At 31.2% G+C, this 70,966-nt stretch overlaps 8 protein-coding genes across 11 annotated transcripts; 3 read left to right on the forward strand and 5 right to left on the reverse strand.

The window, feature by feature from the left end:
• Positions 1–587: 587 nt before the first annotated feature.
• LOC121215614 (probable aspartyl protease At4g16563) lies at positions 588–2,578 on the reverse strand. The gene has a single exon (XM_041090556.1). The coding sequence runs from the start codon at positions 2,233–2,235 to the stop codon at positions 772–774; it is 1,464 nt and encodes a 487-aa protein (XP_040946490.1). The 5' UTR covers positions 2,236–2,578; the 3' UTR covers positions 588–771.
• Positions 2,579–11,996: 9,418 nt separating this feature from the next.
• LOC121215615 (protein arginine N-methyltransferase 1.6) lies at positions 11,997–16,409 on the forward strand. Of its 3 annotated transcripts, none has more exons than XM_041090557.1 (14): positions 11,997–12,399; positions 12,740–12,947; positions 13,028–13,153; positions 13,244–13,408; positions 13,495–13,613; positions 13,697–13,776; positions 13,847–14,118; positions 14,185–14,421; positions 14,576–14,685; positions 14,889–14,982; positions 15,095–15,244; positions 15,318–15,392; positions 15,946–16,042; positions 16,155–16,409. In XM_041090557.1, the coding sequence occupies exons 1-14, from the start codon at positions 12,056–12,058 to the stop codon at positions 16,310–16,312; spliced, it is 2,235 nt and encodes a 744-aa protein (XP_040946491.1). In that variant the 5' UTR covers positions 11,997–12,055; the 3' UTR covers positions 16,313–16,409. The 3 variants fall into 3 exon arrangements, with proteins under 3 accessions (XP_040946491.1, XP_040946492.1, XP_040946493.1); XM_041090558.1 differs by having other exon boundaries at positions 14,612–14,685; XM_041090559.1 differs by having other exon boundaries at positions 12,256–12,399; positions 12,729–12,947.
• Positions 16,410–17,232: 823 nt separating this feature from the next.
• LOC107942537 (chaperone protein dnaJ 13) lies at positions 17,233–22,381 on the reverse strand. The gene is made up of 13 exons (XM_016876230.2): positions 22,155–22,381; positions 21,761–22,047; positions 21,460–21,657; positions 21,263–21,377; positions 21,055–21,141; positions 20,810–20,898; positions 20,062–20,146; positions 19,684–19,737; positions 18,974–19,054; positions 18,782–18,859; positions 18,067–18,306; positions 17,590–17,697; positions 17,233–17,484 (listed from the first exon to the last, which is right to left on the reverse strand). The coding sequence occupies exons 1-13, from the start codon at positions 22,299–22,301 to the stop codon at positions 17,428–17,430; spliced, it is 1,626 nt and encodes a 541-aa protein (XP_016731719.2). The 5' UTR covers positions 22,302–22,381; the 3' UTR covers positions 17,233–17,427.
• A 9,588-nt stretch (positions 22,382–31,969) lies between these two features.
• Positions 31,970–35,409, forward strand: LOC121215616 (probable pectinesterase 68). The gene is made up of 5 exons (XM_041090560.1): positions 31,970–32,346; positions 32,439–32,628; positions 33,438–33,644; positions 34,698–34,936; positions 35,103–35,409. Exons 1-5 carry the CDS (start codon positions 32,054–32,056, stop codon positions 35,257–35,259), a joined length of 1,086 nt encoding a protein of 361 aa, XP_040946494.1. The 5' UTR covers positions 31,970–32,053; the 3' UTR covers positions 35,260–35,409.
• Positions 35,410–36,244: 835 nt separating this feature from the next.
• LOC121203343 (putative pentatricopeptide repeat-containing protein At1g12700, mitochondrial) lies at positions 36,245–41,314 on the reverse strand. The gene is made up of 6 exons (XM_041090561.1): positions 39,403–41,314; positions 38,574–39,236; positions 38,446–38,494; positions 37,960–38,234; positions 37,177–37,493; positions 36,245–36,534 (listed from the first exon to the last, which is right to left on the reverse strand). The coding sequence occupies exon 1, from the start codon at positions 41,256–41,258 to the stop codon at positions 39,456–39,458; it is 1,803 nt and encodes a 600-aa protein (XP_040946495.1). The 5' UTR covers positions 41,259–41,314; the 3' UTR covers positions 36,245–36,534; positions 37,177–37,493; positions 37,960–38,234; positions 38,446–38,494; positions 38,574–39,236; positions 39,403–39,455.
• Positions 37,179–38,761, reverse strand: LOC107942532 (peroxisome biogenesis protein 19-2). Its single transcript, XM_041089913.1, has 4 exons — positions 38,647–38,761; positions 38,446–38,494; positions 37,960–38,152; positions 37,179–37,493 (listed from the first exon to the last, which is right to left on the reverse strand). Exons 1-4 carry the CDS (start codon positions 38,759–38,761, stop codon positions 37,179–37,181), a joined length of 672 nt encoding a protein of 223 aa, XP_040945847.1.
• A 1,072-nt stretch (positions 41,315–42,386) lies between the features above and the next one.
• LOC107942534 (protein transport protein SEC16B homolog) lies at positions 42,387–49,725 on the reverse strand. 2 transcript variants are annotated; one of them, XM_041090562.1, is made up of 14 exons: positions 49,566–49,725; positions 47,469–49,409; positions 46,912–47,232; positions 46,528–46,647; positions 46,320–46,442; positions 46,038–46,193; positions 45,454–45,579; positions 45,208–45,342; positions 44,695–44,822; positions 44,506–44,614; positions 44,107–44,430; positions 43,881–44,030; positions 43,490–43,788; positions 42,387–43,291 (listed from the first exon to the last, which is right to left on the reverse strand). In XM_041090562.1, exons 2-14 carry the CDS (start codon positions 49,131–49,133, stop codon positions 42,772–42,774), a joined length of 4,176 nt encoding a protein of 1,391 aa, XP_040946496.1. In that variant the 5' UTR covers positions 49,134–49,409; positions 49,566–49,725; the 3' UTR covers positions 42,387–42,771. The 2 variants fall into 2 exon arrangements, with proteins under 2 accessions (XP_040946496.1, XP_040946497.1); XM_041090563.1 differs by having other exon boundaries at positions 47,469–49,401; positions 49,566–49,703.
• An 11,965-nt stretch (positions 49,726–61,690) lies between these two features.
• On the forward strand, positions 61,691–63,873 carry LOC107932296 (probable aquaporin TIP-type). Its single transcript, XM_016864263.2, has 3 exons — positions 61,691–61,931; positions 62,439–62,689; positions 63,316–63,873. The coding sequence occupies exons 1-3, from the start codon at positions 61,805–61,807 to the stop codon at positions 63,688–63,690; spliced, it is 753 nt and encodes a 250-aa protein (XP_016719752.1). The 5' UTR covers positions 61,691–61,804; the 3' UTR covers positions 63,691–63,873.
• Positions 63,874–70,966: the final 7,093 nt, after the last annotated feature.

Below are 70,966 nucleotides of genomic sequence, written 5' to 3' on the forward strand. Positions count from 1 at the left end.
TAATACACTCACAAAAGGGGTATAAAATACTCTCCATAATCACCACGAAACTCTCACCAAAACTCATATACAACATCTTGTCGCCCATAGAAAAAGCCATTGCCAATTGGCATATCAAAAACAGGGATGCAGTGACCCCTTTAAATAGACTTAAATTAGAGTTTTAATTGTACTAAAATATTCCTAACATAGTCAAAGCACAATTGGGAAAAGAAAGTAGAATTTAACTAAGAGAAAAATACGAGACACATCCCATGCTGGTTTTGGGTTTGAGGTATTCAAAATTTGAATCATTTAGAATTTTGAGTTTAAACTATTTTGGGTTTAGATTATTCCAAGTTCCGAGTTATTTGAAAGTAAAAGTAAGTGTTTTTTCTATGAATTTGAATATAAAGTTTAAATTTGGACATATTTGAATAGTTAACTTTTTGGATAATATAAAATTTCATTTTGATCCATTCTTCAATGTGGAGATAAATTTTGAAAGTATAGAGAGTGCTATTATTCTTTAACCTTTTAAAATCGAATTAAATCATATCAAGTAATAACTAAAATTAGGGTTTTTAAAAAAAATTCAAATAGGGATATACACAAACTTTTGCAATTTATTTATTTACTCTACACTTCAATTATTGGTTCATATATTCAAACACAAACTTTGACATCAAAGTAGTAACAATGCACTGAATTGAAGTGCAGATACTAAAAAACGAAATTTACGATATGAACCGCAAACCCCAAAAAGTTTCACTTTTTACCCAAAATCAAAACTTAATTTTTCAAACTATCCCACAAAGAAGAACATTTTCTTCTTGCAAATCCAACCTTCCTTTTCTCCAAATCATAAACCACTTCAAAACCTTGCTGTTGGTAATTCCCAAGTGTAGCCCCTGGCCCACCACTCAACTCCTCTTCATCACCACCGTTCATCAACATCAAACACCCTACATTCCTCTTTTCCCTTACTCCATCACCTCCGTCGATGAACTCGTAAAAGTAATTCTTCCTAGGCAGTACCACACTGGAACCGTTCCCCGCGAAATGCAACGTAATCGCGGGTACTTTGGCGGCATCTACCTTGTTATAAAAATAACACGGACTCAATCCGGTTGATTCTTCGACCGTGTTTGCTCGCTTGTAAAACCGGCCAACTCGGTGATCGAACTCAGTCGCCACCGAGTCGTATAAACTCGCTGGTAACATAGTGAAAGTTGTACCTGAATCCACAACCATTCCTCCACTTCCTCTTCTATCAACCCTTTTTAAATTCTCCGGTGCCGGAATATTCCTATTTCCGACGGAGATTCCTTCTAACCCAACAGAATAAAAGTAAGGATGTTTAGGATTAGAAAGCATACCGGTATAAACGAATTCAACGAGTTCGTTACCGAACTGACTTTCTTTATCCTCGTACCGACCGAGAATGAGTGGACTCGGTCGCCTGACTCTGTTAGAATCAAACGAGTGAGAAACTAAACAGTATGAGAATCTATTACCGAGTTGCGGCGACACGGAGGAAAGCTGAGCCGGTAAAGACAACCGGCCGAACCCGAACCCGGCTACACCGACCGGTTCACCCAACGTGGTGTGAGAACAGCCGAAAGTGAAATTTTGAACCGAAAGTGAGTTCGGGAGAGTTAACGAGTCTTTATAAAGCCGGCCGATTAAACTGCCGTCGCCGTACGCATAGTAAAACGGCGGACAAGGAAAAGAGTTACATTCCGACATTTCGATAGAATCAAGTGGACACCGTGCGATGGCACAAAGGTCAGAAGAATGAAGAGAAGAATGAGCGGCGGAGCAAGCGGAGGATTTGCATGGTACAGCAGTAGCAGATGAAGAAAGATTAAGTGGAGGAGAAAGCGGTGGCGTTTTCGATTCACATAAAATACATTCAAATGGTGAACAAGGAAGCCAAACGAGATCACTACCAGTATCAAGATAAAGTGAAATAGTTGAAGAAGAAGGTGAACCAAGAGTAAACGAAAGTGTATAATCACTACCAGGTGAAAGAGGGACTGACACTTGTTTGTGACGGTGGTGAAGATGGTGGCGGAACCGAGTTGCTGAACGAGTTGAGGTGGTTTTAAGCAAGTGGTGTGGAGTGGTGAATTGGGTTTTTGATAATGAATGAGTTAATGGAATCAACACCATTCCTGACGTTGAAACCATAAGCCACCATGTTGAAATTAACAGCCAATATAGCAAGCAAAGTGGAATTACCTTTACCACCATGACTTAAAAACAGAGCAAAAACAGAGTACTTTTATGCTTTGGATTTTGAATTTTAAGTCATAAGTAAAAGGTGGTGCTTATAAAAGATGGTGAGTGGGGGAAGATAAGAGAAGGAAGGTTCTTGTTTGTTGGTGGGTATGGTGGGGGATTATGTGGGAAAGGTATTATTTTTTTCTTCATTTCAATGCAGCTTTTAAGCCCCCAGGTCTAAACGAAAGCTGGCCATTGTTAAGTAATAATGATACCTTGGGCTGCACATTAGAATTGAACTCAACTTTCAAGTATATTTTGATTCCCTATATTTTTTTTATCATAATTAGGATATTCACTGCCTACAGCATTAACTAAGCCCCTTGAGTCCTTATATTTTTATTTGTTATAATTTCCTTCTCTTGATTTAATAGCCTCACATTAGTTTTTTTTTTTTTGGTATTTTTCATATCTGTTTTATTGTCCATATTAAAGGTTCGTGATTGTCCCTCCCAATAATGTTATCTCCAAGTTTCAAACATACGTCTTTTCTTTGGAAGTGCAATGTACCTTACAGCTACACTTAACACTTGTTGGTTTATGTCACACTAGTTAGTGTTAACTATTAGTGGAAAAAATGCAAAGAGTAAATTACACCTAAAGTCACTAAAGCTATTCGTAAGTTTATGTTTTAATCACTAAACTTTGAAAAGATATAAAATGACCATTGAATTATTTAAAAGTTCTTAATTAAGTCATTGGATTATTACAATCGTCATTGTATGACATTCTCCGTTTGCACTACCTGCACCAATCGAAAGCTTTTTTTTCCCTCCTCTTTTAAAGTTTAGTTTTGTTCATGAAACAACTTTGAATGTCATGAATTTACAAATTAAAATTTGAACAGTTTTTTTTCTAATCTCCAGCACTAACTATTAGATTGACTTGAAGCTCGCTGACAGGACTTTAAAAAGAAAAATTAGAGTTAATAATCTAGTGACTTAAATAAAAATTTTCAAATAATTTAGTGACTATTTTGTAATTTTTTAAAGTTTAGTGACTTTGGGTAAATTTATCTAAATACAAAATAGTACATTTGAGTATAATAAAAGGACCACAATCAGCATTTGACCAAAAGTTTTCTATTAAAATTCTTTGGCTGTTATTGAAATTTTTACTTTGAGCTGTTACGTCTGAGTTGATTGATGGTCTATTAAAGTTTCTAATACATGGGAACTTTAAATTTCAAAATTCTATAAAATAGAAAAATATTTAAATTTTGAATACTTGCATCATTTTGATTATATATATATTAGATTATACAACACTTATATAAAAATTTAAATAAAATAAATAAATATTGATTAAAATAGTAGAATTGAAATTATACTAATAAGTATTAGGGGTAATAGTAAGTTACATTATATTTTTAACGGAAAACATAAGTTTGAATATTCAAGATGCATTATTTGGAGAAGCAATCATAATTACTCGAAAGAATTAACCTTCATAAATTGTAAAACGGACATGAAAGGAACCTCAATTATGTTAAAGAAAAATACTATATGTCAAAAATAAAGCTGATGGTGCAGGGTCTACTAAGTTGAGTCGTTTGCAGGAGGGGGAGTGTTGCGGAATATAGAGGGAGCTATGCTAGGAATTGAGGGGTTATGCTCGATGTTTCAGGCGGAGGCCTGGGCGGTGACCTTATTTCTATCCTTTGCCAATGAATGGATGAACAAATGATGAAGCTGTTGTACAACATATCAGGTCATTGTTAGACTCAATTGGAAAGTCTGTTTCAAGCATATCAACCGGGAAGCTAACAAAGTGACTGATGCAATAGCAAAGATGGGGCTAGGACTTGCATTTGAGACAACTTTCTTTGAACAACCCTTTTTCGATGTGATTAGTCTTCTTAAGGAAAGGATTGTATCAAAAAATGATGCCACATCATTAGTATCCATTTTCTAATAGTTGTCACATTAGCATTTTTATTTGGAAAAAAATCAAATCTCAATAAAAATCCTGAAATTCAGGATGAAATTGCTGATGTGGCATTAAACTATTGGAAATAAATAATCTCTATTTTATACAATATTTTCTCAGTCTCCCTTATGGCTAATTTTGGAACTGTCTAGAGATTTTTGTTTTTAAGGTTGTTTAAAGCCTTCATTTTTTACCAAAAAAAAATATTTTTATAGATTTTATATAAACATATAAAAAGATAGAAATACCCTACATTAACAATTATTACATTGTAAAAAGAACAAATTTTTAATCATTTCTCAATTAAGTAAGTGTTCGATTGACTTGTGGCAATAACTAAATCAAATATTTAAAGGTAAGATACGTCAAAGGTCACTAAACTATTTGTATGTTTACGTTTTGATCACTCAACTTCAAAAGGTTACGAAATGATCGTTGAACTATTCAAAAAAATTTATCTAAGTTACTAAACCGTTAAGTTTTTTCTAAAAAAAGAAGGTTCAGCTAACAAGTTCCAAGCAACAATTCGATGATTGGTACGGTGAATCAATACCCATCAGCGAGTTAAAGAACATACCTTAAAATCCAAATCAATTTAACGGTCAGTGCTGGAGATCAAATAAGAAAGTTTTTTGGATTCTAATTCATATATTTGTGACATTCAAAGTTGTTTTATGAAAAAAAAAACTGAATTGTATAAAGGGGAATGAGAGCTTTCGATTGGTGCAGGTGATGCGAACAAAGAAGCTGATACAACACCGCTTTTAACAATCCAGTGACTTAAATGAAAACTTTTGAATAGTTCAATGGTTATTTTGTAACTTTTTGAAACTGAATGACTAAAACGTAAACTTACTAATAATTTTGTAACACTGAGAGTAATTTATCCAATATTTAAATATAGTATAGGTAGATGGAAATATGTCAGACGTATCATTTTCCTATAACTTAATATATGTTAAGTGTACGTGTAGTGTTGGGCTTAATTTGGTGTATCATAAAAGATTAGATGAAAGGTTTGAATGCATTTGACACCTTTGAGTAAAAGGCAAAATTGTAGTCTTATTTTTAACTCATATTCTAAATTTAACATTGTCATGTCTCCAAATAATGCAAGATAATGATGTAATTTTAATGACTGAAAAAGGGGTTTTTCAATTTGGTCCCAATCACTTCATTATTGTAACTTCTTATATGATAAAATGTTATGCATTTATTTTTGGTCAATTCTTTTGAAGAGGGTCGTGTTAATGAATAATGGGGGAGGTTGAATTCCATATCAAAAATGAAATAATGCATTGAACTTCTTAATACCCTACCTATATCTAATTTATAAAAAAAATTAAATTAAAACATTAATTGATAATAGTGTTAATAAATTCATGGAAATCTACATGATCACTTTAGTGTTGGTAGTTAATAATTTATCAATTTGGACCTATTAATAAAATCATAAAATTGGAGTGATTAAATCTTAAAATTTGAAATTGTAAAAAGGACTAAAACCATAATTAGACATTTTCTTATTTATCTTGCTAACACTGGCATGTCTTTTATTTTTGCGACTCACTTGTACTAAAATCATTGGTAAACTTTCAAAATAATTATCATTTACTTCATCCATAAAATGTGTCGTAAATTATTGAGTTTGAAAAAAAAATGAAGAAAAGTATAGAAGGTATGATGATATTGATAAGTAAAATTCGAAACTGAATTTAATTATCATTTTGATATTCAACTATTACATCGGGTCTCGATTAAATTTAGAAAGGTAGGTTGGAAATCTGAAGAAAAGTAAAGCTCTCTCACTAATGGTGACACCAGGAGATTGACAAGCTCTCTTTAAAATGGAAAATTTTATTTTTAACCCTTTAAAATTTATAAAATTTTATATTAGTAAATGGTATAATTACACTTTGGTCTCTAAAAATAAAAATTTTGATTTAGTCTTTAAAAAATTAAAAAGATATAAGCTATTACAAAATATATAACTTAATTTCGCCCACCAAAAAAATTCAGACTTTGCCCCTTTCTTCAACCATTGTCTTCTTCATCTAATGAAACTCGAATCTAAAACTTTACTTAAAAAGCATCAAATTCTTTACCATTCGATAAATCTAACATCGATAACCTGAAGCGTCAAAACCTTAGCATGTCAATAGGACCTAGCTGGGACAATAATTTTATTTTGGTGGACAAAAACAAAAGAAAGGAAGGGTTTCTTTTAGAAGCTATTGTGTTAAAAGGAAACCAAATGAATGATTTGTTGTGATGGACTTTCTACTATTGAAATAAGACAAGTAATCCATTATGTGGACATGAGAAAACATGGAAGGCTTTGATTTGTCCTCTATGTAGCTTTAGTTTGTGAAATTTGGGCAAGGTGGGAGGGACCCTTTCGACCAACCATCTCTTTTATTTTCTTATGGCTAACTTTTATAATGAAGTTTGGGACTATATTTAGTCATATACTTTATGACTTCGAAACATAGTTCATGTATTTGTTCCACAACCATTGAATCCATCCATCTATATGTGTCCCCCCAATTAATGATAGAATTGGATTTCGAAAGATTTAAGCTTTGAAAATCTTAAAATTAAATTTTTACAACAATCATTTTTAAAATAAAAAATCATTTTAAATCATGCCACACAAGATTTTACATCTTATAGGTTGATAACATGTTAATTTGCAAGACTTTTTGTGTTTAATTCGGTTAATTTTTGAATTGACCCCTACTGAATTAATGTTTTTATATAATAATCTTGTCAGGGATGTAATTGGGGCGTTGAGTAAAAAACGAGCAGAAAAAGGACCAAATTGAAACACAATCAATAAAATGAGGCCGAATCAAAAATAGGGAAAAAGCCAAAGACTTGTCAAATTCTTTTGACTTTGTAAAAGCCAAAAATAAAAAAAAATCTTATTTTTTTATTTTAATTATATGTTGAAGTAGTTAAAGCCAAAATTAATAAATACCATGTATATAAATAGGGCTTTAATGTATTTACGAAAGACACATTCAATTTCACATTTTGATTCAAATTGGAATTGAATAGAATTGTTTTCTTTTTCTTCCAATTTGGGCATGAGCATTCTGTTGCTGCCACTTGAAATTATTCATGCTTTGTAGATTTTGAAAGGTGATTTGATGATGATGTTGAAGAATGGGAAAGATAGGTACTTAGAAAGCAATTAGACCGATTTTGAAAGAACAAAGAAGTGTAAATGGAAGCAACAGAATGCTCACGCCCAAATTGGAAGAAAAAGAAAATAATTCTATTCAATTCCAAATTGAAATCAAAATGTGAAATTGAATGTGTGTTTACTAAGTACATTAAAGCCCTATTTATATACATGATATTTACTAATTTTGGCTTTAATCACTTCAACATATAATTAAAATAAAATAAAAAATAAATAATTTTTTTTCTTTTTTTTTGGCTTTTACAAAGTCAAAAGAATTTGATGAGTCATTGGCTTTTTCCCCATTTGGTCCATTTCTGCTATTAATTTGTTTCAATTTGGTCCTTTTCTGCTCGTTTTTTACTCTTAGCGTCCTAATTGCATCATTGACAAGATTAAAACATAAAAACACTAATTCAGCAGGGATCAATTAAAAAATTAACCAAATTCAACACAAAAAGTCATGCAAATTAACATGTTATAATAGGTTATTAAAAGCACCTCACTGAATGTAATTAGAATGTTTTAAAGTTCAGGGATCAATTTAAAATAAAGGTTATAGGTTGGGGATGTCTGACAAAATTAACTAATAATAATGAATGAAAATTCTAATTCAAAGCAAAAGGTTAAATGACTTTAAAAACATGTTGACCATAAATTCATCATTTTTAGGATCTATTGGTCTAAGATAATCAACCAAATGGGAGCCATCATATAATATAAAAATACAAGGAAGAAAAAATTGACCTGTCACCGGTCCATCATCATCACCTATAGTCTTTTGGCTAAAGACACGTAACTGGTGTGAGCTGGCATTTTTTAGCCGGTTCTGCATGCCGACGTGGCAGTCTGGGTCCAAAAGGATCCGGTTCCTTTTAATGGCAGACACAAACTTTGTTGCTTAGTTTAATCATTTTTTTTTTGTTTTCACTTTCTTTGGCTTGCGACAAACCCGGAATGCCCGAGCCGACCGGGTTTTTTAAACTAAATGAAAACTATGAACATATTTGAGAGGTCCTCTAGTTTTATTACGTTTTTCGTCTTGTTTTTGCCATTTTGCAGAAAAGTGTTGGGTGGTGAAAGAGATGATGCAGTTGTTGGAAGTACAGAGCAAAGGAAGAAGAAAAAATGGTGGAAGCAAGGGGTGGCTTAGAGGGAAAAAATGAATTGAGGAAGAAGATGATGAACAGTAACAGGGGTAAAAAAAAAGTCAAAATTGATGACATGAGCAGCTAACCGTGGTGGTTAGGGATTTAATAGTTGGGTGGTCAGAATGATAAATTATTATAACAATAGTGATCAAATTGTAATTTTTTTTTATTTGGGTAATCAAAATGAAAGCGTAATATTTACTATTTAACATTTGCTATTTAAAAAAAATATAATGTAATATTTTTAATGTTTTTATAGTTTTGTAAACAAAGCCTTTTGTTTGGAATTCATTTTCAATTGAAAAATAATTTTCAAGACAATTTTTATACAATAAATAATAACTATGTTACAATTTGGACTTATTTGATTCCTTTTAATAGTATAGAGACTAAATTAATTCATTTAATAATAGAGAGACTAATTTGATTTGGTCCCTATAATTCAGGGACATCCCAGTTATTTTAACCAAATCAAAGCCTATTCAAACTTAAACCGGAAGTATTAATGCTTTTCTTCAAATCGGTACCTTAATTTACTTAATGACAAAAAAGATTTTTGACAATTTTGAAACTTAATTAAAGATATATATGAATGTGATGATTGATGAAACTTAATCATGTTTACTTGTAATTTCAACATTAAAAAAAAAGCTTGAAAATGATATGTTAATTCTCAGCCATGCCTTTTTCAAAACCATGGGTGCCATACTTTGAGGAAGAACTACTAGTTGGTGCCTTTAACATCATATTCACCTAAGTCCCTTTCGAGATGTATTGCAAAAGCCAGTTGCTTTGGGTCACCAAACATCACAAAAAAGGATTTGTTTGATTCTATTTTTCTCTATATATTAGGTAGTTTTGTCCATAGCTTTTGCCAAATATCAATCTATATCTAAACTAACTTATAGACTGAATTTGTTATCATAAGTAAACCAGACGCATAAAAAAAAAACATTTTCTTCCTATCAAGGAAAGTGATTTTAAAATATATAAGCCCGAAAAATATAAGTCCGAAAATTGAAAATGTTTAGATAAAAATATAAGCCCGATAAAATAAGCTTGGACAAATAAATTTTATTATTTGACTGAATTAAAATTATTTTAAAATTATAAATTAATAAAAAAATGACTACTTTAATAAGCATAATTAAGCTTTTAAAAGGCATGAAAAGGTTTAGGTTTTAAGTTTGGAATTTTTAAAGAAATATTTCACTTCAACCAACTAACATAATTTTTAACTGTATTAATAATTTAGACTAATTAAGACAGAAAATTAATTATAGTAAGAGGATGAAATTATAGGAAATTAACCAAATTAAGTAAGTACAAGTAGTATAACCGCAAATTGACCAATCCAAAATGTACCATTTGATGCAAATGGTTGCCGGTCGCCAACCCATGCATGCATGCATGCAAACAAAGCAGTCTATTATATATGTGTGTATAATTGCTTAATCCACAACCTCATAAATCAAAAGAACCTGAAAATGATTTATTGTTTGTCAGCCATGCCTTTTATAAAATCATGGGTGCCACGAGGAAGAAATAGTCGGTGCCATTAACGTCATTCTCAAGTCTCAACCAAGTCTTTTTCGACTGCGCACCAGATTAGACCTAATTTATATGGTAGAATATATATGTGAAATAATTTTATATAAAAATTTTAGTATGTGGTATAATTATATTTTATTGTCTTCAAATAATAAAATTTTGATTTTATTTTTTAAAATATAATATATATTGAATGGAATATTGACCCATTGATAATAAAGGTTTCAGAATTGTCGGAGTTTGTTGAAGACGAAGATGAAAATTTTCTTATAAGTTTAATTTAATATTTAAAGTTATTTTTTTGGATAATATAATTTTTAACCCTGAACTTAGAAATTCAGTTTACTTTGGTATTTATGTTTTTTTTTGCCCATTTTGGCATTTGAATTTGATAAATAGGTCCATTTTGGTACTTAAATTGAAAAATATAAATGTTTGGTGATGTGCTACAATTAAAATTAAAAAAAAATTATATAAATTTCTAGGTGATGATGGTGTGGTTGAGCATGTTAGGTAACCGGTTCCCATTTCAATTGGTACAACCGCTAGATCAACAATAATTAAATAAATAATTAAAAATTCAACCTGTTTAACTGTCGCTTTTTATCCTGATTTTCAATTTTTACCTATTTTAAGTAATTTTCAAGTCAATCAGTTCAACATATTTGTTCGGACCATTATATCGATATTCTCAACCCATTTTGATTCTTTTATTAAAATTCTTCTTGTCCCACATTTGAAATAATAATTATATAACAAAAATAAATGATGTTATAATGAATTTAAATTTAATAACAAAATTTTAATAGTACTAACAACTGAAACTAAGTTACATTTTTAAATCTGAAAAAGTAAAGTGCCTAAATTCTTGAAAATAAAAATAGAGAGACTAAATTTGAAATATATGATAAATATAAAGACTTGAAACATATTTTAACTTTGTTATTTTACTTCTTTTTATAAGAATTATAATTTTTTAGGAATTGAACTCGAACGTAAATGGAAGACATAGCTGCTATATATAGGCATGATATGGCTAAAGAGTTATGAGCTATTTTGGTTTCGATTTCTTTTAAATTTGGGTTTTAATTTTAATGTAATACTTAGTGCAATACCTTAATTTCGATTTTTATTAATAGTATAGATGATATTTTAATTTTGATTTAATTCTAAAAAAGAACTAATGTCACACTATTTTATGTTTACTGAACAATTATATTTATTAAACGTGAAAAACAACTTAATTTATTTCTTTTTAAAAATACATACCATTGGATTAGAATCAAAATTTTATACAAATTAACGGCACAAAATCAAAATTTATTTATTATATTGCATAAAAAATCAGAATTCATAAATAATTTCAAGATTTATCCTTCCATATATATTTTTTAGACTTGAAATTCTTTTGGGTTTGAAATTTCTTGAGTTGGGATATTTGGCCCAATTATTTTAGATTAATTTAGCATTGGCTTAAGTATAGTAATAACGTTATTAGGTCGAATATCTATAAATTTAGTAATATCTCAATTTAAATATATAAATTTATTTATTATAGGATGATGCGTTGCTGATTGGATCTCTTTTGGTTGGTAATGCTGTTAGTAGTAAAACGGTGGAATTACATTTGATTCATGAAATGTTACGCCAAGAATGAAAAGTTCGAGTACATCATGTACCGAGATCTTAGAATGAAGCTGCGAATTGCATGACCAAAATTGCACCGACTTGCTACTTTACAATTGTTTGTTGCTCCTCCAATGATAGTGAAGGACATTTTGTTAAAAAGATTAAAAAACCAAATGAGAGGACCCATTTATGATTTTTTAAAATTTGTAAAGTTGTAATTAATTAATTATTAAATTAATAATTAAACCAAATAAAAACGAAAATTGATAATTTGATGGATTGGAGTAGGGTGATAATTAAGAGCAAAGCACCTTGCGGTCTGAAGTAAAATCAATTTCAGCTCATGAACTCACTTATCTCCAAAACCCTAATTCCCCCCATTTCCCTTAGCTCCTCAACTCGTTTGACTTTGACCCCCAACTCACTGCGTCACTTCAAACTACACTTACCTCGACTCATGAGTTCCGACTCTTCCCATCGACTCTTCCAACTCAAACTCGACCCACTCACCGGAAACTCGGAATGGGTCGTCATCGAAGACAATGACGATCTCCCTGATTGTCCCAAGGAACCACTTTTAGCTACGACGTCGTATCTCGACATGCTCAACGACTCTTGCCGGAACAAAGCCTTCCGTTCAGCCATTGAAAGAACTGTAACCAAACCTTGCCACGTGCTCGACATCGGGTAATAATTCCTCAATTTTTTTGAAATTTATTTGATCTTTAATAAAATGATTATTAATAGGGTAATATTACTTCATATTTCCATAAAGTTTAATTTTTTAAGTTCAGGTGAACTTTAATATGCACATAGAACTTTGATTTGATGTAATTATGTTTTGATTCAATTGTATACATAAAGTTTTGATTTTGATTCAATTGTATGCAAAACTGCAAAAATTCAATAAATGTAGTATACAATTGCAAAAAATTAAAGTTCATTGAATTCGAGTTTATGTGTAGTTTTGACATTAATGAAGTTGGAATGATTATATATTGAATTGGCCATTGAAGATATTTTGCAGTGCTGGAACTGGGTTGTTGTCGATGATGGCTGCGCGAGCAATGGGATTAAATGGGACTGTAACAGCATGCGAATCTTATCTTCCAATGGCGAAGCTGATGAGGAAAGTTTTACATCGAAACAGAATGGGGAAAGCCATCAGTGTTTTTAATAAACGTTCCGATGAACTCGAAGTCGGTGTTGATATTCCTTCTCGTGCCGATGTCCTCGTGAGTATATCATTTGGTTTTGTTTTAATCGATTGTTTGCTAATGTTATTAGTGATTGTTATCCGAAAATGTTAGTGCAGGTTAGTGAGATTTTGGACTCGGAGTTATTGGGGGAAGGGCTAATTCCGACTCTACAACATGCATACGATAAGCTCTTGGTGGAAAACCCGCTAACGGTGCCGTTCCGAGCTGTTACTTATGGCCAGGTCTTCATCTAAAGGACTTGAATTTTTAATCTATTACATGGTTTGGAGGGTCTTAGAATCTTAATTCTTTTAATTTTGTATTGTTTCCAGCTGGTTGAAAGTACATACTTGTGGAAGTTACACGATTTATCCGGTATTGAAGCAAAAGTATCGGATGGTATTCATCTTGTTCCTACAGGCTCAGATAGTATTATACAAGTCAAATCACGACAGTATCCGATGCATTGTGATGCTATCAGGGAAGAAATAAAACTGGTAATCTCATTAATTCGTCTACCGTTTTATATACTTTCAAGAAAGTCCTTGCAATTTAATTCCTACTTAATTCAGAACTATTCCAGCTCTCAGAACCCTTCGAAATATTTGAATTTGACTTCTGGAAACGACCAGAAAGCAATGGAGAAACCAAGGTGCAGGTCAAGGTGATTGATGACGGTAACATTCATGCCATAGTTTCATGGTAACTATATTCATGGCTGCACTTTTGTGTCAGAAATTTTTGCTTTAAGGAACTTCGATAAATTGTGTGTGTTCGTTTTGCAGGTGGGTTCTTCAACTTGATCGTGAAGGAACAGTCTTTTATTCTACTGCCCCTAGATGGATAAATTCACCGGCTAGTATAGGTTAGTCAGGTCTATAATAGAAACTATTCTATGAGTTTATGGCCTCAATTGCTTTCTGATGCTTCATTAGGATATTGGGATTGGTGTGACCATTGGAAGCAGTGTGTTTGGTTCTTTCGAGGGAAAGGTATGTCTGTGTCCCGGGGAGAAGAAGTTCTTTTGGAAGCTAGTCATACAGAGACTAGTGTTTCATATAATCTCAATGTCCAAGTCCCTAAAAATGATACAAGGCAGCATGATCACAACATTCGGGATTTTCAGCTGTTATTGTCTCCGGAAAGAATTGCAATCTACGGAGACAGTAAATGGCGATCATCTGTGTTGGCAGCAGTGAGAAATGCCGTAAGCTCTCCTCACACTCGCTGTTTTTGAGCGAGTGTTTACATCACCTGACTCTATTATTTGCAGTTGCAGGGAAGAGTTAACCCGTTATGTGTTGTTGTTGATGATAGCATTTTCTTAACACTTCTCGCTGCAAATCTTTCAAAAACATCTCATGTACTATCATTGTTTCCGGGGTTGAGAGAAAAAGGAGCCCAATATTTGGAAACTGTTGTTAAGGCAAACTGTTTCTCTATGGACCGTGTAGAAGTACCTGAAAAAAGGAAACCTTGTTTGACCTTGCAAGATACTCGTGGGAAAAAGGTAATTCTTTTAGCGCTTTACCTTTCACTTACATCACATGCTCCTCGTATACGGCTCTGATTTTGTGTATTTAATGTCACTCAACTTTTCATTTGTCCTCTGAAACACTGTTTTTGATTATGAGATTTTAACGTTTGAATACTCTCATATACAGTATTCAAACAAATTATTATTACGCTTTCTTTCACAGGTTGATATGTTGATTGGAGAACCGTATTATTATGCAAATGAAGGGATGCTTCCATGGCAGAACCTGCGGTTTTGGTACGTTCTTTTCTCAATAGTTTCAATAATGCAACTTGTTTAAAGATCATTCGGTTTTGTTTCACAATTTAGCTTTAGCCTAAGGATGGCCGAGTCATTTATAGTCTCCCATCATAATTTAGCTGCTTTTCATTATAAGTTTGTCAGTGAGCTCGTTTATAGAATTTCAATCATCTGTTTTTAACCTTTTGGCTCGGGTTTAGGAAGGACCGTACCTTGCTCGACCCTGTCCTTTCAGAAGATGCGTTGATAATGCCTTGTAAAGGAATCCTAAAGGCTCGTGCTATGTCTCTCCCTGTAAGTTCATACTTTCTACTCTGTCACCGAGAAAAGGAATAAAGAAAACACTAGACGGAACTTCTTGTCTTATTTACGATTTGTGCATGTATTTTCGTGACTACCTATCCAGGATCTTTGGAGCAGTCGCCGTTGCTTAGGTGATGTCGAAGGCTTTGACCACTCTATAGTAAACACCACCTTAGGTGCATGCGGTGAATTACCAGCACCGAAAGAGGGTCCCTTTCTTCCTTTCTCTATATGGCAATGTGGTGAAATTAAGGTAAGTGATGCATACGAAATTTGTTTTCAACAATGACAATGGATACTAATCCAACTGCATTGAAATGTTTTAGGAGCTAAGTGAGATATTTACCATCTTAGAATTCGATTTCTCGAAACCTATAAGTTCATGTCACGGAACAGCACAGGTACACCTTTTCGAACCAACCTATATAAAGAAAAGAGTAAACTATTAGTAAACTTTTTTTCTGATTACCCAACTATTTGATTTTTTCTTTTTCTGGTCGTCAGCCATTAAATTACTAACGGAAAGATGACGTGGTAACTTTTAAATTTGGCATAATAGCAACTTTAACCCTCAACATTTATACATTGTTTCAATTTAGTTTTGATTCTAAAAAAAATTAACCTTCAACATTTATACATTGTAAAAAAATTATCAGCTAAATTTGATCGAAAATATACTAAAAATGGGAACACCAAAAAAAATCAAATTAAACAATGTATACATGTCGAGGGCCAAAGTTGCCATTATGCCAAATGTAAAAGTTATCATTAGCCATTTAACTGCTGGTGACAAAAATTTGAATAATTGGGTGACCGTTTTATAACTTCTCATTATTGGGTAACTAAAAAAGAAACTTACCAATAGTTGGGTGACGACGAATGTAATTTACCCCAGAAGAAAGCCTACACAAGTACAAAACTAAGATGATGATGTTATTATATCCTTTCTCATAGGTTAAATTCACTGAAGGTGGTATATGCCATGGATTTGTTCTATGGGTGGATTGGATTATGGATACAGATAATTCTATTGTAATATCAACCGGACCAGGTACAGTTTGTATTTTTATATCTTGACCCTTACTTGAAAAGTATAATATATGTTGCACGGGATGACATTTTTGTATATTATAAATGATCAAACTTTTTGCATGTTGGTTCAGAGCATAGATATTGGAAGCAAGGGGTTAAGCTTTTGAGCAAGCCAGTTGCAGTTGGGATTAATGGATGTAATAGCAATAGTGAATATGGTTCAACCATAGTGGAAGCCTTATTAGAGCCATCAAGTAGTGAACTCATCCTTAAGCATGCTTTTCTGTGACACTTGTATCATTTGGTTTGTTGGTTTTTGGGTTAAATTCTGCCATTAGTCTATGTATCTTACGTGAGTTGTGAATTTAATTATGTATAATTTGGTTTTTGGTTTTTGTATTTTTAAATTTTAAAATTTTAGTACAATCAAAAAGTTGTTAAATTCATTAAGTTGATACTGAAACATATTATCACATTTAATGCCATATATATTTTTATATATTACTCGTAAAAAAGTAAGTTGGATTTGATTGATGTCAAATTACTCACAATTTTACACTTTGTACAATGCTAATAGAAAATTTTAACTAGATTTAATTATTAATGTTTGGGTTAAGATTGGAATTCAGATATTAAGAAATGTTAAGGATGAAAATTGATCAATTCAAAAAATATAAAAATTAAAATTGATCAAATTATAAGGATTAAATTTATAACTTACAAAATATAGAGATTAATAGTAAAGTTCAACCTTTTCCCTCATAATATGTGGCAAAAAACTATAATAATTGTAAGTTATCTCAAGAAAATGCAATGTTTGAATTGAACTAGACCAATTGAATAAGGAGAGGTTTTGAATTGCTCTGATCAAGAATCAATACAGATCATTAAATCAGTTAAAAAAATTGATTAAACGAATTTCTAAAATTTTTTTAATAAACAAGTTGAACCGACGAAAAGATTTAAAGAATATTGAGAAAATGCTGCATTTAACCCCCCCCCCCCTCTTTTTTTGGTGCAAAAAGGAATGACAAACTACTTATCTTCCTAGCACTATTACTCCCAAGGATAAAAGAAATATAACAAGAATCCAATTGAATCCCATGAATCTACTTATAGACTAGACATTTCAATTTTAACTCAAAAATTAGGAAAAAAAAATAAGTGATACATATATTCCAACCTATATGCATTGTCTCTAAAATATAGTTTTGAGATAAAATATGAAAGGAATTTTATTGAACAAGCAGAAAATTACATCAAATAACCAGTCTTATTATCAATGATACAATGTAATATAAATTGAAAATTTTGGTACCTCCATGTCAAGCATTGCAAGCAAAAATTTGTAAGGAGGTAAACCAGTATAGGTTTCAAAGTTCAAAAACAAAAAAAGAAGTGAAATCAGACTCTGTGTGCTATCTGGGGTATTATCAACTCCTCATAATCATCCACAGCAACCTGGTTCAGAAAATTTTCAAGATTTGTCAAACGCGCTTTTATTGCCATTCATTAAAGATGATTTTGGATTAAGACAATTGGGAAGAGTAATTCGTTGTAGTATACCTCGTATCTTTCGCCGTGATAAGTGTACTCCACGTGCAATTGCTTAGGTTCTCCGGGGCAAGGATCACAGAAGCCCATGATACCTGACTTCTTTACACCATCATGAAGCTGTGACAAGAGGATAAACAACCAAGGTTATGCTGATGGGATTTCTATAGTAAAAGTATTATGGATGCCCTTGTACTAGATAGTCAGATTGCATTTTGCCTCCTTTACTAAAAAATAGGCAAATTAGTCATTGTACGTTAAATCAAAGAGCAAACTGGTCATTTCTGTTAAAGATTTCAATCCATTTCTGCCAACATGCCTTGTACCAGACAGTTACATGTAAAGAGGGCAAAATGCAATTCGACTTCTAGTACAAGGGCCTCCATAGTGCTTTTACTGATTTCTATCATAAGCACTTCTAGCAATATATGTATATATGTGTGTGCATGCGTGATATGTTGCAAACAAGCAGGATTCGAATAAACAAACCTTAAGTTGCCCTGAATCATTAACAAGGAAGTTAAGAGGTACTGTTACATCCAACACTTGTGAGGCTAACTCATCGTTTGTTTCTCTCAGCTCATCTCCTTTCTTTAAAGCTTTATGATTTCCGTAAATTGCTTTGGTAATAACGAGTCCACCTGTTTCTTGTTGCTTATTTCTTTTCCTGTTGGCTACATTCTCTAACAACTGCTGAGCTTTTGCAGCTGCTTTCCTTGCCTCTTGAACCTTTACAAAAATCGAGTAAAATTCACCTTTAAACCATTTGTTTTGGAACAAGACTAAGCTGGCTTATAAAAGTAGTGCACAAGCTGAAAATATTTAATCTCGTAATTATTAAAAGTTATATGCACAACATTCCCTAGTAAGAAATCAAGAAATATATTAATCAAAGCATGACTAATGTATGGTAAAGGACTATACAGGTTTGCATCTCTGTTTTCATTCATGTGAGAAACACTGGCCAACGATAATACATACATAATTAGAAAGAAGTTACATCAGAAATATACGGCAGCAGAACATTTCTAGCCTGGAGGTCATATCCCCATATCTGTGTGTCGACACAAGTGTCAGATAGAAGTACTTCATGAAAACTGAAGAGTCCAAGCAATGTAGTTTCTAGCATCTTAAGAAACGTAATGGAAAGGCCAAAAATGAAACTAAAACTTTATGAATACCTAAAGCATTTGAGTAAACATACCTGGGTTGCAGTCCTTTCCATATTCTCTAATGCCTTCTGCTTTTCCCTCTTAAGGTAATACGGTTTAAACACAAATTTCTGCAAATGTATATATAACAATAGTTATCTAATAGCATGAAATATTTTTTTTTCAAAAGGCAGAAAATCTAGAAGCAATAGGTCGAAACTATAAGGAGAAGCATAAGTGATTACCTTCAGTATAAAGTAAATTGATGTTGGAACTACAAATGCTCCAGTAGCTAAAACAGGATTCAAATCCCTGGAAAGCAAAATCTGCATATAACAAACATAATTAACACATTGAATTGTAGGATAACTAATTCAGAATTGTAATCAATACAAGAGACCAATCTCCATTACAAAATCCCAACAGGAAACATTAAGTTTCAGTATTCTTCCTTGCATTAAGTCTACGAACTTTTTTTTTGTTTAAATCATGCTTTACATACAAAGCACATTGCTAAATTGTGACCACACTTCAATACTCGGATCTTACACTTCAATATATCCCAAGGATATATGATTCATTTCAGATAAGTCCTATACACTTCAATATATCCCATGTAGAAAGCTCAAGTCATATACACTTGCAATGGTATCTTTTGATTTCTACTAAAATGTTGACAATTTGACAAAGCTTTCTAAATAATATCATAAAATTTAACATCAATCTGCTGCAACTTTAAAGCATTTCATTTCAGATAACTGAAAATCATACAAGGATAGAAAATTCTATCCTATGAAATTCTACAAAAGCACAACTTCACATTCTGGATCCTACTCCAGCGAAACTCAGCACTAAAAGAAATAAGTACAACACATTCAAGTTCATGATACAAAATCAGAAATGACTCAAATATAATACCCTTTTGAAACACGTCAAAGGACAAGAATATTCTTACAGGAATAAGTAACTTTTGGCCTCCACGGTGCAGCTCAAATCTCCAAAAGATACCCTGTCAACAAACAAAATGCTTAAAGATCTTGTTGTTTAACTCCTATATGACAATATCATCATACATATAAAGCAGGTCCATTTAGTTGATGGTTTTGCCATTTGCTTTGTCAAAAAAAAAATTTTGAGAAGTGAGAAAAATAGAAAAAGGACCAGCCAAATGGAATCTTAAAAAGTTGCGATGACACAACAGGTGCCAACAAAATAAAATCCTTTGATTGGTTGCAGGTACGCAACATTTTTTCATAGCTATATTTATAAGTAGGATACAAAATATGTCATTATAATTTGTGGAATCCCTTTGCGGTAAGACAGATGCAATTACCCGAATTCCAATTGTATACAACATGCGAACAGTGCTAAAATCAGACACTTTCCTCCCACCACCAACTTCAACCTCAAGAGCGGCGCTGGAGAAAAAAATCAGCAGTAAGTGCAAAGCCTTAAGCTTAGCAGTTATGATCAAATGCTTTGTAAATTTGCTTAACAAGTAATGATAATCAAATTGATCACTTGGACTATAATTGAAGTTATGCCTCAACAACTTCTCTGAACTTCTGGACAAATTATGAGAAAATGAATGAGCGTATATATGCTTGCAACTATGCATTTCAATTGTTTTAGACCAGCTCCTTATCAAACATTTGTGATACTTCTCATAGTGAGATGCATCCCTTTTGAATTTTTTTTTTAATTTTACAAGTAGCTATATAACCATATATCAAGAAGTCCCAAGGGAAAGCGAGGATTGTTGTTCAGCTTTAGGACAGTATTGTGCAATATATGACAATGCAGAAAAGGCTATTTTCTTTTGCTGAGTATTCCCTTCAATTATGGTATTCCGATACATTTTATGCATTGATTCATAGTCCCGATCATGCAGTACACTTATATGGAAACCTGATAAACAGTTTGGAAGAATCAAGTCACACTGAAATAATGAAACTGCAATAGATAATATTAAAAGAAAGAAAGGCAAAAGAAACTCATTTGTCACCATAAACAGCATAGAAGAAGAACAAATACTAATTTCCATCCTTTATTAACTATCAATATCGGTTACGCTAACCTACCTTCCAATTCTGCCTGCAATACGACCATGAGATTTTGAGGAAAAACGACGAGTATAACGAGCTGATATGCCAAAAGAATTTGTGCCAAACTGCAGTTCTTAACATGAAAAAAAATATTAAAAAGATTCATGTTGGCAGAAATAAATAAATAAACAAAAACAACTAGGATCATACACCAGTGGGATTTTTCTGGGTTAGTTATTCTGCCATAAACTCGGTAATCTAGATAGTGAACATAGACTTGCCTTCACTTCTCCAGCAGCAGACGTATTTTGGTCTTTCTTTTGCCATCCAACCCCAATAGATGACTGTGGACCAAGTAAAAGCTCTATCTGTAGAAATGGTGAAGACCAAAAACAAATTGAAAGAGATTAGAATCCTCAGACAGATCAGCAATAATTAAGACTCAGCATTTCATAGCATCTCAGCTGAAAATGACAAAAAGTAGCTTACATTTCCACTTGCTGTATCGGAAAGTTGACGAGTCCATACATTGGAAAGATTAATCGAGCCATCATGAAAAGACTTAGCAATACCCAGTGTCGCAGTTGAGTGTAAAGATAACTGACTGAAATAGAAAAGGAGACAATGAAGATACTGAGCAAAACTACAAACTAAGTAGATAAACAATTAAAACCCGAATTCCCTACCGTGTCATTTGCACCCCTATTAGACTACCTAAACCAACCGATCCCATAAACTCGATAGTAGAATCAGAAGCAATCTGATGCCTAAACACAGCCGAAGCAGCTCCAGCACCGGAATTCTCTTCGACTCCCAAATTTCCACTTAATGAAAGAGCACTACTTTTCGATAATTGAGATTGAACTGCACTAGCCATAGCCATTCTAAAATACAAAACAAAATTACACAACATGCTATATCAATGCAACAATCAATCAATCAAAATTAAGGAACCAAAACAAAAAATAAAAGGGCAAATACCCTTACCCTCTCATAATACCATCACCATCTAGAAACCCAGGCAATGACAAATTGGCAACTATTGAACCCTTGGGTAGAAAAAGGGCCGACATCTTTTGTTGTTCCTTCATCCTTTTTAGCTTCTCAAGCTGTTCTTTAATCTCTTCTACTTTATTCAACTTTGGGCCAAGTTCTAATCCAGAATTCAATCCTTCCATACCATAAATATCGTATATTTGTCTCTTGTTTTCATCAGATAAGATTTCGTATGCTTCACAGATTCTTTGGAAATTCTCTGTAGCAATTTCCTTCATCTATACATATTCAAAAAATATATATATATAAAATAAAATCTCATGTAAAACATCGAATTGAAGAGTAAAAAGAAACATAATTTCCCCCTTTTTTCTTTAATACTTACGTGAGGAGCTTGGTATTTGTCAGGATGGTAAACTTGAGCCCATTGACGATAAGCTCTACGGATTTCTTCATCGGAGGCTTCCGGTGATAGGTGTAACAGTGCGTACAGTTCTCTGTTCGGAGGTCCGGTGCCGTCGTCTTCTTTCATCGTCTTGATTTTCTAGGAGAAATCAAAGAAATTGCTTCTTCTTTTTTGGGGTTTTAGGGGTTTTTGGATATTACATTGTTTGGTAACTGTTAAATTTCAGCTACTATATACTAAGTGTTTCAAAGGCCCAAAAGCCCATATCTTTGGGTTAATAAAACAGTTTGAACTCAAGCTCGACTCAATTTTGAGCTTGGTACTTGACTCGAGCTCAATTAAATACTTATTTTCAAGTTTGATTCAAGATATAATCAGGTCACTCAAGCTTAATTAAGTTTGCTTATCAATTTTTATACTCAAGCTTGAACTTAATCAAGTTCATATGTTATCATGCTTGAACTTAACTCGATAATTAAGCTTAGAATTATTAATATATATATTACAGACAATGACTTGATTATATTAATACAAAAGTATTTATAATATATATTATAAATGAAAAGTTTTATAAGAATTATCAGCTGTTTGAGTCGAGTATTATTAATTTTAAATTCTACTCAATTAATAGCTCGATCTACTCGAGCTTAGCTTGATAATTATTAAATTGAGTTCGAGCTTTTTTCGACAGTTAAAAACTGTTAAAACGGAATAGTTGACGAAATAATCAAACAGTTACATATGGAGTGCCATGTGTACATCATGTTAATAAAATAACTAATTTGCTCTTTGATCTAATGTACAATGATTAATTAACTCTTTTTTTCAATTTACGAGTAAAATACAATCTGACTTTTAGTACAATGTTAGGATACTATTTTTGAGCTAAGACTCAATCAACAACAAATAAGAGATTTAATCTATTTATTTTAAATAAAAAAATCATATATATTTTTTCAAAATTAAAATATTATTATATTTAAAACAAGTTTTAAATATTCAATATCTATTTAAATTAAAATATAATTTAAAAGTCAATTTGATAGTAATTAAAATAATTTTTTATGATTTTATAGTTAAAAGAAGTATTGTATAAAAAATAAAAATAAATAGAAATTTAAGAGATAATTGTGTTCCGTGAGAAATTACCAACAAGTGTTGAAAAGAATCTGGGTTCGAATATTAAAGACGATATTATTAAAGAAGGTAGTCACGAATCTTAAATATAAAAAGTAAAATCAACATATTAACTTTTTATTATGCAAAAACATATTTTAAATATATGTCTTATATATCCAATAAACTATGAGATCAAGCCTAAGCACATAATTTCATTATAGGTAAAGGAAAGTTGTCATTTGCTTACTTTATATTTTTGCTTGACATTCCATTATTATAATATGCTATAATGCTAACATAATTACAATAAATTTTTTCAAACAAGTACGATAAATGAGGCATTTTTATTTAGATTTTTGCATTCAACTCTACTTGTTTATTCACTTTTCAATATTATAAAAATTAAATTATTGGAACTAACTTCCTCTTGAGTTTTGACCTAATAGTTTTTTTATATAAAAATAGTTAGCCGATCGATAGTCCGTTTTTTGGGTATTTTGAACGGGCTGAATCTACTTAAAAACGGGCCTGGATTTGAAAATTTTTTGGAACTTGGTCTCGATCTCTAGTGGTGACATGACATTTTAACATTATGCCATGTCATCACCTAAATTTTTTTTTTAAAAAAATTGAGAAATGTTATCAAGTTTCAGGACCAAGTTAAAAAATTGTCAGTTTTAGGGATTAAATGTTGCATTATCTCTTTTGACGAATATTAAATGGCTACCAACCCTAAAGTAAAGGACCTCCTGAATAATTATTCCAAAAGGGAAAAAAAAAGCCAACTAAAGTAATCCATCATTTGTTTGTGGTTACCACATTTGGGTCTCCCAAAAATGGTAAAATCCTCTTATAGATCTTAAAGTTTTACAAAATTACTTGATAATATAAAAGTTAATCTTTTAAAAATTTATAATTCATATTTTACCCCTACTGTAATTGTCTAGCTTCCCCCTATTTTCTTCCATCTCTCCCGAAAGACTCCAAAACAGACCATATATTTCTTAACATTTTCATTGGTTCAATTATCCAAATTGTCCCCATATTTCATTAGTCCACGAGGCTTCACTTAATAGCAGCACTACCCAAACTCCACCTCATTTTATCGTCTTCCACCCATAGTTTCGCCTCTTTAGGCTTCATCTTCCCTTTTGCACTCAAGCTTTGCTCCGGTTTCGGGATCGTTCATCGGCTTTACATCGACGTGGTGCATGCATTCAAGCTCTTCTTTTTTCAGTTGAATTAGATAGTTGACCAGACATCTCCGGCCTGCAATGGTAACAGATGGCGGCTAGCTCTTTGTTTAGTTTCCCAGATGATAATCTGCGCGAGTGAAAATTGATGTATATATTTGAATCACAATTCAAAAGAAAGTTTCATGTGCATAATTGTACAAAATCAAAATTCATGTATCAAATTGTACAATAAATCAACAGTTATGTATAATTTTAAGATTTATCCTTACAATTTCTTTTCGGAAGTAAGCTATCCTAATTTTTTTTATTAGATTTAAATTATAATTAAATGAAATCTATATCTATACATGTTTTTGATTTAGTATGCAATATTATATATAAATTTTAATTTAATATAATTATATACGTACAAATTTAATTTTGATTCAATTTTCACATTCAATTAACACGATTATTTATATGATACAATTTTCCATTATATCATGTGGGAATTACGAATATAGTATTCTATTAAACTAAAAAAAAAGTACATTATTTCTACATAGATTTAAAAATACACCCATTTTTATTAGTTTGATAAAATATTGCATAAGAAAACTATGCAATATAAATAATATTATAAGTATATTGTGAAAATTGAATTAAAATTAAAAAAATATATAATCATATTATATAATAATATATCCATTTTATTTCAAATACTTCAAAAAATAGAAGGGGGCATATGCACCTACCTTGACTTTGTCATCCACTATTATATATTTAAAAATAATGATGATCTTTTCACGCATACAACTCCAATAAATTTAGAAAAGATAAAAATAATGATGATTGTGATTTTAGCTTATCCTCACATTAATTTCAAATAATATTTATCAAATTGTAAAGAAAAAAAACCATATATGACAAATCTCGGTATGTTTTAAAAATTTAAAAAAATTAAAGGACTTAAAATTAAATACTATTAACTATATTTAAACATAATTAAATATTAACTATAATTATTTTGTTTCCTTTCAAGGTTTGGGTTTCGAGTTTTAGATTTTGGGTTTTGATTTTTAGGTTTCAGATTTTAAATTTTGAGTTTCATGTATTTGTATTATTTAGTTTTATAAACTCTTTGTTTTTCTTTTTGTTTTTGTTGATGCAGTGTATAACAAGGAAGATGATGTGGTGGTGTTGAGAAGGCCAATTCACCTTAAGAGGCGAAGAGCCGGAAAAGACAGGATAGGGAGAAGGCTAAGGAGGATTAGTGCTCCATAGTTGCTTAAGGCCTCAAAAGATTTTCTTTTTCCATTGTTGGAAGGGTTTTACCAGGGACGTCCTCTTGTCTGCTAGCATGACGTGGCAAACCGTTATAGATGGGTTGCCATCAGGGAGTACGTACAGAACGTGCACCGCAGACTCATTTTGTTATGGCAGTACGAGATTGTTATACTCAGGTGGGGCCCAATGGTCTCCAAGGGCATGTTCACACTTAATGAGTATTCACACCTAAAAAGCAAGTGTCAGGTAAGGCAACTTGCCAAGAAGGTGGGTTATCCTTGGAAGTGGGCTAGGTCTTTTAGAGGGAAGCGAGTGGTTCTAATCCCTTGCCAAGACTGAGGGTCGAAAGGAGAGTAGGGATTCGAGAGGGCTAGTCATCGAGGAGTCCGAATAGAGTCAGAGGGTTGGTCATGGGTGTTTCTCAGGTGGCCCTTCATGCTAGCACGTGTCCAAGTCTGGAGGAGGTGTAATAGTTTTGCATCGATGATGATGTATCATCTTATTATTAACTGATGTTACATGAAATTTGTGCATCAATGGTATACCAAATTATCCCCCAAAAAATTTTATTCCAAGACAAAAAAAAATACACATTCGTAAAGAGACTAAAAATGATCAAATTACAATATAAAAGACTAAATCCACCCAAAAAAATGCATAACACAAGGGCCTTATATAGAATTTTGCCAAAAGTTTCAATCTCTCTCAAAAGACTCCAAATAGACCCCATCTTACAATTTGTCCATATATATATTTCGTAGCTAATAGAAACCCAACACCCCCATATTTTTATCATATGATCCATGGCCATGGGGCCGCACTTAATAACAGCAGTAGCCAAATTCTATCTCTTATCATCAACCCCTAGTTTCTCCCCTTTAATTGTAGGCTTGATCTGCCCTTTCGCACTCAAATATTGCATCAATTTAAGGGTTGGTGTTGCTCGGCTTTACATTGATTTAATCCATGCAGGCAGGCTCTTCTTTTTTCAGTTGAATCGGATAGTCCTTGAAGCTGATCATCAACCAGCAGCAGCTCCGGCCGGTAATGGTAGCAGATGGCAACGAGCTCTCCGGTTAGTTTGCCGGAGGATAATAACCCATGCGAGAAGGTCGCCGCCAGCGTTAGAATTCGACGTGGCTAGCTTCCATACTCTCACCATGCTTTCACTGTAAGCACTCAGATTCTATTTCAGGGTGAGAAACATAAGAATCTTATATGATCCGGAAAACCAGAAATTTAGTTTTCATATGAGTGTATACATCTGGGTTTCAAATCTCTTTAAAGGTTTAATTTTGATATTAGTCCCTTTATTATACTGAAATTTAAGATTTGATCCCTATATTTGGTAAAATTTAATCATGTACTTTGTAAATTGTTATTACTATGTGTGAATTGATAACACGTTTGTTGTTGGCATTAAAGCAATGGTGTTCATTATTTTTTTACTTTTACGTGTCACATCAAAATTCGAATTCGGTTAACCATGTTGAACCAATAATAAAGTGGCTAACAATGTTACTAATTCGGACATACTAATAATATTATAAAAGTAGAGATCAAAATATGCTAAATCAAAACAAAGGGATTAAACTCAGCATAGTAGAAGGACTAAAACTACAATTTGACCTTAAAAGAACCCTTAAAATTTCGAGTGTCAATAAATTGTTTAATTCTACTTTTAATCCTTTTGTTGTGTTAAAATTTGAAATCTAATCTCTCTTTTAATTTGATATAATTTGATTTCTTTATTTTTATAAAATGTTAAATAGTAAGTATTTTGATTTAGTTATTATAATTGTGTGTTAGAATAAGTATTGTGTGTAAATTACAATACATATTGGATTCCATTGTTTATGAGTTTTATTTAGGCATAATGATTTATTTGGTTCTCCAATTTTATAAAAAGTTTAATTTTTCACCTTTTTTAGTCCTTAAACTTACATTGTTTGTCAAATCACCTTAAAATAGATAGAAAAGAGTCAACAATTAATTAATTTTTTAAAATTAAAAATAATAAAAATATTTTTATACTTTTTTTGTAATTTGATAAACAACGTAAGTTTAAATGTTTAAAAGAACGAAAAATTAAATGAAAAATTAAAATAATTTTTATAAAATTGAAGGACCAAATAAATTATTATTCTTTTTATTTAAAAGTTTGGGTTGCCTTAATTTTATTTTTCCCTTTTATGCATATTGGATACCGCGTCGTGGAAAGGGCATTGTATTTCATTTTCTAATAGCAAAATACCAAGCAGTGTCCTTTTCGCCTTCGGGTGCCAAATCCGAAAGCAAAAGAAGAGACGTCTCACTTGTGCCCTATTGCGCACTACCTATAGACGGACAGACGCCTACTCATGAACCAATGATATTTGCTCAAGCCAACTACTTAGAAAGTCCAATCTTGGTCCATAGAATTAGAGCTACCAAATTTTTTTTGATTCAAAATCATACTATTCGGTTTGATTTACTTGTGTTTAGCAGTGTTTGTAGAGCGAGGAGAACTCAACTTAGATATGATATTGAAATCAAACAAGGCAAGGATGAGAGTGGTTTGGGGCGGTTTACAATAAGGTGGAAAGTCGTTGTATGTGGCGATCGGGGAATAGATGTTGTTAGTTCAAGGGAGTTAGATGTGGAGAGAGAGAGAGTTCTCGGGACTGAGGACTTATATACTCTCAGTTATGATCTCGTGATGTGTCATTTTTTATTGGTAGTCTTAAAGTAAGTTTGCCACATGACCTGTCACTATAGACTTAGGTAGGGTGGCGATTGGACATGATGTCAATCACTTTAAATGGGACATGACAATTAGTATCAGAAATAACAGTTAATGTATGGGACCCATTTGATTGTGTGATCGAAGAGTGGTTGCAAAGGGTTGCTCTTAGGGATATTTTCAAGGAGTATCTCCAGTGGATTCCTGAAGAGCATGTCTAAGGGGTAAAGGTCTAACAAATATATTTTATACTCGCTTAAGTTCAATTTGGCCCAAAATAAGGGTTTAAAAGTTTGCCCCAACTTGCTCATATTTGTAAATAACTAAACGAAGTCCACTTTAAGTCCACCCATATTAATTTTTTGATTTTTTAAAAGAAATTATATTGTTTTTAATTTGATATTTAATATTTAAATATTTACATTATAATATTATATATTACTATAGATGCTTAAGGATTTAGATTCAGGCTCTATCATTCGCATGTTTTTTTTTAATTTAAAGTATTTTCTTATAAATTTTATATAAAGATATATGGAAATATAAAAATATCCCTTACTATTTATTAATTGCATAAAGCTTGGTTTTTTGGTTTTTTCATTGATCAAATTGGTGTTGAATTGGCTCGTGAAACTAACCCGATCATACACTTAAATAATAGTGTAAATTATAAACACATTGTTAATGGCATAATATATTATATAAGTATTAAAGTTGAAATTTTTTGAACTAACAAATGGTTGAAAGAAGTGAAAGTGGACTTCTTCTTTAAGCATTTGGACTAAGTTTGAATTTTAGAGTCGATATTGTTTAGATGATTTTACTTAAATACCACCCTCAGCTCGAACAGAATTGGCATCGAATTGTAAAATGGATGAAAACGCAACGCTTATACCAAAAACTTGAAAATTTTTAATATTTTTCAATTAAATTAGTGTCGTGTTACATGATGATCAACTCAATCAATACTTTTAATAATAGTATGGGTAAACTATGCCCAAAGTTGCTAAACTATTAGCAAATTTACATTTTGGTCACTCAACTTCAAAAAGTTCAAAATGATCACTAAACTATTCGAAAGTTTTCATTTAAGCGACTAAATCATTCGAAAGTTTTTATTTAAGTCACTAGGTTGTTAAATTTTTTTTTAAAAGTTCAGTTAATGAGCTTCAAGTAACGATTCCATAACTAGTACAGTAATCAATACCCATCAATGAGTAAAATAGCATACGTTAGATCCAAGTTGATTTGACGGTCAAAGTCAAATATTAGAGAAGAAAGTTGTTTTGATTTTAATTCGCAAATTCATGACTTTAAAGTTGTTTCATAAAAAAAAACTGAACTATAAAAGAAAAGTGAAATAAAAACTTTCAATTGATATAAACGGTACGAAAAAAAACAATACAACAATTATTTTAACAACTCAATTACTTAAATAAATAATAAAAACTTAAATTTATTAATAATTTTCACCATGAATGCAGCTTACCCCAACGAAAGTGTGATTATCAATGGGAGACCAAAAGTCTAAGCAATGTGGGAAATTAAAAAGAAAACATCAGCACTAGATTATATATATTCCCTCGATATATCCACCAAAAGCCATGATTTTAGGGCAAAACCTGTCACCACTCACCATGTTGTTTGCAAATCAACGTTAAAAAGAGTATATATATATATATACTATAGCATCATTTTTAGTAGGTCCCAAACCAATAATCAACCCAATCATCAGCATCATCACTATTCATAATCAAAGACCTTTTTTTGGTGTTGCAACTTTTTAATAAATTAAGAAATTATTTATTTATTTTCGTCGTAAAATTAAGAAGGAAAAAGAAAACATATATATATATGTACCAGAGTCTGGGCAATTTTGTCTGTAGCCTTAATGGTGAAAATGTTTTTTTGTAGTCCCAACGTTCGAAAGAAATACAAGTGGATCCCAGTAGGGACCAATGTGTGTTTTTTAGGGGCCAAATTGGCCAAAATTCTTAGTTTCACTTTTAGAAAACGGACATTTTAGCCATGTCTAGTCCATTCAGTATTCTTCTACCATTATCAAAACCTTTAAATTCAGCATGGTTGAATGTTGTGGTGAAATATATTGTAACTTTAAGAAAAGATTTAAGGGTGGATTTGGATGAACGGTGAGATGTGTTTAGCTTATTTTTTGTCTCATCGCTGTTTTTATACTAACTGAAAGTAAACACACCACTCATCTGAACACATCCTAAATTTAAATTTTAAAAATAACATTGTTAAAAAGAATAATCATGAATATTAAAAAATAATTTTTATAAAACATAAAAGTGATATGTAATGAGACATTTCCATAGAGAGAGATTTACTAAGATATTCCTAGCTTTGGTAGAAAAGGGAGTTTCCTTTTAGCCCATCTGTTGATAATTTGGTTAAATTCTGATTTTGATTTCTCTATTATTTTTAAATTTGAGATATAGTCATTATATTTTAATTTAGTATAATTTAATCTTTGAATAATATCATTAGTTAATTTAAATAGCTAAAATCTTTTAACTATTTCGGTTAAAATACTAACATGATTTTTTCTTAAAAACACCTATCCAGCAACACTAAACAAAAATTTCATGTCAGCACGATAAACTAAAAAGGGATGTTTTTAAGGAAAAAAAATCATCTAGCTTTTAAACTAATTAATGACATTATAAAAAATATATGAACCAAATTACGTCAAATTAAAGAAAGGGATCTGAAAATAGTAGAGCGATCAAAATCGTAATTTAACACTAATAATTAGCAAGGACAACACTACAAAGAAAGATTAATAGGTTTACCCAATCAGACTAACTTCTCAACTTTTGTAAAATAAAGAGATGAAATTCACAATTAGACCAATATATATGTATATATAAAGATGTTAAAATATCTTTCTCAGAATTTTAATTTTAGTTCATATACTTAATAAACTAAAAATTCAATTCTCCTACTTTTGCAATTTAAAGATCCTAATCCAATCATAATCGTTGTTGGTAATTTTAATCAATATTTATCAATTTAACATATATATACTTGTTTTTCATCAATCATATGTCACGTTATATAAAAATTTTATCAAATTACAATATAAAGATAATAATATAGTGTTATGTATATAATTAGATACTCACTCTTTTTTTTAATAAGCTCGTTATAGATTATGATCATATATTAACCTTTGTAGTTAGTACTAAAAAATTCTAACACTTTCCGAATTTTTTTAATAAATAAAAAATTCTAACACATTCCGAATTTTTTTAATAAATAAAAAACAAGCAAATCTCTGTCGGAAAATGACAAAAAAGAAAATTCAGAAACATATACTAAGAAATTATATTCGTTGGTAGATAATGCAAATCCAACCCCACAAATTTACGTATAATACAGCCAAGAACACCATAAGGAGGGAACAAAAAAAATGACCGTTGCAAACACCCAAAAAATTTATTATTAAAAATTAAACTCAATTTGTGGTACAATATAAATACCATGAAAACCAAATCTCATGAAAAAGAAAATCCCAGTTTTTTTTTTTGTTTGTTTAATGCTCTATTTTAATGGAGTTTTCATCTTCATCTTGTTTCAGTTCCTTTTTATTATTGTTTTACGTATGTTTTTGCTTATGTCTTGCAACGCCGCCGTTAGTGGTGGCAACAGGAAATGGTTCTTCTTGTAATAATACTAATACAACGAGGCATCACCATAAATGGATTGGACCCATTGGTCACCGGTTGATTACCGTTGATGTTAACGGGTCGGGTCAGTTCCGGTCAGTACAAGATGCCGTTGATGCTGTACCGGAGAATAATAGAAAGAATGTTATGATCTTAATCAGCCCTGGACATTACATGTAATAATTTTGTTTTTTTTTTGTTTTTTTTGTTTTTTATGTAGTAATAGATATTAAAGCACTTTAAGAATAATGTGTGGTGGTGATGGCAGAGAGAAGGTGGTGGTGCCGGCGACGAAGCCATACATAACGTTTCAAGGTGCCGGTAGAGAGACAACGTTTATTGAGTGGCACGACAGAGCTTGTGACCGTGGGTCTAATGGTCAACAGTTGCGTACTTATCAAACGGCTTCCGTTACTGTGTATGCTAATTATTTCTCTGCTAGAAATATTAGCTTCAAGGTAAATATAAAGAAAGGTTAAATTATGATTTTGGTATTGAGAATTTAATATTTTAATTTGCTATAAGTTTGTGTTTAAATAGCTAAATATTCTTGTACTGGGGCTTGAATTTTTTTTTGTTTAAGTTAATTCCTAAATCCGATAATTATTCTCATATTGGAGCATGAATTTAACAATTGTTCCCACTTTGGGAGTCTAAACTTTAGGATTTTCAAGGAAATATCAGGGACTAACTTTGACCAAAAAAGTGTTTAGGCCCCAAAGTGGGAACAATTGCCAAGTCTAGGGACTAATTTTGACAAAAAAAGTTCAAGCCTCAATGTGGAAGTAATTGCCAAATTTAGTCTCCAAAAGTGATTTAACCCCTTTTTTTTAACTAGAATAGGAAACAAGGTTAACTATTTAGATTAGCTAATGATATTAGAAAAGCAGATATCAAATTATATTAGATTAAAGTATAAGGATTAGATCTTAAATTTGAACATATTAGAAGGACCAAAACTATAATTTGACTAATAAGAGAAACATTTCTCTTCTTAATGTTGCAAATAAGCTTCGTGTGTATAATTCTATGCTTTATTAATGGTTATGATGATAACCCATCAAACTTAGAAGATTGTTGATTATGCGACCTCATCTAGTTTATTAGCTCGGCATAAAATTATAAAATTATACACCCTCAATGCATTAATACCGTATTATAATATATATATAATATAGCCGATGTAGCTAGAATTCAAACCCTAGTAACTCATCGTCTAAATTTGTAATGATAGAGAGAAAAGGTTACAATGCATTAAATCATGCAGAATACAGCACCGGCTCCGAAGCCGGGAATGCAAGGGTGGCAAGCTGTGGCGTTCCGTATTTCTGGTGACAAGGCATATTTCTCGGGGTGTGGATTCTACGGTGCACAAGACACTCTTTGCGACGATGCCGGACGTCATTATTTCAAGCAGTGTTATATTGAGGGTTCCATCGACTTCATCTTCGGGAATGGCCGTTCCATGTACAAAGTAAGAACAAATACTATTTTTATTATTTAGGGTAAAATATGTCATAAGTCTCTATATATTTTGTAAATTTAAAATTTAATCATTGTGCTTTTTATTTCAATAACTCAGTTACTCTACTTTTCAGATTTAAAAATTTAAGTCGAGTTGTTAATATTGTTAAAATTATTTTAGCTACAGAGTTTTTTTTTAATTTTAAAATGTCATACCAACAAATTTAATTAGATAATTTTTAACAATGTTAACAACTAAAATTGAATTTTTAAATATGAAAAGTGGAGGGGCTAAATTTTAAAAAATAAAATCACAAAGACTAAATTCTAAATTTTTGAAAAGTATAGGGACTTATGAAGTATTTTAACCTATTATTTATTATTTATTATTTATTATTATAGTGTAGGGCCAATCTGACTCTCTTATCCATAAAAGCTTTAAAAAAACCAAAAGGAAAAGGAAAAGATCTTTTCTATGTCAGAAACAGAAAGTTGTTCATTTTAAATTTTAAAAAATTTTAATTTATTTTGAGTTGTTTTGTTTTTCTGCTATTTGGGGTAAGAAATATTTTATGTTTGAGTAATTAGAGTTTATCAATTAAGTTTTTTAGATTTGGATAATTTTGAGTTTTGTTATTCGATTTTGGAACATTTAGATCTTAATTGAGATATTTTAGGGTTTTATCATTTAAGTTCGAGATTATTTTAAAATACGAATGGAATGAGTTCAATTTGTTGACTATTTATAGTTAAATTATGATAAGTCGAGTTAAGATTCAGATTAATCCAATCAAGCTTTTGAGTTCAGATATGAATTGAGAGGTCTACTCAAACTAGGTTGAATCCAAAGGGGTCATGAATGGGCTCTGGTCCTTCCTTCGTTTAAATGGTTAAATTATTTTTTTACCCCTTCACAAAAAATTATAATTCAATTTAAGCCTTCTTAATAAAAAAATTTATGCCTTTAGCTCAATATTTTTTTTAATTTTCAGTTTAGGGTTTAAATATTATTACTTACAATATGAGACTGAAATAAAATTGTGAGAAATGGAATGTTTTACAGGAATGTGAATTACACTCCATAGCTACGAGATTTGGATCCATAGCAGCCCATGACAGGAAATCACCAGATGAGAAAAGCGGGTTTGCTTTTGTAAACTGCACAGTGACGGGTACTGGCCCACTTTATGTCGGTCGAGCCATGGGTCAATACTCCAGGATTGTCTATTCTTACACCTACTTTGACAATCTCGTTGCTCAAGGCGGTTGGGACGACTGGGACCATGTTAACAACCAGAATAAGTATGTCCCCTTTTTTTTCCTATGAATTCTTATATGTACGTGAATGATCTAGACTCAAACTGATCTGAACTTGAAAATGATCTCAATATGTAAATTGAAATTCAAGCTCAAATTAATTTAATCCAAATCAATTCAACTCAAAACCGTTGTTCCCTTTGATTTATAGGACAGTGTTTTTTGGAGTATATAAATGTTGGGGACCCGGAGCTGCCGCTGTTGGTGGAGTAGGAAGGGCCAAGGAACTAGATTTTGGGACAGCCCATCCATTTTTAGCCAAAAGTTTTGTCAATGGGAGGCATTGGATAGCACCATGGGATGTTTAGCCCCCAACACTCACTACATTCACTATAGTCTAATTTATTCTATTTTTTTTTGCAAATTTCATTGATTCATTTCATTTTATTTTTTTTTGCATATATTGTAATGAACACAATGTACCATTTCTCATTCAATTCATTCTTTAAGATTTAATACATTTTATCTTTAGAAAGAAACCGATGTTTTTATTTTGGTCTAATTGCGATGTTAGTCCCTCTATTAGGCTAATTTGAAATAATTTGACCTTTCTACTTTTTGTAATATTATTAATAGATCCAAATTGATAATATAGTTGTTTCCACTTTTCATTGAGATTATGAGGTGAAGTTAATTTTTTTTCAATAAATTGCACCAAGCATCCTCAAACTATGACTCACATTTTAAAATGGTTCTTAAACTTTAAAATGTTTTAGTTACATCCCTAACTTTGAAGGTTATATCAATCAAGTCCTTTTGCTACTAAAACAATTAATTTCACCATAAGTGATAGTTTAGATCTTATGTGGCATAACTTAAAATTAAAAAGATTAAACTAAAAATAAAAACAAACCTTGTATTGAGTGAATTGCACCAAAGTTTCACTGTTTTGCTTTTTTTTTCTTTTAATTTTTTTAACTTTAAGGTTTAATTTTTTTAAAATTTTAAATTAACACAAGATTTTATGTGTCACTTAACGATGAAACTAACGGTTTTAGAAATGAAAAGATTTGATTGATATAACTTTAAAGTTTGAAGATGTAATTAGAATATTTTAAAATTTAAAGAGAATGCAAGTCAAATGTTTGGTGCAATTTACTCTCTTCTTATTGTTCTTTGATCATACAAAGACTACACGAAATTTTAGTCAATCATGTAACATGTACAATCAATAATAAATTTTAAAAAATTCCATTTCACTTTAACAATCATTATAAAAGTTTTATAAAAGAAACCCATTTATACCAAATTAAAATAGAAAGATTAAATTTCAATTTCCAGTATAGTAGGAGGGGCTAAAACCATGATTAGACCTTTTTATTTTTATTTTTAAAGAATCACCTAAAGAGCACAATTGAACCTTGGGCTAATGAACATCTTTCACAATAACCATATATAAGCTTGACAAAAAAAAAAAAAAACTATGCTTGAACATTGAGTTTACAAGGATCAAATTACTTGGAAGTTAAAAAGGTAATCTACATTTCTTTTATTCCCTCAATCTATGGAAATATAAAGCACACATAATCCGCATTAGGAAATTGCCTCAACGGTTCTGCTGTGAATCCACCATCTCTGGGGATCTGCAAGAGTATAACTGTTTGTTACCACAACGATAGATATACCTCATTAAAAATTGATACAAGTGTTTTAAATATGTTCAACATCAGATTCAAGCTAACATTTAACACCTAAATTAACAGCTACACTAACTGAAAGACTAACCAATATGATATTGATACTTTCGAGAATACGAATTTGAAGTCTAGGACCAATTTAAAATCGATGAAAGTACCCAAGAAATCCTTGTATCATAAAGACTATATATTATTAAATGGATCAATTTAGCTCCTGTATTATTAAAAATAATCAAATAGGGGCTAAATTGGAATAGAGCTAATATTTTAAATTCTTTTATGGTTCTTTAAATGAAATCTTTTGTTTGTAATTGAATTGCAATTGAGAAAAATAATTTTCAAGATATTTTTTATATAGTAAATGTTAATTCTATTACAATTTGGACTTAATTGATTTTTTTTAATAGTATAGGGACTAAATTGATCCAGTCCCCATAATACAGAGACCTCCTACGTACTTTAACCATTTAAAATTTGTGCCATAGCTCGGGAAGACATTGGCTAGTAGATTGGACAAAAGCTAGAACATTGAAAATGAATATTCTTTTATTTCCATTATTAGACTGCTTCAAAAGAAAGGGAACTTACAGCTAGTCAAGATTCCATAAACCGAATTCAGGAGCAAGATCTTGCAGGATATCATTTGGTGGCTGGCCACATTCTTGCATTTTCTGCATGAGGTCAACGATCCAGGTGAAGTTACGAGGATCATTTTCATAAACTCCATTAAGTTCCTTTATCAGCTCGTATTGGAGGGAGTATCGTTCGTGTTCTTCTTTGCTCAAACTGGTTTTGTGCTCATCTAACCACTGTGGGTATCTTTCTTCGATTTCCTTCATCGGTCCATGAAGAATCTCTTTGGAAAAAAGTTTTTGCATCACAGTCTCTACAATCGATTCCATGTCCTGGCCAAAATGAAGGAATAATTAAGTACGTATTCCCTAGCATGTGCTACTAATGAAACCTAAAACCTGTCTCAATTGATAACACACTAAAACAGGCTAACAATGTATTTTAAAGCAAAACATTAACGTGCATATATTTAACCTGTCGGGAAAAAAACCCGAGCCTCAAACTCAAACCCAAACCCAAAATGACTAGAACCTAAAATTGACCCAAACCCAAAATGATCGAACTAGAAATTGACACGGAATCAAAATGATCGGTAAATTTTAAAACCTGAATTGATCTGATCAAAAACTAACCCCATCCCCCCAACAAGTTTGAAAGTTTGAGATGGAACTAAAGTAGAAAAAGGTTAATGGATGAAAATACCGGAAATGTGAAATTACACCTACAGCAAAAATCTGAATTATAATTGAGATAAACAAGGCCTTGAAAGGAAAAAAGAAAACATTCAAGTAAATATACCTGAGACCCGGCAAGCTCCTCAAACTGCTTGAACCAATCCTCCATCATTGCATCCTTACTGAGATCATATCCGCCAAGTTTCGACATTGGTGCCAATCCTTTTACAGCTTCTCTGGTCTGTTCTCTCAGTTTATCAAGAGCTTCTGCAATATGAGACTCCCTTGAAAACCTTTTGCTTTCCCTTTTTCTTGCACTTCAAGTCAGGTAATCCAATTCCTAACCTTTGAAAACTAGGCAAAGTATCAGATTCTTGCTTTTCTCTACATCATCTCCTCCTGCACACCAAATATAAAGCTACATATTTGGCAGAAATTTCACAAACACTAAAATATATAGCTTTTGAGGGGGGAAATAGAAGAAATGGATTTTAGCTTGGGGGAAAAATTGGACTTGAATCAAAAAGGGATATTAAGAAAAAATAAAAAAAAATATAGGATAAATATGTAGACATATAAAAGTACATGTAAAGAGAAATGAGGAGGCTACCTTTGAGGACGAGGGGTAAGGTTGAGATTCTGGAAATCATCCAAAGCATCTGAGATAAAAAGGGTTCAAACTTCAGAGGTTTAAGAAAAACAATTAAAACAAAGATTAAAGACAGAGAATCATAGTACCATGAAGTAGGTCTATATATCATCAGGTTGAGCTCAAGCAGCCTTCATTTGCCTTAAGGTCAGAAATTATCACCAGTAACTTCAAGTGAAAATCCAGGAAGTTGAGAAGCATGTTGCAAAGATTGAGCGACCAACAGGAATAGTCTGCTTCCTGGTCGCCAAGGATACCAACGAAATTCTAAACTCATGGAAAACCTTGTTGATATTGTTGAGAAGAGTCACCACCAAATACACAAAAAAAACATGGTTCACAAGCTGCTCTGAAAGTGTGAAAATGATATTCAGTGATTGCAGGCGGTTACCTCTCTATTCCATTTAATCTTTATCTTGGCATCAAATTTACATTCCTTTAAAATGATGGCTTTTCGAATTTCATGTGCGCAGGTTGGCCTACTTGAACTGTGTTTCTCAAAGCAAGAGGTTGACTGTGTTGGGTGCCTTCATTCTGACTTTAGTTGCTCGGTAAACTGAAATTTAGATATAATAACTATAGAAAACCTATATAGCAGGTGGAGTAAAAACATTGAACTATACTTGGTTATTTGTATTGTTAAATCTTGATCATTATTTACCAATTCGGCTGTGAATGAATCTTTTTTGAGCTTTTTCTGCATTGTTTTTGTACTTTTGCTTCATTTTCCCTTTCTGATTCACTTCAACAAGCTAAATTCAAATACAGGGTGGTTCATTGTTACTAAGGTTACAGCTCCTACCATTTCATTAAGAAGCTCTAGTAAAATAACAATAAAAATTGGCTCAATAATGTTAACATTACCTGAAGAATGCAAAAGAATGAAAGTAATAGAAACATAAAAGATACGTTGCATACCTAGTAAACGTTCATATTCACTGTGGAACTTCCTCTTTATTGTTTGAAAATCTTCACAATGCCTGCCTTATCTCATAAGTTGGTTGATCTTCTTCAGTCACTGCCAATAGAGTCACTAACTTGACTACTGTGAATGAATCAGCAGAAAATCCTTTATCTACCATTTCATGAAGAATTTTCATAGCTTTAGACAAGTCATTTCTTTGAAGGAAACCCCGAATTGTAATATTGTAAGAGATGTTATTTGGAAAACAATCATCTTCTTCCATCTTCCTGAAAAGATCATATGCTTTTTCAGGTAGTCCTTCATTGCAAAGTCCCTTGATCATTATGTTATATGTCGGCAGACTAGGCTTTAAACCAATAACAAAGACGTGTGAAAAGAGTCTTGTTGCAGCTTCGAAATGCTTGGCTTCGATCAAGCCATCAAGTAGGATATTATAGTGGAAAATATAGGGTTCTAACTCATTGTTTTGCACTGCATGAAATAGTTCTAATGCCACATCAATTTGACCATGTTTGCATAAACCATCTAGCAAAACTGAGTAAGTAATATGATTTGGAACTTGACCACAAGCACGCATATTCTCGAAGAGTTCTTCTGCATCTGAAAGCCTCCCTACTTGGAACATGCAACGCATAAGAGTAGTGTACGTAGCAACGTTGGGAGCCGGTCCTTTCTGAGTCATTTCATGAAAGAGCTTTAGCGCTTCATCTATCTTGTTAGTTTTACAATATCCATTGATCATGATATTGTAACTAAATACATTACGTTCACATCCAAGGTTAACCATCGAATCAAAAACCTTTCTAGCCTCATCCAATTCACCCTGCAAACAATACCTGTTTATCAATTCACTATACGTAATAACATTAGGCCAAACCCCTTTACGAGTCATCATTGCAACCACACCTAAAGCCTCAGAAATTTTCCCTTCTTTACAAAATCCACCAACCAATATATTAAAAGTCACAACATTCAGTTTCAAATCGTTACTCTCCATTTCATAGAGTAATCTCTTCACCTCACTCCAATTTCCCAAACTACACATCGCTCGAATTAATGAACTGTAAGTAACAACATCCAGTTGAATACCTTTGCCCTTCATTTCATCCACAATGTCCAAAGCCTCTGATACATACTTATTCTTAAAAAGGCAATCTATAACAGATGTATACGCCACTAAATCAAGCCTGAAACCCCTTTCTTTCATCTCCCTCAACATTCTAACAGCGCCATCGCTATTACCCATTTTACAATATCCATTAACCATTATCGTATATAAATACAAATCCGGTCGAAACCCCATTAAAACCATCTCATCAAACAACTTACCAGCTTGACCAACTTTACCTTGAGTACAAAACCCTTTAATCAAAGTAGAGTAAGTAACTAAATTCAATCTATAACCAAGCTTCAACATTTTCCCTAAAACCGAAAACCCGAAACTGACACAATTCGAAAGACAGAAACAATTCATCAAAATATTAAGAGTATAAACATCATGTCTTATCCCCAACAATTCCATTTGTTTACAAAGAGAAACAACAATGGCATAATGTTTCATTCCCACAATAGAACCTAATAGTTTGTTGAATTCAACAATACATGGCTTGGGAGAAGCATGGGTCATTTTATTAAACAAAGTAAGGGCATCAACAATGTTATGAAACTCATACTTTTTTCTATTTCCTTTCTTGGATGAATTTGTGGTGCTGTATACGCCATTAAAAGAAGAAGAGGAGGAGGAGGAGGAGGAGGAGGAGTTGGTTTTTATATGAAGAAGTGAATAATGGTTACCGATTTGATGAAAACGAGGAAGAACAGTTTTGTGCAGCTTCCACTTCATTATCATGGAGGGGATTTTGCGGCTACCAATTTGAGGGTCGGCAGCTTTTGGCTTTTGGGGGGGGGGGGCGGGGTGATAGTGGTTTGGTTCCTGAACTTTTGAATAAGCCCCTAAACTATTTTTAAATTCAGCTCCAAATTCCAAATTTTTCTATTGGCTAAAATTTTGGAAAAGCCCCTAAACTATGGTACTTTATTTATATAAGTCCCTATTTAATTTTTTAACCCCTAAATAAGCCTATATAAGTTAATTTTTTTAATTTGTGAGCGTAAAATTAGATATTAGTTAAAGTTTAAGGATTCTTCGGAATTCTTTTAGGTAATGATTAAATAATTTTTTTTACATAGTAAATTATATTATTATTATGAAGATATTTTTATATTTTTAAAATTTAACTTAATCATTGTTTTACAAAATAAACTATATTATTATGGGGATATTTTTATTCTTTGGGATAAATCTCAAAATTATACACAAATTTTGATTTAATTTACAATTATATACATGAACTTTAATTTGGTGTAGTTATACACATGAAACTTTAATTATAGTTTAAATGTATACTTAAAACTTTAATTTTGATTTAACCATACACATTTAAAGAAATAAATACATCAATTTATTTTTATATTGGATAAATATAATTATTTATGTATTTAATATATAAATATAAAATGATGTTACATCAATAATTGTGTTAATAATTTACAAGAATTGGGTAAAATCAAAATTTCATGTATACAATTGTAGATTAAATCATAGTTCATATATAGTTTCGGGATTTATCCCTTATCCATTTATATCTTTTAAAAATGATATTTTTACATCTTTTATATAAAAAATTTGAAGAAGAATACACACATTTCATTTCATTTATCACAAAATTTCAAAAAGTAATGCTTCTTATATTTTATTTTTTGAATATTCTTTGACCAAATTAAAAACAATTATAGTATTAATGTACTAAAAAAAGGCTTATTCCAAGAAGTATGTACATTGAAGTTATTTTTGGTTGTAAAATAAAATCCATGTATGGGTAGCATTTTGATATTTAAAACTATATAATATAATATTTGTGTCATATTGCTTTGTCCTCAACACAATATTTCCATTCTTCAACAAATGAACAAATGCTGTACAAATGATGCCTACTCTAAGGCATTTGTTTCTTTTTTTAGTAACCAAAAAACAAATATAAATATCCAGCCGTAAATACATGTAAAAAATAACCCCTATTAATACAATTAAATAAGACTCCATTTGATTGATTTCATGCTTTTGTTTCTTTTGCTATCTGTTTCTTGTTTCCCTTTCTATCCAAAAATTTACCAACCAAATGAAACCCTTCGAAAATTACCTCGAAAATATCAAAATACAAATGCTGAAAAAGGGGGAGGGTAAAGAGGGTTAAAAAGTTAATACTGGTGCATGCTGCCATTGTTGTATATGCTCGGAAATATCGTATTCAGATCCAAGGAACAAAACTTTTTGATATTTACATCGTCGACGAATCTTCAGGTCAAAGTTCCACCTCATGTAGTTGTTCATCTCCAAAACTACCATTAGCTGGACCAGGCATGAACAATGGTGGAGGTTTTCCAGGTGCTTCTCCTGAAGGTCTTATTTCGGGTTTACTAGGAGGACTTAATGGATCATCAAAGTTGCCTCCACTCCACGAGACTGTTCGTCGTGAGTGTGGTGAGGGATAGGCATTGGCATTTGTCGTAAAGACTTCTTGAGGGATGTTATCCATGCTTGGGAACCTTGGCCTAGTCACCGCCGGCAGAGGTCTGGGAGATTGACAAAAGTCATTGACACTAGAAGTGGAAGTGGGAGTGCTGGGATTATTGTTAGTAGCATTCTCTTCTTGTGCATTTTCAGTAATTGCCTCCATTGATTGTTCGCTCATTGTTGTTGATATGGGCATGGGAATAAAGAACTTTGCATTTGCGGCAGCAGCAGGTTTAACGGAGGAAACAGCAGGTGACTGAAATAAATTCGCTTGGCCACCACCTCCTTTGTTGAAAGTGTCCACGTACCTGTCGAGAGATCATAATGGCATAGGGAAATCAAACGAAAAACGTAAATATTAGCCAGGTCAATTGAAATACTGCATTTACTACCTTATCATACTTTTGACATCCATTTTCCCTTTAGCCTATTTTCCACCAAGTTTGTTCCATAGCATCATTCAAATGCAATAATGGCATTGCTAAAAAGTAAAACTTTAGAAGTACCTTGCTCGAACACCCATCCGTCCACGAGCTGAGAATTGATTGGAGCTTGTAGGAATGGGAGGGATCCCAGAAGCATGTTCTATTGGGGTTGGATTTCGGAATTTTGGGCTTCCATTAGGGGGAGAACTTTCACTCTTGAATGCAGAGTTCAAGTTGTAATCAGATGTTCCATTCTGGAATGAAGCAGTGGTTGGAGGTGGTGGCAAGGCTGGCTCTTTGGCCAGAGGTTCAGCGCCTTCCTCCACCCATCTCTTAAGTTTTTCATCATAGTAGAATTTGTTCTTTTCACCCAGCTTAGCCTTCAGATAACGATGCAAATTAAATTAAATCAAACAATTTATATATCAGGAGTGGTTATCCATCTAGTTTGACAGTAAGTAAAAGGAATTACCTGTTTATCAGGGCGAGGTCTTAAGACTAACCCAAAAGTTTTCTGGAAAAGCTGTGAGCCAAAACTAAAACGAGAAAAGCGAGATGCCCCTGGTGAGACTGATTGTTTGCCTTGTTCATTGGATGGTCCTGTTTCCTTTGATGAATCAACCTGATCCCATTAAATATCAATAAGATGCACAAGCTGCTAATAGCAAATATATTTTCAAGTGAAGGTAGCTGTAAACCTGTCTTGTTGTTCTGCCAATGTCTGGTTCTGAAACACTTCTATTATGCATTGTCATTTTACCATCAGCCCCCCTACCCTCCCAATCATTTATAGGTTCCATTGAAGACGAGGGCATCAAAGATGACATAGCCATTGTTGATTGGCTAGCTGAGACTCTTGGCCCGGTTTGTTGGTTGAAATGGTCATTACCTTGAGAATTTCCATTTGATGCTGATGTAGGAGGTGGTGGTAGACCCCCCACAACTCGATGCGCAGTGCTATCAAAAAAGTTTAGCAACTTACCAACTAATTTTACTGGAGCCAAGTTCGTAGCATATCCCCCCTGCAAAAGCAAAGCCCAATATGAACAGAGAGAAGATATTGATGAGAAGGCGTAAACTGAGAAGCTAAAACTTACCTGTTGATGGATTCTTATCCTCTCTTCAAGAGATAAAACTAAATGTTTCCAAGTTTCTACCTCAGGCACTCGACTAGTTTTCAGAGATTTTAATACGGCTTGACAGTACCTGAACTAGCCTTGTTATGTTAACAAATTGAATGAAATGTATGTTCAGAAATCAAATGCAAACAACTTAAACATGCTTACTTTAATGAATCTGAAACTTTTCCAACTTCAGCCAGCATGTGCGCATAAATAAGTTTGTATGGCTGAAATGGTAGCAAGACAAACTGAGAGTTCCCCAGCACCTTTGAATATTCATATAACTCAGTCCTCTGTGAAATAAACAAGAACAGAAATTTTGAAAGGCATAAGTGACAGGGTGATGTCTTAAAAATTACACACTAAAAATTGAGAACCTTGCCCATCTGAACAGCTGGGTTTTGGCATTATATACAATCAGTTACAAGAGATGGCTTTACCATAGAATTAAAAAATTATACAAATTTCACGAAGAGAGAGAGATGCAGAGAATGCACACTGAAGATTGATATTCCATTTACATTTCCCCAACTAGGAAAAAACATCCTCAACTACACAGAGTAAAACAGTCATAAAAAGGGGGGGGTAAACTCTAGTAAGCATGCTAAAGTACCAATACCATGCTTAACATATAGTTAATAACACAATGATTAAGGACCAAAAAAACTTGAGAAGCACCTGGATAGCCTCTGGACTAGCATAGGTTCGGGGAAACTTCCAGTGGTCTGCTCCAATAAGACAAAGTCTAGCACTACCTGAATATGACTCAAAGTTTGCTTCCGCAACTAAATAACAGACGTGTGCTGCCGTTATCTGGATTAGAACTCTCGAGTAAGAGGCATTTTATAAACATTAAGGATAAATAAATATGTAAGTGTGCTATCCAAAAGTGAGAAAATGAGGCTAGAATGGACAATAATGTACCTCACTCCTTTCCTTCCACAGGCAATCTCCAAGATGGATAATTACAAGCTCATCATCTTTGGTTCTATTTGCAGTTATTACGGCCAAATTCTCTTCCCAATCATCAAGCATTAAATTAGTCCTTACCTGCCCATAAAAAAGGAGAAGCAAGGGAATTCAGCTGCTTACAGGTTACTGCAAAAGTAGTCCTATTAATTTGACTTCAAACATATGGACGTCACATGAGAAGAAACATGTGGTAAAATGAAATTTGAGATGAAACAAAATTAACAGGCAGTGGCTGAATGAAGCATGAATTCTCCACAACTAACTTACACTTCTTCCCAATAGCATTGCATGATCATTCCAAAAAGGTATACAAAGAACAGAAGCATCAGAAGTATGTGTAAAACAATCCCTTTAACCTATGTCGTTCTTCTTGTGGGTAACCACTTCACCGCACGGGCATATTTTTTTCTTAAGTCTTTTATTGAAGAATCAAAAAACAATCAGATCATTTATTTGTCTTAATACCTCTTTGGTAGAAAATTTTCCTCCCTGAAAAATAACCAATTAGAATTAAATTCCATGCACCAATATATTACCTCTGCATGCTGTTGAGACAAATCCATGCCATCAATTGTGGAGCCTGTGGAAAAAACATCTGCCGGTTGCCCTGCAATTAGCAGGCATAATGTCCGTAAAGGAGACCCTGCTACCAGCTGATGAAGTGCCATTTGCTTAATAGTATCAATGTAGAACTACAATGACCCAAAGTCACCGCCAAGAACCAATGGTAAAAAAGAGAGATTGCAGCTTCAGTCAAATCTTCCTCAACATGAAAATAAGAATATGTCACAGACAATTTAATGAACAAAAAAACAAACCTGTTCACCAAGTTGTGACGCGAGAACAAGCGCAGGTCCCCACAACTGACCCTCTTGTGCAAGCTGTAGAGCCTCTTTCTTTCTACCAGAAACCAGAAGATTCTGCACCTCAATTGCGGTTGCCTATAACATATATTAAAAATAACTGAGAAAATAAGACAAAGCAGTTTGTAATGATAAAAATAGTGAAGTATAGTTGATGGCATACCCGAACTTGTCCTTCAGAAGGCAATAGCTGCAAGCAGTGGCAAAGAGCACCATAAGATGCGTCCTTCCTCTTTGCAGATGCAAAGAGTTTAGCAACTGCTGATTCTGGAGTATCAGTCTCCTATAAATGGGTGCATGCCAATAAGAATGAAATACAATGTAACACGCGAAAGAAAGCAGAGAAGAACAAAAACAGTCTGACTTTTAAGGAATAGTTATTTCTTGAGTTGTAAGCAAGAAAGCCTAAGACCATTAGATTGAATGAAAAGAAAAAGGACAAGCATCTTTACAAGATACAATTAAAGCGAAAATGAAAACTTTTAAGGAAGGTGAAGCCTCATTGTTAATAAAAAAAGAAGTTTAAAATTACAATAAAAGCATTTACCTTCAATAGAGTGTCAGAGCCAAAAGGAGACCGAAGTTTTCCATAATGCTGACAAGCTATTTTGAGCAATGAGAGAAGCATTCTCATATTTTCACCTTTTCCGTAGTCCATGTTAGGGGATTCACAGCTGGCAATTCGGTCATCAATCCATTTGCTCAAGTCTTTATTGCTTACATTTCCACCAACCAATGGACCAGGGAAGGATTGTTGGCACAGAGTATTAAAATAATCACAGGCTGCTGGTGCAGCAGTAGAAACACTTGTGTTTGAATTGACAACTTCCAACATATTGAGAACAGAAATATAGGCTCCCACAGAATCCTTCAAATAAACATAATCATACAACATTAGTAGTTAGAATAATTAATATTTACAGCAAGAGCATCATGTTTGGTACTTAAAACTCAATAAGGGATCCCCTGGCTACAAAACCATGCTTTAGACCCTCAATCAAGAAAGATATATTTTCTGGAAACTAGAACAAGAGACACAACTTCATACTATTTCTTACTTTCATCAGCTTCTACAAAATAAATTATATTATAAAGTAGTCTAACCTGGGTACCAAATGATGAGTTTTGCAGAGGACTACTATCCTTCATTATAATGAGTTTTCCACCAAACCCAAAACTAACAAGTGCATGTGGAGGACGGCCAGCAGACGATCTCCCTGTGTTGGAAGCATAAGGAAACGGCTGGCTACTCTGAAGCGGCTGCGGGGCAACATTAACAGATTTTTGGCTTCCATAGAAATCATTTGAGAAATTCACTTGCTCATTTTGGTTTAAATTTGTCTGGATAAACTGGTTGTTGAAGTTTTCACTAGGAAGAAAGCTTTGCAACCCAGTAACCCCATTGGCCTCAGTATGAACCTGATTAGCACTATTGACAGACTGAGCTTCCTGCAGAGAATTATAGGATGACTGGAAGTTACTTGCATTGTTGTTCACAGGCATATTCAAACCAAAAGATGTATCTGATTGCTTGTTTGCATCAAAGCTTGAAAGTGCCCCACTATTGGCAGCAGTCCCAGGCTGCCATATATTGAAACCTTGACTTTTATAAGTACCATAGGAGTCACTCCAATTATGATGTCCACCAGGGCTTCCAAGGCCTAGTGACCCATAATTATCACCTTGTCCATGTTCACCATACATACTAGAACTATCAGTTTGAGAATTCTGAACAGTAGAAGCAAATCCATTTTGATTTTGCTGACCATCATCTTGAACAGTTGACTGAACAGAGGCATTATAGCTGTCAAGTGCAAACCATTGTTGAGCAATTAAGTCGTAGTAATAACCAGGGTATTGAGGGTCAAAAATCATATGTTCTGGATAACCATTATTCACTTGTGAAACCTGATTCCAATCTGCCACATTCTCCGTGGCACCATGCTCTAAGGTTGTCATAGTCCCCGCAAAAGACTGAACCGTCTGTTGCAAATAAGAAGCCTCCGCTTTCACATCTGTGTTCCAACTGCCATCACCACCTGAACCGTCCACGTGATACCACTGCCCTGAATTTGCATCATACTTCCACCCTGGATACATTTTCTCCCAATAGTCAATGCTATACAAATCTTGCTCATTTCCATTATTTGCAGCAGAAGCTTCATAAACTTGATCATGGCTGCCATCATGATACTGCTGGTAAGTACTAGCTGAATTATGATCTACAAAACTCGTTTTTGCAATTTCACCTGCTTCAGAAGGGAAAACCCCTATGGGATTCTCCCCTAAATCACTGAAAAAATCAGAATAATGACCGAACCCATGCACCCCATTCTCGTTAGAATCAGCAAAAAGTGAATTCCATCCTACTTCCTTAACCCCAGAATTCTTAGATCCAACATTCTCACCTAAATCCTGATTGAATCCAGCCTCCGACAGTTCTCCTTCTAGGAGATGATCAGACGTTTCGACCACACTATTATCAAACCCCAATGAATCATTTGGCTCATTAACTACGGGTACATTGGCCTGTGCTGGACCTGTATCCACAGGATCTTTTTCCTTTACAGCATGACTATCAACCTCTTCATCGCCGGAATCTTCTCCCATTGATAAATTGGAAAAGCCTTTAGTATCATCGGAATCAATACCCTCCGTGAATTTAGGAACAGTGGGACCCATACTGTCATCATCATCATCATCTACTAACTTATCAAAAAAATCTTCATCCGTGTGATCCTCCACCTGGAATGGAGGATTCGAAGCCATCGAACCAAATTGAAAGAAAAAAAAAACGCTAACGAGCTAAAATGCCCAAGAAAACCCTAACGATCTAATAACAAAATCAAAATAAACAAACAAAAAAAAAGGCTTTAATATAAAGAAAAAAATTAACGAAAAGTGTAATTATAAAGAAATATCTTCGCGATTCGAGCTGGAAACTGTTATGTAGGCATCGAGATCCAATTGCTAAACGCCTCAATCAGATGATAATACATCCGAAACGAACCAGCAAGGTCTAGGGATTTTGAGATCCCTGCAATCCTAATACAATAAAATTCAACTTCAAATTACAAAAAAGAACCGAATAAATAAATAAATTGAAACAAAAACTTAACGCATTAAATTCAAAAACAATAAGAGAAACCTAATGAATATTAAAAATAATCAAATCGAAATACAACATATTAAACTACTTACAAATTCAGGCGAAAACATGTGTAGTTACAACAAAAAAATTTAAAAGGGAAGAGAAAATAGAAAGCTCGATTTTGTATCAGCCAAAGCCAAAGAGAGAAAACGTTGTTTTTGTTTTTTTTTTGTTTTTGTAGGAAACTATTTTTTTCCTGTTTTTGTTTTTTTTTTCTTTTTCTTTTTTCATATGTGGAGTGTGTTAATTATTATTGGGGTAACTGCACGAAGATCCTCAATTTATGGATTAAATTGTTAAATTGATCTTTAATTTCAATAGGTTTCAATTGGATCCTCAAAGTCAAGTGTTGTTCCAATCAGACCCTTGCATATAAGGGTGAGCAAAAGTCAGTTAAAACCGACTTAATTGACTTGTTTGGTTTTTCTGTTTTGATTAAGATGTTTATATTGGTTATATCGATTAAGGTCTCGATTAGAATGATTAAGTTGATCGATTATCGATTTATTGAAATTCATAATCGAATCAACCAATTTAATCAAATTAATATATTTATAATATATAATTTTTTTAATTTATTTTAAATAAGAGGGGGAAAATCGGTTAATCAACTGAAAACGATTAAAACCAAGAAAGGTCCATTAATTATTTATGAGAAAACCAACAGAATCAACCAAAATTGTATGGATTGATAAATAAATTTTCACACTTTAGATCCAAGCCAACATTTAATATAAAATTTGAAGGCTAAACCAAAAGGAAAACCTAATTAGAAAATATTTTAAATTAAGGATTCAATTGGAATATTTTGAAATTTAAAGACTACTTTAAAATTCAACTCATAATTTGAGACTTTTGATGCAATTAACCCAATTAACGTTTTTTTGCAATTGCCCAAATTAAGTGAAAAAAAACAAACAAACTTGCGAGCCAAATGCCCGAGTCTACCCTCTATACGTAAACTGTAAATTTTGTAAAAATAAAATAAAAAATAAAAAATGATTATAATTGTAACAAAAAGACATTTTATTTTATCCAATAAAAAAATAATATTGTTTGAATTGGCATAAAAATATTTAAGTGTATAATTTTTATTCTAGTAATTAATTTTTGTTATTAAAGTGATCTTGCATTGCTTTAAAAATAAAAAAAATTAAAATTAAAGCTTTTTTAACTATTTTTTATTTTTTTATATAAAATTTTCAACTACTATTACTTCGAATCATTTAAAAGTATCAATGCATTTTAATTTAATAATTTATTTAATGATATATAAATACAAATGATTAATTTATTTATGATGATAAATTCTGGTTATTAATTTCAAAAACAGCTTTTTAATTAGTTGAGTTGAGTTGGGACATCATAATTTTTCTAGCCATCCAATTTTGTGGAGAAAATATAGGGACAATTTTCACCCACACCCTTGAAACTTGATCCTAATTAATCTCTAGTCCACAAAATTGTTAAGCTATGTTAACAGAAATTATAGAATTATTAGGAAAACCATACACTTGTAACCTTCAAACCTTAATAACTTATAGTAAGTACAATTTTGATAATTTGTTCTAAAATTTAATAAACCAAATTTAAATACAGTTTATTTTCAAATCGTTTTTTTTTAAATCAAATATTGTGTATTGATCAGAACGGGAATATTATCGCTTAAAAATTAGGTAAAAGTATTGTGGAAACCCTTTGTACTAAAAGTTAGATTGCATTTTATTTTCTTTAGTAAAAAATTAGGTAAATTAATTCTTGCATGTTATATCAATGAGCAAATTTGACATTTTTATTAAAAATTCAATTATTTTTACTTTTAAAAACTGGTGGCGGGTAGAAGAACCAAGACAATTACACATATACTTATCCATGGGCCGAGAAGGCCCACCTAAAAAATGAGAGAGTTTGAGTAAAAATATATGGCCCAAAAATGGGATTGGACAAAAAATAATGCCCGTTTTCTAAAGGGGTCAGGCCTCAAGGTAAATTTTTTTTAGCCCAGACTCGAATTTGCAAAAAAATTGAATTGTTGCTTTTTTTTTACTGCTTTTCATTGTTTTGCTATCATTTCGCTATTATATTATTACTATTTTGTTGTTATTGTTTGCGTATTGTATAACTTTTATTTTATTATTAATTTTGTTACTATTTTAGAGGTATTTGTTTGCTAAGTTGTACTTATCTTAGTGTTATTCAAGTTTTTTTTTTTTAATTTCTTTCCCATCTATTGGGAAACATTTATTTTAATATTTTTATTATATTTGATGTGTTATATTTTTTAATTTATTTTTATATAAAAAATTTAATATGAGCGGGTTGGGCTGGGTTCAGATTTTAGCATTTTTATCTCAATTGGACATGGGCAAAATTTTAGACTCATTTTTCAAGTCGAGTCAAGCCTGGGCCTAATTGTTTTACTTGGCTCGACTCATGGACAACTCCAGTTACACGTGATGTGTCATGTGTACCTTATTCTAACGTACAAAGACTAATTTTTAACAAAAAAAAGGATGAAATCTTTAACAGAAGTCTAGTTCTCTCTTTAATCTAACATGTATAGACTAATTTGCCTATTTTTTAGTAGAAAGACAAAATACAATCCAACTCTTAACACAACTACACAAGTACCTCCACAATGCTTTTACCTGAAATATTATTTTGTTAAATTTTTTTCCTAATTGAAAAGCATTTTAGGAATTTACAATTGAATTACATAAAAATTGTTAAACATTTTACAACTTATAAAATTGAAGTGATATTTAAGTTGATTTCTGCACCCTTTCTTTAGCATCATTTCATTTTGCTATCGATCAACAATTGTCATTGGAACATTTTCATGAAATTGGGATATTGATTGAGAGAAGTCCATATGATCAACAAAAACAAGTCCTTACTATTTTTGGGGTTAAAGTCTTTTTTAGTCCCCATGCTTGTCTTTAATTATTACTTTGGTATTTAAAGAAATTTTTAGTTCAATTTAATACCTAAAGTTGCACAATATTAGTTACATTAGTCCAACCTCCAAATCCGTCTCAAAAAAATTAGCGTGGCTTGTTGGGAAAGTGCCACGTGGCACAAACGTTAGTCAATATGAAAAAAAACTAAAAAAACATAGAGAATATTTTTAAAAATGTAAAGAATTTAGGACAAATTTAGATAATTCTCATTTTTTTAAAAATAAAAAATTCAAATCTGTAAAATTTAGGAAAATGCAGAACCCGAATCTGTAAAACAAGTTCGTGAAATTTTAAATAGAAAGATTTACATATTTAATATGAAAAAATATTAATGGACGGTTAAGTAATTAAATAAAGAAAATCATTAATTGTAATATAGAGACTAAATTGTAAAAGTGCAATCATTATTGAGTTTTAAATTAGAAAATACATGAGGACTTAATTAGCAATTAACCAAAGGACTTAATAGTTATTTAACCATTTGTGTAACATGGATAGTGGAATATGATGTTCATTCACCCATTTTTAATTAAGGAAGATTATTTATTAAACCAAGCATGTTTAAAAGTTAAAACTTAAGTTAATTAAGTTTAAATTACATCACTAATCAATGTATAAATAGCAAATGTTAGTGGAAGAGAGAATATCATCATCATTCTTCCTTCTTGTGTCGTCCCTAGCTATTGAAAGAAAGGAAAAATATTTGCTCAAACCTTAGCTAAAATTGATTCAAATAATAAGTTAGGAACTGATTTTAATTTTATAGTTGATTTATGACATTAGTGACAAAATTGAATAAATTAAATTCTGTTAGGAAATTATCTTATAGATCAAAATTTTTGAGTTCCTAATGAAAGAATGTGAAATCGAATTTTAATTCAATACTAAATATTGAAAAATATGACCATTTTCGGATATAAGGACTAAAATGAATAAAATATAAATTATGTTAAATTGTTGTGTTTTCATGTGTTTGTGTGAAACTTTCTATTATAGAATTTATCGTACGTTGCTAAAGACGACCCAAGCCATCTTGAGATAAAAGAAATGCGAAGGTCGTAGACAAATTGCCTATTCTAGTTTGTGCTTTCATGATTGAATTCAAATTATATATATTTTGTTGTTGCAATTAGATTGCTTGAGGCAATGATCTTACTTATCTCATGAATATGTAAGTATGAAATAGTAGGTGCTTTAAAAAAAATGTGATAATAGTCAGGGTCGAAATCAGAAAATTTGTTTAGGGAGGTTGAAATTAAATTGTAATTCTTATAATAGCAAAAATGAAATTTCACCATTTTAATAGTCTATATCTTTATAATTTTTAAATGATTAAATTAAAATTTTATATTATTAAGGTGGCCAAAGTGCAATTTTACCTTACTAATTTAAAATTTTAAAAAATTTAAAGGGCATAAATAGAAATTTTTCCCATCTTAGGGGCCCCTGCTATCCCCCTAATTTCACCCTTGATAATAGTGCATATGATGATATGAAATAGTATGAAATTGATTTGAGCATGATGTGAATTTGTTATGTATCAATTCATGATATATGAACCATTATGTTTGAAACATTGAATATCTTATTAACGATCTCGGATAAAGTCGGGTATAATTGGCATGTCATAAGATTAGTGTACGAGATTTTACTTTGGTTTATACTGATGAGGTGCAGGCGCAAATTATACTTCGAATGTGCCAATGAGACACTGAGTGCCAGATATATTGGTGTGATGGTCGGATGATCCATGTATCTATCTTAAGTTTGTATCTGGTTAATAAGGATTATGAAACATGTACTTTGCTTATTGACATTTGATATTGAATGTTAAAGGTGAACTGTATAAAAGTAAATTAATGTTAAAGTAATAAAAGATGACGTGTGAAAGACCATGTGATCTGGTTAATACGAGCCTTGAGTGCCAATAGAGTTATAAAATTAATTTATCATAAATTTCATAAAATTTCTATAATTTTTTGGAAAAGTTTCTGTTTTTTAAAAATTGTGAATTTTTTTTATTTTGTTGGAGTTTTTTTTTTACTTTTATTGATTTTTTATTTTTATTTAATATTTTAAAAATATCCTGTTATAATTTTCAGAAAATTTCTAATAATTTTCATTTTTCAAAAAAAAAAGAGAGAGAATTTTCTTATTTTTAAAATATTTTCTGATTTTTAAAATATTTTTATATATTTTAAATTGTTTTTAATCATTGACTAAAGCTTGTGCTCCCGATGAACCATGAGCTTTTTTTAAATGGATTTGAAGGTTAGACTAATATGACTAACTTTTGTAAGTTTAAGTATTAAATCGAACAAAAAAATTTTAGTACCAAATGGCAAACAGGGACAACTATAAGAGCTAAATAAGGATTTAACCTTTATTTTTATGGAAACAAATCATTTCTAATTGATTGCTTAATTTTCATGGTCAAATCATGAAATTATGTCGTCAAAAGCCTATCATTAGAAATTATGTTTGTTTGGACAAAGTGTGCTTCACCCACAATGCTACTTTAATCTTAAAAACATGGGTTAATATACTAATTGGTACCTATGTTTGGCTTCAACGTTGAATTTGATATTTAGAGATTTTTTTGTTCCACTTCCATACTTGAGTTTAGTTTCAATGTTCAATTTGATATTTGAATTTCTTTTTTGTCTCATTTAAGTACTTATATATTTTTTACTAGAGCACATGTGTCAACTATTCGTTGGGCCACGTGGTGCTATTTGGTCTAGATACCAAATTGACATTGAAGCCAAACTTAGTTACTAAATTGGAATAAATAAGGCTCAAGTACTAAATTGAATATTGAAGCCAAATTCAAATATAAAATAATATATTAACCTTAAAAACATACATTATTGGGAGTTCTTCAAAAGAAAAAAAAACTATAATTAAGATTACTAGTTCTATGGCACATCCATATTGTGAGTAAAAAAAGTGTATGTACATATATTTATAAAAAAATATATTAAAATCAAGTGAGTCATTGGTTGAAATGATTTAAATGTTTAAAATTCATAGTTTATAAGTTTAAATCTTGTTATTGTTAATAGTATTAGTTTACTAAAAACATGAAATAATAAAAATACCTTTGTTATACCCTTACTCCACAGGGGCAACCCCTCGAGCGGACTCCTTGGATAGTCTTCTTAGTATGGCACTCACAAGGGTCCCACCTACTCGTTGAGCACACTCTTCAAAAATATTTTTTGGCTTAATATTCGTGTAGACCCCATTAACTAATTGTCATCTTTGAATCCAATTACCGCATCCCATTTAAAGTGATTGACAACATGTTCAATTGCCACCCTACCTAGGCATATAGTGGCGGGCCACTTGTTTGTGAGCCACCAATATGGACTTCACATGTGACACCTTAAGACTGTAGCTAAGAGTATAAAATCCCTTGACTCCAATAGGAAAGGGGATTCTCTTTTCTCTCTCATCCCCCTATTCTCCTTCAACCTTCTTTTCCAACTCTATTCTATCTCCTCGAAGCACCCTCTATGGTGGCTCTCCGCCTTGTACCCAACTAGGTGAACCACCTAGCTCTCCTATCCACTCCACCTATTAGATTCAAGTCAGGGGTGAAGAAAAAAATTTTTTTAGGGGAATGAATGAAATTTTAATTTTAATAGTCTATATTTTTATAGTTTTTAAATGATTAAATCAAATTTTTATAATTTTAAGGGGGGCCAAAGTACAATTTTACCTTTATTAATTTAAATTTTTAAAGATTTTTAAAGGGCATAAAGAGTAATTTTCTATTTTAGGGGGGCGGGGCCCCTGCCAGCCCCCTAGATTCGCCTCTGATTCAAGCATCAACAATCTTGTATTAATATTTGTTGCTTTATGAACATAAAAACATTTTGATAATTTTCAAACTAAATTTGTACCTGGTTAACTTGTATGCCAACTCAATCAAGCTTAATATAAGTATAGACATAAGATATAGATATTCAATGTTAAAAGAATAGGATTACGATTATGTGTTTTGTTATATATATATTTAAATTTTTAAAAATAAATAAAATATTTATCATCGTTTTAATATAGAACTTATCATGGATAATAATCATGTCAATATCTATATCTATACTTATATTTAAGATTCTTATTGAGTTGGTGTCGCTCTTCAATCGGCCCTGATCCAATGAAAAATTTACCAAAAACCCCTTATTTTTTTAAAGTAATAAATATTATTTTGAAGATAATTTTAACTTTTTATATAAAAATTTTAAAAAATATCTACAAATAATAAAATTAAAAGACAAAACATTATAATTTTTAATAATTCAATTTCATCCTTTCAAAGTCATATTTAACGGCTCTTTATCCAAGTTTCTCTAATTCTATATTGGACTAAACTCAAGATATCCTCAAACAACGTTAAATTTAAGATTAACTTTTTTCATACCAAAAACGTTTAAATTCCTCTCAAGAAATAATAACTCCCATAAATTTGGTCTATGTATAGAAGCAACAAAATACATGATTGGACTAAGAAAAGGAAAAAGGAAAAAAAAATTGAAAACTAATTTCAACCATGATGTTTGAATTTTTCTTTAAAATACAAAGAAAAAAATATATTTATACTAATTGAGTCTTAACTAAATTAGCATGCGTATTGTTGTCAATGCAGGAGGACGTGGCTTTGAGTGTACTGAAGCGTATTATTTTTCTATTTATAGGCCGAGGAGGGGTTATGAGTAATTCTAGACATTGTATCTAAAAAGAGCAGATATGATCAGAATTTATAATGAAATTTACTCGGTATTGAAATTGAGAGGAACCATGAAATATGTTTTTACCTCAAAAAAGTACATGTGGTTGGAGATGATAATAAGTTTTCCTTATTCATCATCATCATCATTACTGTATTCAGACAAGTAAACCCCACGAGAGAGGCTGAAGAACAAAGAACTGCTAGGGCTAGGTGAAAGCGTGATGGTGCAGGCAAAGTGAAATTTCATAATGCAAACCCACGTATCTGGGTTGAATATACGTAGTTGAAACTTGAAAAACCAGCAAATCCAATAAGGGTTATATTCTGTCATTAATCCTTGAACTAAGTAAAAGTTGTGGATTTAGTCCATATATTTTAATTTGGTCATTTTAGTCTCTATTCTTTATGAATTTTAAATTTTAAAATTTGATTAAGTTAAGTTCTACTATTTCCAAAATATGATGTGTCAAACATATTATCTCATATGTAATATCATGTCAACTTCTTATTTCCACATATATATTATTTACAAAAAAGTCAGCTATGGATTTAAAGGCCATCGTTTGCATTTAGACTGAGATTTCAAAATTCGAAAAATATAAGGACTAATAAATGATTTAGTTGGAGAATATGGACTAAATCTATAACTTTAGACACAATACAGGACTAACAGCAAAATTTAACCAAACAAAATTAACTGCTACCATTTGATCCGGACTGAAATTTCAAAATTTAAAAAATATAAAGACTAAAATTGATCAAATTTAAGTATGGAGACTAAATTCATAACTTAAATACAAAGTACAAAGACTTATTACAGAATTGGACCCTCTTTTAAGTTCTCATCCATTCAACAATATATCCTATATGGCTCGAAACAACAAAGTAACATACGCTAGTACTTTTATATATAGCTGAAATAATAGCTCAAGGTATAGCAGAATGCAGACACACCCTATTGTGTACTTATATATATATATATAAAATAACTTTAAGACTCGAAATAATTTAATTTGAGAAATTCAAATTTAAAATGACCCGAATCTTAAAAAAAAAAATACTCAAATCACGTTAAAAAGTAAAATATGGAATTAACTTACCTACTCTATCAACTGGTCTAGCTTGAGGCAGACCCCCAATAAGCCATTGTAGATAATGCAGATGCTTGACCTCTTCTTTTTTTATTTTTTTTATAATAGAAAAATGAGTTGCCAAAAAGTAGGTCAATGTTTTTGCTATATGATTATCAGGTTTTCTCCTTCATGAAAACACTGTTTCATCTAATCCTATATATATACCACTTTAAATGGTTGAATTTGATTGCTTCTTCTTCATTCTTCAAACACCTAACCTAAATTATGCTGATCCTGAAATGGAAATGGAAATATTTTCTTAATTAATTATATACAATGAATTAATTCTCTTTCCATATTTTTTTATTATTTCTTATCAAATTTTGAAGTCAATTTATGAATTAAGCTGCCATAAAACTTCCAATAATCTTAAGGTGCCTTTGGATAACTCAAGTGCGTGGCACGTTTATCGCAGAAAGTGCCTCAGCGATTCCTTTGGATTGCATGTTTCGATGAATGGTTTTCAGACTACACTTAACGACATATTTATCGGGATATCAGTTGACTTATAAATCAATATGAATTAATTAAATTAAATTAAATTTTAATTTTAATTTTTTTTATATTTTTATATTTTAATAATTTTTAAATGAATCGATTGAATTGGTAAACTATAATTTGATTGGTTTAATCATCTTTTCGATTCTAATTTATTTCATTTTTTAAAATCATTTATTATTTTAGTTGTTAATTATTTTGGTTTAAAGGTTTTTTTTAAATATTTTTCATATTAATATAATAAATGTATTTATATAATTATATGTTAATTAATCAGAATATTTAAATTATTTCTATATTTTAGTAATTTTAATGTTTTTAATTATTTATTAATTTTCAAATATGTTATAAGTTTTACAATGGCCAAATGTTATTTTAATGTACCTAATAGTCATTTTATTTTCTCATTATAGTTTACCTTATTGCAATCATTGCGATTGAAACCAAACACATGTTTCATCACTGATTTGAATCTCACCACTACCGTAAATAATCTCATTGTCACTATTGTTTTCACTGTCACCAAAATCAATTTCATCACCCATCCAAATAGATCCTTAGTAGATAAGCTCTATTATTTTAAATATTTTAATCGATTAAATTGTATCTTCGACAGTTTTGTTGAGATAGGTAGAGTATATTGATAAATAATTCACATATGATATATTACAAGCTCAGATAAAAGTACCATGGAGGCCCCTATACTACGAATCAGATGGAATTGTCTCTTCTTCTAAAAAAAATGGGCAAATTAGCTCATGTATATTATATCAAATAGCAAATTATTCATTTTGTTAAAAATTTCATCTATTTCTATTGTTAAAAACTGGTCTATGTTTATTAGCATGAGGTACATGTGACACATCACATGTTACTGTCTGGTCATTCCATTAACCACATCAAAGTTTAGTAGTACAAGGTTATGGGTAGTTCTGAACATTATATAAAAAAACGAAGATTAAATATCTTGATGCTACACTCATATGAAATAAATACCAAAAGGTTAAATAAGAAAACAATTTAAATAAACTTTAATTTTTATGTGATGCCACAATTGCCCTTAAGCTTTAATTTATGACATTTGACTATGTGGCATGAATGAAGAGCCCTAAAATTTTAAATTGAGCATTCTCACATACTTTTGGGGATAACTTTTAATATAGGTATAAAATTTGGCATTAAAGAGATTTCCACTATATGGAAGGCACAATTCCACTAGTCACACTTAAACATTAAAAATAAGAAATAAAATATATACATAAAGTGCTTTTTTTCTCACATCTATATCCACAATTTATTTTATTATTATCTTTGGTAAGCCAAATTAAATTAATCACCACCACCACTGAAAACATTAATTTATAATTACTTCATCAATCACTACATAACTAATTCATAGTGTGATATCATCTATTTAAATCTAAAACATTTTATCAATGAATGTCAAAAAGCTACCATTTTTTTTATAATGTTTGAGCTTTTCTTTTATACATTTTAATAATAGAATATTTTTATTTTTTTATCATATATTTTGCTAGAAACCTTGAAAACTATTAATAATAAGACATGAAATAAAAACTATTGTTTGCGCTTCAATATGAATAGTTGAGAACAATATCAGAAATTCTATCACACGTGTATGTATATAAAAATCACATATTTAGGATATAGATATGTGTTTAAAAATAAAATACAATAAAACTAAAATATATAATTTAAAAATAATTAATAATAATATGCGAAATATGTAAATAATATGCGAAATATGTAAACTTGATGGAGGTAATAAAATTCGCATAATAAAATTAAAATGTATAACAAAATAACTTTTTCAATAATAATTAATATTATTATGATAACGCTTTTTTCTTTTCATGCTTTTATATCATCTTTAAATAAAACAATTATAAATTATAAATTCAAGGATCGAACATGTATATTTAATAGTAATTAAATACAAATTCATTACCACCCCACCTAAATTCATCATTAAATCAATTTTAAAAGCAAATATTTTTAATATAAATTTTTTACTTTTACCTACATTGTAGTTGTGACTTACATTTAAACTTCCAATTGAGTTGATATTATAAATCAATCAGTCACCAACTCGATCGGAAAATGATTAAAATACTTTTCTAGATACAAAGTAAATTATATTATTATAAGAATGTTTTTATTTAAAACTATAATATAACGAGATCTGAACCTATGATATAATAAATTTTAAATATTTAACTTTACTATTTTAACAAACACTTCATTTAATTTAACATAAATTTTTAATAAACATATTAATTATATAAATTTTCCACCATATCATAATATGATATAAATAAAATTAAACTTTATTGATTAAACCAACATCATAATTACAGATTCCTCTTCAATAGCTAAATTAATACATAAAATAGTCCATTTTTGTTATTACGAAAAGAAAACAAAACCCTAATAACAACGTGACTAACGCGACTCAAACCCAGACAAAATCCCATTTTTTAAAACACATAATCATTGCATTACCAACAACAAAGCCATTTTCCATTTAAAAAATCACCTTGTTAAGATAATGACATCAAACCTCTACCAATAATGTAGATAAAGCATACAATTCATAATATTCCATCATAAGCATACTTATCCTATAGAGTTATTTTAAAAAAAAACATTGTCTATTTCTTCATAAATTACTAGTTAATATAGTTGTCTTATGCTCATAATTCGTATAAATTATCACAAAAGGCGGTTGGTCAGTTTGCCAATCATGTTATGCCAGTTCAACCATGTAGGCCCATGGTCGGTGCCGGCGATGGCTATATACATTTTTTTTAACCTACTGGTGGGTGTTAAGCTATATATAAATAGCTTCTTCATTAATGTAAACTCACCCAAAGCAAAGGTGTAGATATAGGCACAAATAGGAGTTCCTTACTTGTGTTGTAGAAGCCGAAGAAAAAAAAATGGTGAAGATAGCTTTTGGTAGCATTGGTGATTCTTTTAGTGTTGGGTCTCTCAAGGCTTATTTGGCTGAATTCATTGCTACTTTGCTTTTTGTGTTTGCTGGTGTTGGATCAGCTATTGCTTACGGTAAGAGTGTGTCAAAATAATCATTTTAAGACTTAAAATTAATTAAAAATCTAGTTTAGTGTTTGGTTTATTGGTTATAGGTGTTCATCTTAAGCTTATTTCGTGGTGTGTGCATGACATGACAATGATTTACTCCTATCAAAGGTGTGTGAATTGTTTAAAAAATTAACTAAAAATAACAAGGGTATATAGATAAATTTTACAGGTGAATGGGTGAATAGTAGTAAATGCTTGTTCTGTTCCATTCACTTGATTTCGATATCTAAAATTATTGTTCTACTTTTAAGTAGGACTTAGAAATTTAATAGTACACCATAAACTATTATTATTGAGAAGTTAAATTTTAGTTCTGGACATGTTTTCAGTCAATCATGTTCATTACAATTATAAATATTAACAATAAATGCTATCACAATTAATTACGATATAAATATTATCATGTTTTCAATATTTAAATATTTCAACAACAAAAAATTAATCATTTGATTTTTAACTTTTTTTTTATAGGGAAGCTAACGTCGGATGCAGCACTAGACCCACCAGGCTTGGTGGCCATAGCGGTAGCTCATGCATTTGCGTTGTTTGTTGGGGTAGCCATTGCAGCCAACATCTCAGGTGGTCATTTGAACCCAGCCGTCACCTTTGGTTTGGCCATCGGAGGAAACATCACCATCTTGACCGGCCTTTTCTACTGGGTTGCCCAATGCCTTGGCTCAATTGTTGCTTGCCTTCTTCTCCAGTTTGTTACCAACGGATTGGTAAGGGATAATCTAATTCGATTTGATCATAAAAAGTCTACAACCCGAACATGTTAAACTCGAAACTTGAAATTGACCTCCAAAATCACTCGAAACCCAAAACGATCTGAACTCAAAATAACCTTAGCACATAACTCAAAATGACCTGAACAAAACTTAAAATGATTAGAATATTAAATGATCAGACTCGAAAAACCCAAACTTGAAACCTAAATAACCTAAACTCAAAATAACATGAACCCAAAATGTTCAAAATTAACTTTAACCCTAAAGATCTCAACCGGAATGATTAGAAAACCTTAAAATCTAAATGGATTCTATCTAGATTGACTAGACTCAAAACCATGACATTCTCAATTTACAATTAGAAGCGTGCATAAGTTTAGCAACTAGGTTGACTTAATTCTTTTTAGACAAGGTTTAGGTTTATATTTTTCAAATCCGGCCTAGTTCAATCATTTTTAACTTAAAGAATAAAATAGACTATTTGAGTGGATCTAAACAAACTAAGCTTAAACTCGAGTTTATAAATTTTTTGAAATCGGACTTTAAAATAGTCTAACTCGATTCATAAACGCATATTTGGACCCTATTATTAATTTTCAATGTATTAAATATGTTTGCAGAGTGTACCAACCCACGGTGTCGCTTCAGGAATGAGTGCCGTCGGAGGTGTTGTAATGGAGATCGTAATCACTTTCGCCTTAGTCTACACCGTCTACGCCACCGCAGCTGATCCCAAAAAGGGTTCTCTAGGAATCATAGCACCCATCGCCATTGGTTTCATCGTTGGTGCTAACATCTTAGCCGCTGGTCCATTCAGTGGTGGCTCAATGAACCCAGCTCGTTCTTTTGGACCAGCTGTAGTCAGTGGGAACTTTGCTGATAATTGGATCTATTGGGTTGGTCCATTGGTTGGTGGTGGGTTAGCTGGGTTGATTTATGGTGATGTTTTCATTGGGTCATATTCTGCCGCCCCAGCTTCAGAAGATTATGCTTAAAAATTTGAAACTTTGAAACTGTTTGCTTATGGCTTTTGTGTAAAATGCTTTGAATGCTTTTGATTATGGGGATGTGATGTTTGTGGGTGTTTTTCATGAATGAAAAAAAAAAGAAACAAGAATTTGTACTTGCTGTTAATAAGGAAATGTAAATAAACCTTGATTATGAATGTTTCCCTTAAATATTTCTCTTCGTCTAAAATTTCTTTAGGTTTGTATCGGTATACATTTGTTTTATATTTTTCATTTATGTTTTATTGTGCATATTTGAGATTCGTATCTGTCTCTTTCAATAATAATATTTTTAAGGTTCGAATTATTGTTCTCTCTTTTAAAGTGCAATATACTTTATCACTACATCCAACACTTATTATTATCGATAGACAATTTTTGTTTGACCTATCAATTAGACTGATCAATTAGACAAAATTAAAATTTCTAGATATGAAAATAATTTATCTTACAGACTTTTATTATGCCTTTAGGATGCAACAAAATAATAAATAATCAAATCATATCAATGAAAATGATATGAAAGTAGTCTTTACATAGGGAATATAAAATTACAATTAATGTAACATCTAAATGGAGATTAGATGTGTTATTTCGTAACACTCTTTAAAAAATATTATATTCTTTCGATATAACTATTCAAAAACATTTCGTTGTGAGATGAAGTATGAAAATTTTTTATCAGTTCATAAGTATGGTTGTCTGAACCAGACTGAATTAACCAGTTAAACTAATTGGATCGAAAATTGATTACGATACTGATATGAAGGGAGTCATCAGGGCAGTTAATTTATGCCCTTATTGAATCAGGCTAAAACCATACAAACCACGAATTTAGATTCTAAAAAATTCTTCATAAGCCGGGCAGAAATTATAATTTACCTAGAATTTAGAAAAAACCCAAAATAAATTGGGTCGTCAAACTTCTAAGCCTACAACTTCTAAGCCTACAAACCCAAAAATGACAAATCTACCCATTATTTTAGTAGGCAACCTATTTGACTATATTTTTTAGACTACAAAGACTAGTAACATGGGATTACCAATATTGCAAATTTGGTGTGGATAAATTCAGGTTTTTTACAAAATTATTATAAAAAAATAAAAAATAACCAAAATATTATAACTTTATTTTTATTTACCAAAATATTATAAATTTTTTTATTTACCAAAATATACCAAAAAAACAAAAAACAGAAAAAAAAACCTGACACAGCCTGATCAGGCCAATCACATTGGCGGCACCAATGGTGCCAAAGGACTAAAATGTTAGTTAAGAGTAGTTTCAAGGACCTGACATGCAAATTTACCATTTTGAATTTTGAAAGTTAATTGCTGGTGCTGTGCGCACTAAAATTGAAATATAGCTAATTGCCTTCTAAACCCTCCTTATTTATTATTTTCTTTTTATTCCCCTTCTACTCACTTTTTTATTTAATAACTCTATTTTAATTTATTAAATTTAATAGTTTATGTTTATAGATAAAATAGTTTATGTTTCCATTATTTTTTTCCTTTTGATTTAATATTAGTTAAGGGAATATATTAAATTTATAAAATTAAAATAATTTAATTTAATAACTCTATTTTAATGTAATAAACTATTCTCATTTAATAACTCTATTTTAATTTTAAAAAAATTAAATTAAACTATTTTAATTTTATAAATTTAATATATTCCCTTAACTAATATTAAATCAAAAGGAAAAAAAATAACGGAAACATAAACTATTTTATCTATTTATAAATTTAATATATTCTTAATAGACTTATAACATACACATGTTAGACTATTTTAATTAAAATAGTCTCTTAAGATATTATGAAGCAACAAATTTTATATTTCAGTAAATTTTATATTTTAAATGAAAATAGAGTTATTAAATGAGAATAGTTTATTAAATTAAAATAGAGTTATTACTTAATTAGAATTCTAAGTATCTTAATTATCACTTAACTAATATTAGATTTAATTAAAAAAATTAATAGAAATACCAGGCATGCCTTATTGAAAAACCAGAAGTAATAATAAAACTGATCACCCATAAATGTAACCCAAATAGAAAAAATAAATTATAATTATATTATATACTCTTAATAACTCTATTTAGTAAATTTTTTAAATAAACTATTCTCATCAAATTATCAAAATAATACATAAAATGCGAATTAGTTTATACTTTTTTAAATAGCTTTATTTTAGGTAAAATATATTTACTTTAATAATAAAATAAAAGGCTTTTATGAGTAAAAATCATAGATTAAGAGCTTATTTAACTACAAAAATAAGTTGAGGGCTTGTTTATTAAATAAAAAAGTGAGTTGAAGGGGAATGAAAAGAAAATAATAAATAAGGAGGACTTAAAAGGTAATTAGCCACATTTTAATTTTAGTGGCCCCACACGCACAGCAGCATCAATTCATTTTCAAAATTTAAAATAGTAAATTTGCATGTCAGGTCTTTGAAACTACCCTTAACTAATATTTTACCATTGGTGCCGCCAATCACATTGGCACCTTTGGTGCCGCCAATGTGATTGGCCTGATCAGGTTGTGTCAGGTTTTTTTTTGTATATTTTGGTAAATAAATTTTTTTATAATATTTTGGTAAATAAAAAAATTATAATATTTTAGTTATTTTTTATTTTTTTATAATAATTTTGTAAAAGACCCGGATAAATTCGAATCAAGTAATTTCAAACTTTAAAATTTTTGGGAATTTTTGGGTCATGGTTGCATCTATTCGAGTTCTTCATTTGGGTTTGAAGTTTGATTATTACATGATAAATAATTTCAAGTTTAGATCATTTTAGATTTGACTCAGTGAAACTAGAAAGTTGCTTCAAGTTCAATTTTATTATTATATTAATATGTAATTCATAAAAAATTAAGAGATTAAATGACAAATCTACCATTTTTAAGGCCAAGCCCACAATCTGCCAGTTTGTCTTCATCGTGGTTTGATTCATTTCATGTTATTTAGATAATTTCAAATTGAAATTATTTCAAATTCGAATAGAATGAGTTTAAGTAGTTAATTTTATGATAAATCAGATTAAATTAAACTTAAATTTGAATAAATTCATCGAATTTTTAAATTGGAATGAGAGTAAATAAAATAATCCATGGGGAGTTGAAAGGCAGTGTAATTAGCAGACAAGAAACATGGTATTACGTTGGAAAAGTCCCATGCGCAAGCAAATGGGAGGGATAGAATAGAAAAGCTTTCTATCAGATCATAATTTTTAAATTCATTTGATATAGGAATCGATTCCTTTAGATAATGTGGTGAAGTGATTTGAGTTAGATCTGCTTTACTGCAATGTGGAACTCAAACTTGATTTTGTTTTCATTGGTTAAACACCATTGATGTGTGCACAAAAGAAAAAAGGGTTTTGGTTAGTGGATCTCTTTTATAAAGGCAAAGCAAGTGGTGGAAGAAGATGACATAACCTTTCTTCTTTTTCCATCCAACTACTTTTCCTGTTCCCCTTTTTTCCTTTTCATTTTATTCTACTTTTATGTGTGGATATACCTTTTCCCCTTTTTCTTCCATATAAGATATCTAGTCCTAGATTTAGATATCTATATATATTTGAATATTTTTAGAATTTATTGATATACAATATCATCAGTAGTGGAAAAAAGAGGGGAGGGTGTTCTGGTGAAGAAGCAGAGAAGAAAAAGATCTCGTATCCCTAAAGAGGGAATTTAGAAATGTATATAAGGGAGTTTTTCATGATGAATTTCGGATCGGTGATGGACACCTGGTCTCGACAAAATAAATACTTTTTTTTGTTTGATAATAATAAATATGAACTTTTTTTAAAATTATTTATTTCATAAATTTAATTTAATTTTCTTGAACTTAATGATTTTTATCTAATTAATATCATTTTAAATAGTTTTGCTTAAAAGTTAAATATATAAGTTGAATAGTCATTTAAAAAGAAAAGAGATAATATTTGACAATGGCAACTCAAGCAACCGAACAAAAAAGGGGGAAAAAAGTAGCTTTCAATGGCAAATTATTTTTGTTTCAATACTTTCAATAGCAAAAAATAGGCAGTCTATATTGGTATGTACTATAATCGTCCTTGATCCACCTACAATATGATATTTTTTTAAGTAGCTCAATTTCATTTTATTGTTAAAAAAAATTATATATTAATTTTTAAATATAAATAAATTTAAATACGATTTATAATAAAATTGTATTTCAGCAAAGATTGAAATCGCTAAGAGCTTAGTTTCAATTTGGTCGATTGTCATGTTATGTATAATGGGTCCATATCATCCTTAGAAGATATATAGAGAATAATACTTGCTAACACTTATCAATCTATCACATCTCTCCGTGTAATCACTTCACATTCATTCCAATAGTATTCCTAATTGACAATTTGTCACTCTATCATCTCTACCTATAGAGTAGAGAACTTGATTATTAGGACTCACGCCAAGCCAACCTTCCTCCTATTAATGAAAGACCATTTCTTATTTAGTTTTGTTGGTCATTATTTTTTATGTAGCTATCCCTTAGTTTTCTCCTATTTTTAGTTATTTGGTTTATTTTTGTATAATTTGAAAATTTTATCTTATTTGTAAATCACCTATATATACAAGTGTTTTTCATTATCTAGAACAACTTTCTATCTTTTTTTTTTTTCTAAAAACCTCTTATGATATCAAAGCCTTTTCTTTTTTATAATATAATCACCTTACCATGTCTCTCTCCCAAATTCTTTTTATACTTAAACTTTAAAATTTTAGTGGCTTTTCACACCATACATGACGTGAACCACTATTGTAGTCTATCACAATGCCTTGTATAACTTAATTGTTATGACAATTGACGTTGTCCATGAAAAATTAAACAAAAAGCTATGTCTTTACTTTTAGAGAACTATCATCATCATGAACAAGAGATCAAGATTCCATCCATTATCATCACTAAGGTGGACCAAACACCAAGACCAAATGATATTGTAAAAGCTTATCATTCATCATTTCCATAATTTCAACGACGGAGCAGCAACTTTACCCTTTCATTTTTGCCATTTACATTGTCAAACAAAGTCAATTCTTTTGAAGTCACATCATTCGGTCTACACCTTCCAAGAAAAAATCTTCAAAAATTATTTAGGGACTACACCTCATTAAATATTAGCTACCCTAATCTTAAATGATAGAATTGATTCTCGACGAAGTCTTCACCAAGTGAAGAAGCCAAAAGTCTTGTAAACAAAGGGAGGATCAAATTGATAAGAAAGGGAAAATCTCCAACTTATTTTCTATAAGAATGTATAGAAATATATATAGCAGAGATTCTATTATTCGTATTAACAATTACTTTAGGAGGAATGTTTTTATGTAATGCTATCAATTTAATAACTATTAATTGTGTAGTTTTAGAATGTTTCAATTTATGCTCCTACCTATTATCTGGATATACTAATAAAAATGTATGGTATAATGAGACTACTACGAACTATTTACTCATGAGTGGGGCAAACTCTTATTTTCTGGGGATAAAAAATAATATTTTTTAGGAACTTGTTCACCTCAGGCTTATGATTCCCTTGTGGTTCAAAATAACCGATGCAAAGAGATGCTTCGAAGTTAGGGTGAACATGTTCCTAAATTTGACCGAAGAAGGTGATTATAAACTCCTTTGACAAGCTAAAAAGTACAATACTAGTAAGTGCCAAAAGTTCTTTGATAATTGTCCAGAAGAAATGTAGTACAAATATAGCATCTCGACAAACCAAGGATGAAGAGGTAAGTGAACTCGCTTCCAATAGGTGTAAAGGAAGATAGAAGCATCTTCCATTAGCCAGAACATCGCTTATTGGATGTGTCCCTGATGTAACTAAGAACTATTTGTAATGAGGATGTTTAAGACATTGGAGTTTCAACATTATTATCATTCCTGCAATGATAGTGGAACAAGATCGTTCTTCCCTAGCCACCAAAACATTCTCTGTGTGGAATTTCAAAAAATTGACATCCATTCTAAAGAACAAAATGATAAGAATGAAAAAACAAGAAATAAAAAAGGAATTTTTCGACCAAAGACAATAAAAGAAGAAAAAGAGCAAGTGCAAAGAAAAAGTAGAAGCAAATAAAAGTTTCAGATCCACAACGGGACTAAAATGAACCACAAAAGGAAACAATTGTGACAACGAAACAGTGTTGTTTCAAAAACCCCAATTAGAGTTGAGCTGTCTAATAAGAACAATCAATGAAGAGGCACGATGATTCAGAGAATTGATTTTTGATGTCCAGAACTTCTAAAGCCTCACCAAAGATTCGCTAAACCTAAGTCACTTAATAATCTCTTTAATCTAGGGGGCAATAGTTATACGCAATTAAGTCAAACCCTTGCCATACCATCCAACGCAAGAAGATGAAGATATAATTCGACGAAGTTCGACCTTGCCAAGAGCTTAGTCCGCCGAATGCCATGTCACATAGTTGGTCTTTTACAATCCCTGGATGATATAGGGGGAAAAGCACCAACTAGCACCCATTAACCTGTCACCTTATCATATTTAACATTTTTCGCTAGTCATCTCATATAAACTCCGATAGTATTCTTAGCTGACAATCCACCATTCAATCATTTGCACCTATGAATGCTTAATGATCGAGACTAATTACAAGCTAACCTCCCTCTATAAATACCTACCTCCAGCACCAAATAAGACACATAGAAGAGCTCAACTACTTATAATACAATCACCATGCCACGACACTCTCCTAACTTCTTTATACAACCTAAACCTCCAACTTTAGTAGCTTACAACACCATACACAATGTGAACCACCATCATAGTTTGTCCCAACACCTTGCATAACTTAATTGCTATAACAAAAGTCAAGAAGTTAGTTCCTCAAGCTCTAGTTTTATTTGTGAAAATTGAGAAGTTGATTCAGTTATTGATAAACGCGTCAACTTAAATTATTGAATTTTTCTATTTTGTTGTATATAAATGCTTGAACCATTGATTTTTTGTTGATTCATTTCATATAAATGGTGAAACTATTAATTTTCAAATTAACGATTTGGATATAACCCAATTAAATTAATTTCTCAATTTTTGTAAGATATTTTCATAGATGAAAAGTATAAAATAGACCCATAATAATGTTGGGAAGAAACCGAACAACCGAAACAAAGCGAAAGCACAACCGGTGTTCTTTCTCTCCTTATAACTCCTGTAAAAATTATGGCAAGCACAATAGCACAAGATATGTTCTC

The sequence above is a fragment of the Gossypium hirsutum genome, chromosome D03 (genome assembly GCF_007990345.1).
Source record: "Gossypium hirsutum isolate 1008001.06 chromosome D03, Gossypium_hirsutum_v2.1, whole genome shotgun sequence".
Classification (NCBI taxonomy): domain Eukaryota; kingdom Viridiplantae; phylum Streptophyta; class Magnoliopsida; order Malvales; family Malvaceae; genus Gossypium; species Gossypium hirsutum.

Bases quoted from the DNA above. Each gene is read 5' to 3' on its own strand.
- LOC121215614 (XM_041090556.1), bottom strand. From the start codon at position 2,235: ATGGTGGTAAAGGTAATTCCACTTTGCTTGCTATATTGGCTGTTAATT.
- LOC121215615 (XM_041090557.1), top strand. From the start codon at position 12,056: ATGAACTCACTTATCTCCAAAACCCTAATTCCCCCCATTTCCCTTAGC. The intron at 13,777-13,846 runs GTTAGTCAGGTC...ATGCTTCATTAG, and splicing joins AAATTCACCGGCTAGTATAG to GATATTGGGATTGGTGTGAC. The intron at 14,422-14,575 runs GTAATTCTTTTA...TCTCATATACAG, and splicing joins AAGATACTCGTGGGAAAAAG to TATTCAAACAAATTATTATT.
- LOC107942537 (XM_016876230.2), bottom strand. From the start codon at position 22,301: ATGAAAGAAGACGACGGCACCGGACCTCCGAACAGAGAACTGTACGCA. The intron at 19,738-20,061 runs GTAATTGCATCT...GTTTGTTGACAG, and splicing joins TGTATACAATTGGAATTCGG to GGTATCTTTTGGAGATTTGA. The intron at 17,485-17,589 runs GTATACTACAAC...TTTCTGAACCAG, and splicing joins ATCACGGCGAAAGATACGAG to GTTGCTGTGGATGATTATGA.
- LOC121215616 (XM_041090560.1), top strand. From the start codon at position 32,054: ATGGAGTTTTCATCTTCATCTTGTTTCAGTTCCTTTTTATTATTGTTT. The intron at 32,347-32,438 runs GTAATAATTTTG...TGGTGATGGCAG, and splicing joins ATCAGCCCTGGACATTACAT to AGAGAAGGTGGTGGTGCCGG. The intron at 34,937-35,102 runs GTATGTCCCCTT...TTTGATTTATAG, and splicing joins CATGTTAACAACCAGAATAA to GACAGTGTTTTTTGGAGTAT.
- LOC107942532 (XM_041089913.1), bottom strand. From the start codon at position 38,761: ATGAGTTTAGAATTTCGTTGGTATCCTTGGCGACCAGGAAGCAGACTA. The intron at 38,495-38,646 runs GTGATAATTTCT...TTTTTATCTCAG, and splicing joins ATTTTCACTTGAAGTTACTG to ATGCTTTGGATGATTTCCAG. The intron at 37,494-37,959 runs GTATATTTACTT...CATTTTGGCCAG, and splicing joins AGGAGCTTGCCGGGTCTCAG to GACATGGAATCGATTGTAGA.
- LOC121203343 (XM_041090561.1), bottom strand. From the start codon at position 41,258: ATGATAATGAAGTGGAAGCTGCACAAAACTGTTCTTCCTCGTTTTCAT.
- LOC107942534 (XM_041090562.1), bottom strand. From the start codon at position 49,133: ATGGCTTCGAATCCTCCATTCCAGGTGGAGGATCACACGGATGAAGAT. The intron at 44,431-44,505 runs GTAAGTTTTAGC...TTGCTTTTGCAG, and splicing joins GGATAAGAATCCATCAACAG to GGGGGATATGCTACGAACTT. The intron at 43,789-43,880 runs GTAATTCCTTTT...CGTTATCTGAAG, and splicing joins GACCTCGCCCTGATAAACAG to GCTAAGCTGGGTGAAAAGAA.
- LOC107932296 (XM_016864263.2), top strand. From the start codon at position 61,805: ATGGTGAAGATAGCTTTTGGTAGCATTGGTGATTCTTTTAGTGTTGGG. The intron at 61,932-62,438 runs GTAAGAGTGTGT...TTTTTTTTATAG, and splicing joins TGGATCAGCTATTGCTTACG to GGAAGCTAACGTCGGATGCA. The intron at 62,690-63,315 runs GTAAGGGATAAT...ATATGTTTGCAG, and splicing joins AGTTTGTTACCAACGGATTG to AGTGTACCAACCCACGGTGT.